We start from the raw sequence: 72,089 nt of genomic DNA, 5'->3' as shown, positions 1-72,089 counted from the left end.
GGGGGGATGGGGCTTGCCTTCTCTTAGAGATTATTATTTTGCAGCACAGTTGAGAGCTGTGATATGTTGGTGCAACCCATCATATGACGCTCAATGGAAAAACATTGAGGAGCGGGTACTTCCCATCCCCATACAAGCAATTTTGGCTGATAACAACTTGCAAAGGTACATAAATACTATTGATAACCCATGGGTGAAATTGACTCTTAAAATATAGAAAACCACTATAAAAGAATATAATCTAGAGGGAGATATTGCAATTCTTAAATGGTGTGCATATGACTCGGATTTTACACTAAATAAATTGGATGCTAGATTTAAGGACTGGACAGCTAAAGGAATAACAGTTCTTTGCAACATAATGAAAGAAGGAACACTGTTCAGTTTTGAAATGCTTAAAGAGAAGCACTTATTAGAAAAACAAGATTTTTATCGGTATTTACAGATGCGACAATATGTTAATAAGACACTTAAAAATGTAACCAAGCCAAATACATGCTTGATAGAGCTCTGTAGAAAAGCATATCATTCAGATAATGGTAGTAGAATCATTTCAAGCATGTATAAGGGGGTTGTCAAATCTTAAAACACATTTGACCATACATTAAAACAAAATGGGAGAAGGAAGGAGGGATAATTATATCTGAGGAAGAATGAAAAACAATATAGAGATATCAATGGAAGTGTACCAATTCACAGAAATGGAGGGAGTTTGGATGGAAAAACTTGATAAGATATTTTATTACACCCTCTCAGAAATCCCATTATGATGGTAATCTCCCTGTTTGCTGGAGAAATTGTGGAAATCAAAATGCAAATCATTATCATATTTTTTGGGACTGCCCTGTTATCAAAAACTATTGGAGGGGGATACACAATGCCCTATAAGACATCTTTAAATGTGAAATACCCTTGGAGAGTAAGACCATATATTTTGGATATATAGCTCAAGAACGGTTGAAAAGAGATAAATATTTAATGAATATACTGTTGGTGGCTGGTAAAAAGACTCTTACTAGGAAATGGTTATCACAGGAGAGCCGAACTTTAAATACATGGATGGAAATTACAATGGACATTTACAAAATGGAGAAGATAACAGCAGCTGTTAATCATAAGCTGGAACAATTTGATTCATACTGGGAAAAGATGGTTTAACTACATAATGCCTCATAGGCCTGATTTTATTCTCACAAATCAATGAATCTGTTGTAAAAAAAAAAGATCACTCCCTACATAGTTCTTTCCTTTTGCTTGTTTTTTCATTCCACTCTTTTCTGTAAGTGTATACCCCAGATAAATACTTTGTGGAGGTTTTGTGATATATATGATTATATGATATATATGTACAATGTCTGAAATACATCTTATGGAAATGTTTGTTTGATGAACTTCAATAAAAAAATAAATTACAAAGAAACAAAACAGGTGACCCCAGCCATCTCTTCAGAGATTGTCTGCCTGGTGTCAATGGTTGCATAGCCAGGACCTGTGATATCTACCAACTGCTCCCATGGCTTCAGGTGAGCCTGATCAGGGGGCTAAGCAGGTGCTACACCTCGCCCAAGGGTGACCTGCAGGCGAGCAGAGGGAAGGATTGCTTTACACCAAATTTGGTAGAGATGTATCTCCACCTTGTCAATGGCAGCACGTCCCAGTTAGCAGAACCCCTTTGAATATTCAATACAGGTGCCTGTTCCAAAAGCAACTGAGTACAAACCACAAGCACCCAAAGTTTCAGTGTTGAAGGATCGCTCCTTGAATATACAGCTAACCAGAAAGTGATTGACCAAACAGATCTGTCCTGAACTGTGCATTAAGTGGAAGGTTACCCCTTTAACAGTAAACTAATAGGAGGAAGATTCATCTATTGTCCTCCCTGTGTAGTTTCAATGGGACTGAATGAGAAATGTCCCACACCCAATGATAGGTTTTACTAGCCACAGAGCATCAGTCAGACATTAACTTGCATACAGGTTTTTAAAAGATGTATTGAGATACAGCGTGGAATGGGTCCTTCCAGCCCTTCAAACTGCGCCACCAAGCAACCCTTAATTTAACCCTAGCCTAATCACGGCACAATTTACAATGACCAATTAACCTACCAACCGGTACGTCTTTGGATTGTCAGAGGAAACTGGCGCAACTGGAGGAAACCCACACGGACATGGGGAGAATGTACAAACTCCTTACGGACAGCGATGGGAATATTTCCTGAAAACTGGTTGGTGAAGACTCATCTTAGTTAATCCATAATTATGTTATCTAACTCTGTTCACTTTCTAAATAAAAGTTCAAAGTAAATTTATTAGCAAAGTACATATATGTCTCCATTTGCAACCCTGAGATGCATTTTCCTGAGGGCATACTCATCAAATCTATAGAATAGTGTCTATAAAAGGATCAATGAAAGATCAGCCAGAGTGCAGAAGACAACAAACTGTGCAAATGCAAATATAAATAAATATCAATAAATAACGAGAACATGAGATAATGAAAATCGGGTTGTTGAAGTGATATGTCGGAGGGACATTTCAATGATGGGGCAAGTGAATGTAGTTATCCCCTTTTATTCAAAAGCCTGATAGTTGGGTAGAATCTGTTCTTGAACCTGGTGGTGTCAGTCCTGAGGCTCTTGTACCTTCTACCTGATGGGAGCAGTGAGAAGAGAGCAGGACCAGAGGGGTGGGGATCCCTGATGATGGACGCTGCTTTTCTATGACAGCCTTTCATGTAGATGTGCCCAATGGTTGGAAGGGCTTTGCTCGTGATGTGCTTGGCCAAATTCATTACCTTCTGTAGGATGTTTCATTCGAAGTTTTTGGTGTTTCCGTGCCAAGCCATGATGCAGCCAGTCATTACACTCTGTGCTACACTTCCATAGAAGTTTGTCAAAATTTTGGATGTAATGCTGAATTTCCACTTAATCCTGAGTAAGTAGAAACACTGTCATGCTTTCTTCATAATTATACTTACGTGCCGGTTCCAGGGTAGGTCCTCTAAAGTAGTTACACCCAGGAATTTAAAGTTTCTAACCCTCTCCTCCTCTCCTCCTCTGATGAGGACTGGCTCACGGACCTTGGGTTTCCCTCTCCCAAAGTCTATAATCTTTGTCTTGCTGACACTGAGTGAGAGGTTGTTGTTATGACACCACTCAGCCAAATTTTCAATCTCCTTCCTAATAATAATCCCTAACAGTTGCACCAGGTACTGACAAGAGCTTGATCATTACCAGATGTTCCTCTCCTGGGTTTCAATGGCACCTGGATACACGTAGTGGCATAATCAACAACAACTCCTGATCATTTTTGCATGCAATAACCAGACGAGATGTGTTGGGATCAGACTGTGGAAATCCGGAAAAAAAAGCTGCAGATGCCGGACGTCTGAAATAAAACAGATGATGTTACAAATACTCTATAGATCAGGTATAATCTGTGAAAGACTCAGCAGAATCCAATTGTAACAGCTGGAGATTGGAGAGATGTTCTCCATGTCCAGGGGCAGATGGTATTAGTTTAACTGGTTATCATGCAGTACAGACACTGGAAGCAGTAAGGCCTATTTCTGTGCTGTGCTTTGTATAACAGTTAATGTTTTGGTTCGAACACAGAATAAAGAAGCACTGCAACAGAACGTTCAGTTGACAAATTTGTGCCAAACAAATTAGTAAGCACATTAGAATCTGCATATCCAAAGTAACAAACACAAAAATGTTGGCGGACGTCAGCAGGTCAGGCAGCATCTAGAGACGGCATTAAGGAGTCAGTGTTTTCAGCCAAGTCCCTTCATCTGGATTCAGTCTGAAACAACAACTCTTTATTCCTCTCCATAAAACAGCACAACACTTTATAGTACCCGTGACCCAGGTTCAATTATCACCGTTGCCTGCAAGGAGTTTGTACGTGCTCCCTGTGATGGCGTGGGTTTCCTCCGGATGCTCTGGTTTCATCCCACAGTCCCAAGACACACCAGTTAACAGGTTAATTGATCATTGTAAAAATTGTCCAGCGATTAGGCTCGGATTAAATCAGGGGTTGTTGAGTGTTGTGGCTCAAAGGGCCAATATGTGACTCACCGCATCTCAATAAATAAATAAATAAATAAATGCCACCTGACCTGCCGAGACCCTCCAGCATTTTTTGTGCGTTACTCCACACTAATTAAGCTAATTAAATCTACCGTATGACATAGATTGGTTGGTCATTGATTTCAAACAAGTTTCAAATCAATGTGGCTTGATTGCAGCAAAAGTTAAACAAATGTTCCACATCAGGACCGATGCTCTCCACCATGGAAAGGACGCAAAAAGCTTGTTTCTAAGGCTCAGAGGTTTGGATTTTAAAGAAAGAGTACTTAGAGCTCTATTTATTATAGAGAAAAGAATTTGAGAAACATCTGAAAATAGATGCACAGAATCCTTTTGTGCATCATAGCAGCTGGGGAGTGTGTGTTTGAAAAATTGAAATGACTAATTTCAGTAGTTGCTCAAAGCATGTGAGACATCATTCCATGAACTCAGAATTGCACCCTTTTCGCACCAGACCTGTTTACTGATAGCTATAGATGTAGATTTAAACAAAATGGTTGAATGGTAACTCTATTCTTCTTAACACTCAAAATTTTGATTTGGAACTCAAGCTGTATGAACTGCTAGTTGTTGTTTGCTTATTTATTTAGATACAGCACAGAGTAGGCCCTTCCGGCATTTTGAGCTGTGCTGTCCAGCAATCCCCTGATTTAATCTGAGCCTAATCACAGGACAATTGATAATGACCAAATAACCTAACAACTGCTATATCTTTGGACTCTGAGAGAAACCCCACGAGGTTGCAGGCAGAATGGGCAGACTCCTTACAGGATGCAGTGGGAATTGAGCCTGGGTTGCCCATGCTAACCATTATGCTACTATGCCCCCTTAGGTTACCAGTAATCCTGAAAGAAGGGTTAGACGTCTATTACAGTGAAAAGAGTGGAAAGAATTTTTTTACTAAAATCTAGCAAGGGGGGTAACGAGTTATTTAATGTTATTGCACTCTTGGTGGACAATTGAAGAAGATTGTGTAGCATGATATACTTGTGTTGATACTCATTTCAAGACTACTTCCATGCTGGGGATTTGAGATTGCAAGAAAAGCTGTGTTACAGGAAGTCTCAGATCTATTGAAAGAATATGCTCCTCTCCAAAAACCTATGAACATGTGAAAGAGATTCAAATACTTCTATTTATCTAGCTATCAATCTAGTTATCTACCCTAAACTTATTTTCATCTGTGATGGATGCATACAAAGTGGGTTTATCCTTAAAAGGTATTTTAGTTATGAATAAGGAAATGGTAATTAAATCACAAATAAACAAAAGTTGAAAAAGGAGTATTTGATAGCTCAGAGCCTGCACTCACTGGAGTTTAGAAGAATGGGTGGGGGGGGGAGGAATCTCAATGAAACCTATGGAATATTGAAAGGCGTAGGTAGTGTGGATACAGAAAGCATGGTTCCTATAGTGTGGAATTCTGGGACACAGCCTCAGAATACAAGGATGACCCTTTATAACGGGGGTTCCCAACCTGGAGTCCACGGATCCGTTGCTTAATGGTATTGGTCCATGGCATAAAAAAAGTTGGGAACTCCAGCTTTAGAACAGAACTGAGGAGGAATTTCTTTAGCCAGAGTATGGTTAATCTGTGGAATTCATTGACATAGTTGGCTGTGGATGCCAAGTAAATAGATATACTTAAAGCAGAGGTTGAGAGGTTCTTGATTAATAAGGGCATCAAAGGTTACCAGAAGAAGGCGGGAGAATGGGGATGAGAGGGATAATAAATCAGCCATAATAGAATGGCAGAGCAGGCTTGAGAGGCCAAATGGCCTAATTCTACTCATATGTCTTATGGTCTAAATATATAATCCAACACAAAGTTTCCTGTGGTGCGTTGATTAAATGAATGGAATAAATTGGAAAACAGCAGATGACAATTGAACTTGACCAAGTAGGTATATACTCAAGTTTGCTCAATTGTTTATTTATTGAGCTTTTGCTTGATTAAATTTGATTCAGAATGAAGGTGAGTCAGACAGTAGATGATTCAGACAGAGAAGGTTTTTTGGTCTGAGCAGTTATCCATTTTCAAGAGGTGCCCTGTGAATTGAGCTTTAAGTAGTTACAACAAATAGATTAACAATGGACAAAGAAGTAATCAAAGTAATTGACCTGGACAGGGATTCAGTAAGAGCTTTGTTTTGAAATTTCAATGAACAATTCTATTTGACAATGATTGCCCTCAATAAATATAAGTGCAATATTTCTTAAATCAATAATACTCAATTTGCAAAGGATAATTACCTTATGCATTTTTTTGTTGCTGTGGTGGAATATCGGTTGAGATTGCGTTGACCTGCAATTTGCCATGTAATTATATTTTTTGGATATCTAGCTGGAAGCTAAGGATGCTTACATATTAATAATTTTCCAAGCTCATATAGCACAATTACATTCTGGCAACCTGCAGTGTACACAATCTGCTAACCTTCACTTTTCACCCTTAAGTTCTTTCACTCATTGGAAGGTTACTGGGGGGAGAATGAAGGTCATCAGTGTGTCTACATAGAATGTGCTTGTTATTGACTAATGGAGTGGAAAGCTAAGCATTCCTGCAACAGATGGGGCCGAGGAGAATTTTTTTTTAGCAGTTGCTTGTTCAGAATCTATCTGTATTTCATTATGGATAACTGTGAGGTGCTCTGAAATGCAATTTGTTCCAATTATTTAAATGAAAGAGGAAATTTGCACCAAAATAGGGATAAATTTGCAAAGTCCTCATGCACAGCGTAGTAGCTCACATGTTGTGAAGGAGCATTTGAAAATCCCAGAATTACTGTGATTTGCAGTGTGTTCCCAGCATGTGGGACACCATTCCATGACTCAGAAATGCACCCTTTGAACCAGATCCATTTAATCTGATGGCTGTAGATTATAACCAAACTATCTTGCATGTGTGGCTGGGTGGGGATAACTCTCTACCAAAGGAGATGTAAGGCACTCCTTCCTTCTGCTAGCCTGGAGGTCACCCTTGGGCAAAGTGTAGCACTTGCTAAGCACTCCCCCCCCCCCACCTCAAGATCCGGGTCACGTGAAGCCATGGAAACAGGTGGTGGATGGTCATACAAACAGCTTGTGTACATCTCAAGTCCTGGTTATGTAACCACTTATGTAAACAGGCAGTCAGCCTCTGAAGAGTATTGATAATGGCTTCAGTCACCCATCTTGTAAAGACACTGCCCAGAAAAAGACGATGGCAAACCACTTCTGTAGAAATATTTAGAGAGAACAATCAAGGTCAAAGATTTTGATCGTCTACGTCATATGGCTCAGCACATGATAGTGATGATCATGCATTGTCATTCTCAGCATTCATCATGCTAATTCTTTATTTTGTGATTTTTTTTACCTTTTAATTCTTCCCCCTAACACAAACTGAGGTTATCTCACTGTGGCAATATCTCCTCTCTTCAATTACTGCACCTGATCTTGCTTTTAAAAGGAATTGAAATCGTCTCCCTTTAAGCATTTTGCCCTTCACTTAATGTCCACTTCAAAAGTCAATCAGAGGCCTTTGCTTCCTGATGCTAGTTCCTAATTCATGCTGAGAAAGGTGAAGTGAGAAACAAAGGAGTTCTACAAGCTGACATGTCTGGAGGTACATGGTATCAATGAAGATGAAGTATTTACATCGCAAGAAAATGATGAGGCTACCTTGTTCCTAAAGCCTACCTTGATTTTCAATAGATTTGTAGCTGATCAAAGCTGGCTGCAATTTCTCTCTACACCAGTCCCCCTTGGGACTCAATTCCATGATTTTTCAAATATTTTACTGTCTCCACCTTAAGTGCTTCTAATGATCTAATCAACAAGAAGTGATTTAAAAACAGTATGCATTGTACAGGAGAGGCGAAGGAGTTGAAACAAGCAGCTTCTTAAATGAGCAAGGCTGTGCATTTTGAATGTATTGTCCTAGTATCAATCCATTTTGATGCGGAAATCTAGGAATTATTGTTTCAGTTAGTTCTCTTCTTTAGGATAAAGCAAATTCTGGGATGCACTGAAATATCTGATCTTTTACCTCAGCAGCATTTTGAACCTGGTTCGGAAATTGCACCATCTCGGATCGCAGGACCCTGCAGCGGACAGTGAGGTCAGCTGAGAAGATCATCGGGGTGTCTCTTCCTGCCATTACAGACATTTACACTACACGCTGCATCTGCAAAGCAAACAGCATTATGAAGGACCCCACATACCCCTCATACAAACTCTTCTCCATCTTGCCATCTGGGAAAAGTCACCATAGCATTCGGGCTCTCACGATCAGACTATGTAACAGTTTCTTCCCCCAAGCTATCAGACTCCTCAATACCCAGAGCCTGGACTGACACCAACTTACTGCCCTCTACTGTGCCTATTGTCTTGTTTATTATTTATTGTAATGCCTGCACTGTTTTTTGCACTTTATGCAGTCCTGGGTAGGTCTGTAGTCTAGTGTAGTTTTTTTCTGTGTTGCTTTTACATAGTTTAATATAGTTTTTGTACTGTTTCATGTAGCACCATGGTCCTGAAAAACGTTGTCCCATTTTTACTGTGTTCTGTACCAGCAGTTATGGTCAAAATGACAATAAAAAATGACTTGATTTGACTGGACTAATATCCTTTGAATCTCCAAATAACTATAAAATTGTTTGTCTACTTCTTGAATATACACTAGCTATCCACAGAGAATTCTAAAGATTCATTATCCTTGGTAAAGAAGTATCTTCCCAACTCTATCCTGAATTTCTGAATGGCTGACTCCATACTTTGAGACTCGATAACTGGGGAAAAGATCAGCTCTGCAGGTTTGCTTACCCATTTTTAGGTTTCATTCTTCTAAACTAGGATGACTGTATTGTTCAGCTCCTTAATGTGTTCATACAATAAGGGAGTACAGGAGCAAGATATACCAGCTAGTTGAGTGGTGTCACAGCAACAGCCTTGCATTCAATGTCAGTAAGACCCAAGAGCAGATTGCGGACTTCAGAAAGGGGAAGACCAATCCTCACTGAGGGATCAAAAGTGGAGAGAATGAACAATTGCAAGTTCCTGGATGTCAGTATCTCTGAGGATCTAACCTGGCCTCAACTTATCAATGCAACTATAAAGAAGGCAAAACCAGCAGCTATATTTCATTAGGAGTTTGACGGGATTTGATTTGTCCCCTAAAACATTTCAAAACTTCTGCAGGTATACTGTGGAGAGTATTCTGACAGGCTGTGTCACTGTCTGGTATTGTGGGTTACTGCACAGGATTGTAAGTAGTGACAGGATGTTGCAAAATTAGTCAGCTCCATCATGGGTACTAGCCTCTGTAGTATCCAAGGATGCTGCCTTTAAGGAAAGGCAGCATCCATTATTACTTTGATTTATGAAGGCCAATGCATCAAAAGTTCACTTTACAGCCCTATGTATCTACAATACCACTTTCAAAGGATTGTGGATCTGTATTCCCAGATCCCTAGGTTCTACTGGACTCCTCAATGCCCTACTGTTCACCATGTAAGTCCTACCCTGATTTGTCCTCCCAAAGTGTAATACCTCACACTTGCCTGCATTAAATTCCATCTGCCATATTTCAGCCCATTGTTTCCGCAGGTCCAGATCCAGCTGCAAACATTGATAACCTTCCTTGCTGTCCCCTGTGCCCACAAACTTGGTGTCATCTGCAAATTTGCTGATCCGGTTTACTACATTATCATCCAGATTGTTGATACAGATGACAAACAACAACAGACCTAGCACTGATCTCTGTGGCACACCACTAGCCACAGGCCTCTGGTAAGAGAGGAAACCATCTATTACCACTTTCTGGCTTCTTCTGTAAAGCCAATGTCTAATCCAATTTACTACCATATCCGGAATGCGTTACGACTGAACATTCTTGAATGGCCTTGCATGCAGGACCTTGTCAAAGACTTTGCTAAAGTCCATGTAGATAACATCCAACACCTTGCTTTCATCAACTTTCCTGGTAACTTCCTCAATAAAACCCATAAGATTGTTTAGAGATGACCTACCATGCACAAAGCCCTGTTGACTATCCCTAATCAGTCCCTGCTTATCCAAATAGTTATATATCCAGTCCCTTAGAATACCTTCCAATAACTTTCCCATTGCTGATGTCAGGTTCAATAGCCTATAACTTTGCAGTTTATTCTTAGAGCCTTTCTTAAACAATGAATCAACATTAGCTATCCTCCAATCCTCCAGCACCTGACCCAGTGCTAAAGATGTTTTAAATATCTCTGCTAGGATCCCTTCAGTTTCTGCACTAGCTTCCCACATTGTCTGAGGGAATACCTTAGCAGGTCCTAGAGATTTATCAACGCTAATTTGCCTCTAGAGAGTAGATATCTCTTCCTCTGTAATCTGTACATGGTCCATGACATTACTACTGTTTTTCCTCACTTTCATAGACTCGGTCTCTGTCTCCCAAGTAAATACCGATGCAAAAAAATCAATTTAAGATCACCCAATCTCTTTTGGCCCAATGCATAGCTGACCATGCTGAACTTCAAGAGGACCAATTTTGTTCTTTGCTATCCTATTATTCTTAATATAGCTGTAGAAGCCCTTACAATTCTCCTTGACTTTGTCTGCTGGAACAACCTCTTCCATTCTTTTCACCCTCATGAATTCCTTCTTAAGTATTCACTTGCAATTCTTATACTCAAGTCTTTCATTTCTGCCTACGCACCTTCTTCTTCTTGTTAACCAGGGCCTTGATATCACTCAAAAACCAAGGTTCCCTAAATTTGTTATCCTTGCCTTTTATTCTGATAGGAACATACAAGCTCTGTCCTCTCGAAATTTCACTTTTGAAGACCTCCCACTTACCAAGTACACCTTTGCCAGAAAACAGTCTGTCTCAATCCACAGTTGCCAGATCCTTTCTGATAGAACGAAAATTGACCTTTCTCCAATTTAGAATCTGAACCAGAGGACCAGACCTGTCCTTCTCCATATTTATCATGAAACTAATGGCACTACGATGATTAGTTGTGGTGTTCCCCTGCACAAACCTTTGTCACCCTGCCCTGACTCATTCCCTAATTGGAGATCTAGTACCACACTCTCTCTAGCTGGGTTATGGAGAGTGTGACTCAATTATCTCCCATCCAGGATTGAAATGCCTTGTCCTCCCTGAACACCTCGGGATTCTCAAGTGGTGTTCATTGCCCTCCGCAGCAAGGAAATGCCCATTATGGTGACAAATCAAATTGAAAGTATTATCAGCACCTCTCTTACGAGGGAGGAGAAATAGAATTTACAGAAGTTCCAGTCTCCCAATACTTTATAGAATCTGGCATTTGGTGAAAATTAATTGTCTCCCACAGATGGACACACCATTCAGTAAAGATTAATGAAGCAGAATTTGAACAAATCCAGCTCGCCTTCCAAACTGACCCACACTAAATCACATGTAGAAATTTGGGTTGAGGTCTTCCTGCCACTGATCTCTCTATAGTAACATGTTAGTCAGTTGTCCACGTGCAGCATGCGTTCCAGTGCCTGCATTAAAATTCATTTGCTTTTTTTCAGGGCATGTTCCCACTCATCCTTGTAGTGTTGAGGGAATTCTGTGCCAGACTGAATTCCTATTCCCATTCCCATTCTGATGTATCAATCCATGGCCTCCTCTTGTGCCAGGATGAGGCAAGCCTCAGGGTAGAGAAGCAACACCTTCTGTTCTATCTGCTACTCTCCAACCTGTGGCATGAATATCAATTTCTCCTTCTGCTGAACAAATTCCCCCTCCCTTCATCTACTCCCCACGCTGACCTTTCACTTCTTCTCACCTGCCTATTACTTCCCCGGGTCCCTCCTCCTTCCCTTTCTCCTTTTGAATATCTTGCTTTTCAGCTGAAGTCCTCCAGCCGTGCTTTATTTTTAACTATATACTGGCCACCAAAATATTGTGCAGCCTTTTTTGATGAATTTGCTAAACTACTGTCTATTATTTACATTGACTTTGACTGGGTTGTCATTGCTGGTGATTTTAATATTCATGCTGATAACCTCAAGGACAGTGGAGCTGTTCAGTATCAGAGATGGGGGAAATCTGACCTGTATTTACTTGGGAGGCAGACACAGAGTCTATAAAAGTGAGGCAAAACAGCCTCTGTATTATAGACATCCATGGACTGACACAGCATGTGGCAGGGCCCCCACACAGAAAGGGCACACCCTTGACCTAGACATTTCCAAAAGTCTTAATATTTCTGAGGTTGTGGTAGCCGATGTTGCTCTTAATGATCACTTCTGTGTTTTCATTAAAATGATTATGTCGCTATTCACTAGCACTCAAACTGAGGTAATCACAAAACGGTATATCACTGTGAACACCAAGCCATTATTCACACAGGTCTTTTCTCCCGCACCTGCCTTCCCTCCGGCCTCTGTCAATGATCTTCTAGACCATCTCAACTCTAAAATTACAGATGTCAGTGATGCAATCGCCCCTACAAAAGTAAAAAAAAATAGAAGTTTCTGGGAAGAAAAATGAGAATTGGAGAAACTGGAGGGAAACTGGAGGAAAAATGGAGAAACACCTCGCTGGTTAAACTCCAAAAAAGTGTCGAAAAGCTGAACGCAGGTGATTGAAAACAAAACTCCAGGTCCATTACAACATCTATAATTTAGAGTTGAGACATGCAAGGCAGTTCTTCTCTGATATTATAAACAAAAACAGCAATAATGCACGTGCCTTATTTGTTACAGTAGATAGGCTCACACAGCCTCCTGCATCAGCAGCGCCTGAACTTCTATCTATAAAGTCATGTAATGACCTTGCGTTCTTTTTTACTGAAAAATTCAGATTAAACATGCTGTCAATGTCTCTGTGTCAGGTCAGAAGTCAGTGGCATCCTTTCATGCACTTAGAACTAACAGTTAAAATGACACAATTCAAACCTTTTGACTATAAAACTTTAGAAGAAATTGAGCTAGACCTGAAAGCCTCCTTTTGTTCCCTTGACATATTACCTACAACATTTTTTAAATATGTTTTTAATTGCATGGTGCTAGACATTCTGCAAATAGTCAGCACTTCTCTTCTATCAGGCTGCTTCCCCAAAGCCCTGAAAACTGCAGTTATTGAGCCTCTTTTAGAAAAGAACAACCTAGATGCCTTAGTAATTAATAACTTCAGGCCTATATCAAACTTATCAAGTAAAACCATTGAAAAGGTTGTTCATCAGCAATTTAACAGCTTTTTGGATGTTTTGTAGTCTGGATCTCGACAACACTAGAGCACTGAGACTGCTCTGGTCGAAGTTTTAAATGACATCCGCTTATACCACGATGATGATTAAATTTCCCTTTTGGTGTTACTGGATCTTAGTGCTGCTTTTGACACAGTTGACCATGGCATATTACTAGACAGACTGGAAAACTAGGTGGAAGTTTCCAGTACAGTCCTAAAATGGTTTAAATCATACTTACAGGACAGGCACTATTTTGTATTGATTGGTAGCTGCATATCTGATTGAAAACAATGACAGGTGGAGTGCCTCAAGGGTCCATATTAGGGCTTCTACTGTTTAACAATATACATGCTCCCTCTAGCTCAAATCATGGTAAGCAACAAAACATCTTAACTTAATTATGCAGCTGACACTCAGATTTATATATCAGTGTCATCAAGTGACTATGGTCCCATACAATCACCAAAACAAAAACTGTATTGAACAAATCACTGATTGGATGAGGCAAAATTTCCTCCAGTTAAACAAAGAGAAAACTGAAATAATTGTTTTTGGTGCCAAAAGACAATGATTAAAAGTCAGTACTCACTTAGAGTCCCTGTTGTTACAGACCACACAAACTGAGCCAGAAACCTTGGTGTTGTGATGAACTCCAATTTAAATTTAAATTGCCACATTAGGACAATTACAAAGTCATAAAAATATAGTGAGAGTTAAAGGGCTTATATCTCAATAAGCTCCAGAGAAACTCGTCCATAGATTTATTTTCAGTAGCCTTGACTACTGCAATGGCATTTTCACAGGTCACTGTAAAAGGTCCCTCAGACAGCTGCAGCTCATTCAGAACACTGCTGCCAGAGTCCTCGCTAAGACCAAGAAAGTAGAATACATCACTCCAGTTCTCAGATCACTACACTGATTTCCTGTCCATCAGAGGATTGACTATAAAATATTACTGCTGGTTTATAAAGCACTGAATAGTCTCGGGTCAAAATACATCTCTGATCTCTTGCTGCATTGTGAACCTTCCCAAGCTCTCGGGTCGTCTGGGGCAGTCTGCTTACCGCCCCCAGGTACTAAACTAAACATGGCGATGCAGCTTTTAGCTGCTATCTGGAATACCCTTCCAGAGGATCTGAAGTCTGCCCCAACTTTAAGCTCTTTTAAATCAAGGCTTAAAACTTTTCTTTTCGCCGTAGCTTTTAATTAGAACCTCCTGCACTGTAACTTCTATTTATCATATCTATTTTTGTGAGATTAAATTTTCTTATATATTGTCTGGAATTTGATGTTTGATTTTTATATCTTGCTCTGTATAAAGCACTTTGAACTGCCTTGTGTTTGAAAAGTGCTACACAAAAACGCTTGCTTACCTATCGTCCACTCTCCTCTCCTATCAGATTTTTTTCTTCTCTATCTTTTACCTTTCCCTGCCACATGGCTTTGCCTATCACCTTCTAGTTAGCCTCCTTCCCTTTCCCCCAAATTTTTATTTTAGCATCTTCCCCTTCCTTCTCAGACCTGAAGAAGTGTCTTGGCCTGAAACATTGACTGTTTACTCTTTTCCATAGATGCTGAGTTCATCCAGCATTTAGTGTGTGTTGCTCTGAATTTCATAAGAGACCATAACCCACAGACATTAATTGATTACACATAGCATTAATTACATTGTGAAGTCTACAGTGTGGCATTTCTGGAGCTATCGTCATTCTATTCTGAAACCACAATATGTATACTTCACCTGTACTAAGCACTTTTATAGATCGCATGTAAATTCAATGCTCACAGAACATATGCATTTGGTAAATATGCTCTTTTCAATATTCAGTACAATTTTGAGATAGTTTATTGGTGAGGAAAATTTTGTTCCAAGGAAGGAGGAACATGTCACTGAACAGAACACATTGGGCTTGATGTCAACTTTACAGCCACTCAGAGTCCAAAAAAATTATCATATGAATATTTGATATGGCAAGTGATGAGCGAGATGTTTACTTATGTTCTTAATAAGAGAATTCAGTACTTCAATGGACACATAATTAACTGGTGATCTGTTGTCTACATCCATGTGCCACTGTCTGCATTAAAATTCAGAAATTTTTCAGGATATAATCCCATTTATCTTTAAGGAGCGACGCCTCAAAAAGGCAGCATCATCATAAAGGACCTCTATCAACCAGGGCAAGCCCTCTTCTCATTGCTACCATCAGGAAGGAGGTACAGAAACCTGAAGGCACACACTCAATGATTCAGGAATGGCATCTTCCCCTCTGCCACCCAATTTCCGAAAGGACATTGAACCCATGAACACTACCTCACTACATGTTTATTTCTATTTTTGCATGACTTATTAAACTATTTTAAATATACGTATTTACTTAATGTAATTCACAGTTTTTTTTCTTTTCTATTTTCATGTATTGTATTATACTACTGCCACAAAATTAACACATTTCAGAACATATATGGGTAATATTAAACCTGATTCTGAATCTGATTCAACTAACGTAACGTCCAGGGAGTTCTGTTCTGGCTTGAATCTTAAAAGAGACACTAACCCAAAGAGAATAATTGATTTCTATTGAGAGCTGTACAGGTAATTGTTGTGGTTGGCATCAATAAGGCACAGAAATGTAGTTTCTATACATGTATTAGGGCTCCGGTAATTCCCTCCCCTTTCTCTCTGGATTCTGCCTGACCCGCAGAGCTCCCCCAGCATTTTGTGTGCGCTCCTGTCTCCCAAAACTGCAGAGTGTGGCTGATTTAGTTGGAGGCACGGGCATTCTTTTTCTCTTGAGCTTTTTCCTCCATTGAAATTTTATGCGCTAAATTTTAAATTTTGCAAAGTAATCTGTTGAGAAGTGACAGTTAACCAGAAAAAAAGTTTTTGACAATCAGTGCAAAATGAACAGCTCTAATGAGGGGTTTTCAAACTGAAACTTTTTGTTTCTCTTTGCTGAGATGCTGCTGACCTACTCAGAATGTTTATTCAGATTACCAGCATCTGTGGTTTTTGATTTCATACGATTTTGCCATTTTTATTGCTTAACACAAAATTATCTGGTTAATGAATCGTTTGTGCCATTTAATGCACAACTTAGGTAGTTTATGCCTGCCAAATGTTTTGATAGTTGCATGACATGCTTAATTTTCACAGCATATTCAAACTTGTTTGCAACCATGACATGTTCTATTCAGTACTACAAGGTAATGCAAAACAATAATAATTCTGGCAAAAGATCTGAAAATTAGATTATGTGCTGAGCATAAATTATTGTCATTATTTACAATTGACAGCCTAGTTTTTTAACTGCGTAACAATGGTTACATTTATGGTGCTAAAAAAGGGCTCAAGGATACAATCACCGATGATTTCTCCTAAAAATGTTCATGGATATGTGCCATAATATATTATAAAAGCATTTCTTCTGATTCTATTAACTGCCATGCAAAAAACTGTATGTTACCAAATTAAATACATGATAATAAGCTTATTTTAAACCAACTAATGTAACATCCTATTAGACACCCGCCTTCCTAGCCCTTTATCTTTTCACCAATCAACTTCCCAGCTCCCCCTCCCCCTCCCAATTTCACCTATCAACTTCCACCTTGTACTTTTTCCTCCCCTCCCCCCCCACCTTCTTGCTCTGATTTCTCATCTTTTTTTACTCGTCCTGACTTGGTCTGAAACATTGACTGGTTACTCATTTCCATGGAAGCTGCCCGACCCGCTGAGTTCCTCCAGCTTTCTGTGTGTGTTGCAATGTAACATCAAGAATAGTTAGAAAGGGTATCTTGGCACCACCTTTTTAACATAAGGTGCCTTATAGCAGGACATTCAGATAACTAGACATCATCAGCAATAAGAGTGCTTTGACTCACTTTCTTGGGCCTTAGCTCCCAGTGGAGCATATGCCATCAATGACCTCCCAAGGGTGCTGAGAAGCTGGTGTAAATTTGAAAAGATGTTGGTTGCAAATCTATGGTTTTACTGATTTTTCAGCTTCAATTACCAGCAATTAAGGGATAATTTGAGGCAAGATCAACTTGGTGTACTGATGGAAGCTGAAGAGGGAAGAGCAAAAGTTCTTATGCTGAAGGTACTAATAATCTTCTGATCTAATTTGTGTAGTTGGGTCTTGTAGGCACCAAGAAGCAGGGAAGATTTTGTCAAGTTTAGCTTCTGTTTGACACCGTGATTACATTTGACAAGAAACAGCACGGTGGTCAGTACGCTTTACGGTACAGGCGACCCAGGTTCAATTCCTGCTGCTGCCTGTAAGGAGTTTACACCTGGGTTCCTCTGCGTGCTCCGTTTTCCTCCAAAGGCAAACAGACTGGTAGGTTAATTGCTCATTGTAAATTTTCCTGTGATTAGGCTACAATTTAATTGGGGGTTTGCTGGGCAGAGTGACTCAAAGGGCAGGAAGGGCCTGATTTAGTTTTCTCAATAAATTTTTAAAAAGCTAATTTTAAGTTGGCAGCTATATTGACTGCAGCAGATTGATTATTGAAGTAGAAATCTAGTCTCTTCAACTTTCTTCTAATCACCTTGCTAATTGCATTTCTGGATATCTCCTCATCATATAGTCTCATTTCAAATGACAGCACGATTTAAAACCGAACAAGTTCTCTCCATTTCGAAGCATAGATGCAAACTCCTGGCATTACGCACACCACAATCCAGTTCCAAATGAGAGTAACAAGCACTATACAAAAATATATTCTCCAATGAAGTGCTAATGTAAATGGAGAATTCAGAAAAGACCTTTGCATTTGTCTAGAAGAATTGATTGGGAAGATAAGTTACCTCCTGTGATCATCAATCATCTTCACTCCTAATCAATGTTTTATTTTTTGCTCTTTTTCTGCACTACTTATTTAATTTAGTTATATATTTATTATTTAATGAGATGGAGCATGCAATAGGCCCTTTTGGCCCTTTGAGACCCCCCCCTCCAGCAACCCCTGAATTAATCCTAGCCTACTCAGCTTACAATGACCAATTAACCCACCAACCAGTTTGGACTGTGGAAGGAAACCGGACCACCCAGAGGAAACTCACGTGGTCACAGGGAGAACGTACAAACTCCTTACAGACAATGGCAGGAATACTTCCTGAAGACTGGTTAGTTAATCCATAATTATGCTATCCAGCTCTGTTCACCCTCCAGATAACGATCACTAACAGTTGCATCAGCTACATTGATCATTTCTAGATGTTCCTCTCCTGATCTTCGATGATACCTAGACTTAACTATGCATATATCTCACTGTAATTTATAGTTCTTGTGTTGTACTGTAATTTATATAAACGCAGTCGCAGGAAAGTAACATCCATCTGGGGATCCCTACCACCCAGGTTGTGCTATCTTCTCACTGCTGCCAACAGGAAAAAGGTACAATAGCCTCAAGACTCGCACCACCAGGTTCAGGAACAGCTATTAACTCTCAACCACCAGGCTCCTAAACAAAAGAGGATAACTTCATTTGCGTCATCATCGAAATGTTACCACAACCTATGGACTGACATTCAATGACTCTTTATCTCATGTTCTCAATAATTACTGCTTATTTATTATTATTATTATTAGTATTTCTTTCCTTTTGTGTTTGCACAGTTTATTGTCTTTTCACACTTGTGGTCTTTCATTAATTCAGTTATAATTAGTATTGGATTTATTGAGTATGCCCACAAGAAATTGAATATCCGTGTTGTGTATGGTGACATATATGTACTTGGATAATAAATTTACTTTGAACTTTATATATGGTAATGTACTGCTGGCACAAAGCAATATATCTCACGATGTATATCAGTGAAATTAAACCTGATTCTGATTCTGAGATTTCCAAGGAGTGCTCACTTTGTTTTGGTCAGGCATAATTATACATTGCCATGAGTCTGCCTTTGGGCAGGCTGCTAGCTAACTTCCAGAAAACTTCCTTGGAGGATGATGGCTAAATATCTGGACATTTGTTTTAGCTGCCACCAATCAATTTATAATAGGCCCCTATTAATCAGTGAATTTAACTGCACTGCATTCAGGAGAAACTTACCTTCTTCTTGAGCTGTAACTTCTCTCCAATGTTAAACTGTTGTGATTCCCAGGCGAGTAGAACCTGCATTTCTCAGTTGGGAAATACATACATTGAAAATCGAGAAGCTTTGCATCGGTAGAAGTCCCAATGTAAATCAGCTCTCCAATACATCCAACTCAATTCTTCCAAGTGAAAGGAAAATTAAATTTGTATATAGCAAACTGTGAATTATCCAGTTCTGACTCAAATCCTTCCCCCAAGTGGAATTAGAAATTACCCCCTATATGAAAATTTCATTCAGACTTAACCAGCAATGCAAAACTGGTTTAATCCAAGTTAAAAACCTCACTTACAAAACTACTATCCAATAATTGTTGTTTTGCATAATTGAAGTTTCATTCTATAGTTGAGAGAATAGATTCTCCTCAATTGTCAACTAGCATTAAAAATATTTAATGCTAGTTTAAAAATATTCCTGTTCAGGTAAACATAATGGGCTACCATAAAAATCAATTCCAGGATATTCATTTATATACAAGACCGACTGCAGAATCTACAGGTGCAATACACACCAGGAAGCCTCAAAAGCAGCAGTCCCTAACAGTGGATCAGGGTATCAGCCTAACCAAATAAAAACTAGCACCATTATGTCAACAACTGACTTGCACTCTATCAGTCAAAGAAGTCAAGACAAAGAAATGCTTATGGCAGAGCTTATAGTAAGCAGAGTTTTCTGAACAGCACACAAGGTCAATTTACTTAACAAACCAAATTTATTTGAACTGTGTTTCCACGAGCTACTTGATAATGACAGGCAAGGAGAGTGAAATGGCAAGATATTAGTGATTATTTAGGCTGATTATTTTACCAGGTAACGCAGGATTGCAAAACACAGAAGGATTTGAGGTGAGTGCCTTCAGGACTCTGCAATAATAATTAAAGTAATTATCTCTAGCATAGCCTCTATTGGCCAGAATATTGAATTTTGTAAACTTGAAGACTCATTCCTCGAGAAATGAAACTTTAAAGCGACAACAAAATGCAAATTTATACATATTCCATTTGCTTTTACTTTTCATAACCTTTTTAATTCAGCTTCATATCTCAGTCTTAGTGCATCACATAAAATTATTTTCCTTGGTTTACAGATACTGCTTTTTATCTCATTGTGGTGTAAGTTCCTCCTTCATAACACCCACATTTGTTGCAATATAGTAACATCAGCACATTGGACCAGGTGGCATTGATTTTTGTCCTTTTTTGTGGATGCTGGTTATACTAATCCTGTGGTCAGAGGCAGCAGGGCTTCCAGGGTCCTGTTGGCATGCTGCTCTTTCCCTTCCACAAGGAAAGGGTGAGCAAGGACCACCAAGACAGTCATAGGCACTGGTAACCAAGACCCATCCGTGGACCCCCTTCTGTCAAAAGCCATATTATTGATTGTTTCCGTACATCTCAGACAATCAAGCTCATTTAGAAGCACTCAACTGAGATTTTAGAAGTTATTAAAACCAAAAAAAATTATTTAATAAGTATATGAAACTAGTATTGATTAATTACAATAAAATATGCATTGAAAAAAGGAAAAAAGTACGTAAAAGTCTAATGCAAACACCTTTTAAATGAAGTAGGGGACAACATAGTGAGTCAGGGGGCAGAAAAGGAGATGTGTGTGTGCTGAACTGTTAAGCATAGACAGGGAAGTCCCAAAAGTATTGTTGATTGTTCTGCAACCAACAATGTTTCTTTATGGACCCTCTAAATGGATCATTGTTCTGAGCTTCCAAATTTATTTCAATGGGACTGTTGAGAATAAGTAAAGCTTGAATTTCATAGCAAGGATGAATCAGAATCAGAATCAGGTTTAATATCATGACATATGTTGTGAGATTTGGTTTTTTTTTGTGGCAGCAGTACGTTTCAATACATAATAATAAAAACCATAATTGCAATAAGTATATATACAGTATTTGCTAGCAGTGTGGAAATACGTCTCTACCAAAGGATATGTAAGGCACTCCTTCCCTCCACTAGCCTGCAGGTCACTTGTGGACAAAGTGTAGCTTAGCCCCCCGATCAGGGTCACATGAAGCCACAGGAGCAGGTGACAGATGGTCGTATGAGTAACTGGTGCAGATCACAAGTCTTGGTTATGTGGCCACTGACGTCAGGCAGACAATTTCTAAAGAGTATTCATAATGGCTGAGGTCACCCACCTTGTAAAGACATCACTGCCCAGAAGAAGGCAATGGCAAACCATTTCTGTAGAAAAATTTGCCAAGAACAATCATGATCAAGGAAAGACCATGCATGCCTATGTCATATGACATGGCACATAACGAACCAACAATATATATAGTTTATATATATATATTTAATTAAATAAGTAGTGCAGAAAGAGGGGGGAAATATTGAGATGAGTTCATTGTCAACTCACAAGTCTGGTGGTGAAGGAAAAAAAGCTGTTTCTGAAAAGTTGAGTGTGAAGTTTCAGGCTCCCATAACTCCTCTTCGATGGTAGCATTGAGAAGAGGGCATGTCCTGCCTGATGGGCGTCCTTAATGATGGATGCCACCTTTCTGGGTTCAAAGTCCAAGGTACATTTTATTATCAAAGTATGTATAAACTGTACAACCTTGAGATTCTTCTGCTTAACAGATAGGCATAAAACAAGAAACCTGAAAGAACCCAATTTTAAAAAAAAGACCAACACCCAATGCACAGAGAGAGAAAAAAACAAATCAAAGCAAACCAAATCATGCAAACATTAAAGTAAGTATCTGCATTCGGAGTGAAATTGAGTCCATAAACCCAAAGCTGCAAGCAACCAGATTAGGCCCATGGTCTCAGCCTCGGTCAGTCACGCAGAGGCAAATCGCTGCGAAACCCACAGCAGCCGGGGCATGACACAGCCTCAGCCTCAGAGCTGAGGAGAGTGGAGTGAAACGTCATGTAGCAGACTGGCTCAAGCCTCGCCTCCAGTCCCGACACCTTGCCTTTTCAGTCCATCTGGCCAGGTGTTCATATTGTCCAGGCAGGGGGTCATCCCCTGAACGCAGGACCAACCCCACCGCATCAATACATTCTGGACTGTTTCCAGTCCATACTCGACCTTTCCAAATCGGCGCGGCATTCAGATGAACCAAACCTTGCTCCCGGTTTAGGTGGAAGGGCTCCAAAACAGCTCTGCTTCAGCTTTTCTCCACTCCACTTGCTCCAAATACATCTCTGATTCCGACCCTGATTCTGAGACTCCATCTTCTCCTGGAACATGCCTTGACCTCGCTCTGGCTCTGTCTCACATCCGTAGGCCGCAAGCCTTGGAACAGCCTCCTCTTCACTCACCTCTTCATTGTTTGTGGTGATTATTTACCAAACTTTTCCAAATAAAAACCATTATTAATAGGGTACTTACTTGAATTTCTTGCTTTGAGAACCACCAGTAAGCTGTCCTCCATGTTCAGTGGCGCCATCCTAAACTGAAAAGAGCACCATCTTAAACCAAAAGGTTTAAGGTTTTAAAGGGTGATGTCCTGAATGAGGCATGCCACCTTTATAAGCAGCATCTTTTAATGATCTCCTTGATGCTGGGGAGGTTAGTGCCCAAGATGGAGCTGGCTGAGTTTACAACTTTCTGTAGCTTTTCCTGATCCTATGTACTGGCCCTTCCATACCAGACTGTGATGCAACCAGTTAGATTGTTCTCCGTGGTGTATCTGTAGAAATTGGCAAGGATTTCTCTCTCTGTCTTTCTTGCTGCATCAATCACTCATGCATCACAGATTCCCTGCAGAAAGCTGGGAAAAGGCCATTTTAGGGGAAATCTGTGCTGAGATTCCCAGTGAAGTTGGTCATCCGTCAGGGAAACTCATGGCAGGAAAAGTAGTTCCATGATGTCTTAGTGTGAAACCTAAACACTTACAGTGATGCACCATCAGTAACTCTCTGAGACGTGAGGCAAGATATAGGCTTTTATTGGTTGGAAGAAAGAACAAGCTGCAATTGACCACCATACTACATCCTGGAGACTGAGGGCAGGGCCCAGGCTCCAATCGCCTTTATACCGGGGTCTGTGGGAGGAGCCACGGTCAGTGGGAGGAGCCACAGGAGCAGTCAGCAGGGGGCGTGTCCAGACAGGTATATGTAGTCCACCACATTCACCCCCCCTTTGTTTAAAAGAGAGTCCCCATGGGGCAGTTTCTTACAAGTATATTTACAGGTTAAGTCTATCAGGTGGTCGAATCAGTCGCTGCGATCTACGTAGCACCGGCTGTGATTGCACAGGTGCCGGTGGTGATTGCACCAGAGACGGTGGTTGTGCTGGTTCCGGCCTAACTGGAGGTGTCAGCACAGGAGCCGGTGGTGATTGCACCGGAGACGGTGGTTGTGCTGGTTCCGGCCTAACTGGAGGTGTCAGCACAGGAGCCGGTGGTGATTGCACCGGAGACGGTGGTTGTGCTGGTTCCGGCCTAACTGGAGGTGTCAGCCCACTAGGCGTCAGTGATCCCTCATGCTTGTGCGAGGCGCCTGGTATATGCACGTACGAGACACCCGGTATAGGAGTGTCGTGAGGAGTCTGTGTAGGGCTCGGTGTGCGCGGTGTCACCTCGGGTACAGGGTTCATAGTTACCGTGGAGTGTTCAGGGTAGTGGTCTGCTGCTCCTGCGGGCGCCAGGTCGCGGACGGAGACCGTGTCCTCCTGCCCATCAGGTAAGACCACGTAAGCATACTGGGGGTTCACATGTAGAAGGTGAACCCTCTCGACCAGCGGGGAGTATTTATTGCTCCTCACATGCTTCCGGAGCAGCACTGGCCCTGGGGATGTCAGCCAAACCGGTAGGGTGGTCCCAGTGGCAGACTTCCTGGGAAAAGAGAATAGGCACTCGTGAGGGGTGGCATTGGTGGACGTACATAACAGAGAGCGGATGGAGTGGAGTGCCTCGGGGAGGACCTCCTGCCATCGAGAGACCGGCAACCCTTTTGACTTAAGGGCTAAAAGTGTGGCCTTCCACACTGTGGCATTCTCCCTCTCCACCTGTCCATTTCCCCAGGGATTATAGCTCGTAGTCCTACTAGTAGCAATGCCCCTAGCCAGCAGGTACTGGCGCAGCTCGTCACTCATAAAGGAGGACCCTCTATCACTGTGGATATAGCAGGGATATCCGAACAGAGTGAAGAGCTGGCGCAGGGCTTTTATGACGGACGTGGCAGTGGTGTCGGGGCAGGGGATGGCAAAGGGGAACAGCGAGTACTCATCGATAATGTTGAGAAAGTAGACATTGCGGTCGGTGGAGGGAAGGGGGCCCTTAAAGTCAACACTCAGTCGCTCAAAGGGGCGGGTGGCCTTGATAAGTTGCGCCTTTTCAGGACGCTAGAATGCTGTCCATGTTTTAAACTTCCAGCCAATAAAATTGATGCACCATCAATAACTCTCCGAGACGTGAGGCGAGATATAGGCTTTTATTGGCTGGAAGAAAGAACAAGCAGCAATTGACCACCATACTACATCCTGGAGACTGAGGGCAGGGCCCAGGCTCCAATCGCCTTTATACCAGGGTCTGTGGGAGGAGCCACAGTCAGTGGGAGGGGCCACAGGAGCAGTCAGCGGGGGTGGGGGGGGCGTGTCCAGACAGGTATATGTAGTTCACCACATACAGCAACGCTATTTCCAGGCAGAGACAACAGATGAATCCTCAGGATGCTGCCTGTTTTAGAGGGTATGTGCTAGCATGAGAGGCTGGACAAATTTGAGCTGTTTTGTCTGGAGTGGTGGACATGCCTGTTCCTGTGCTGTTCTGTTCTATGTACCTGATATTTTCATACAGTAGCTTGAGAATGATTGGCTCACAGTATGCAAGGTCTTAAAAACATCCACATGCCCCTGCTGTGGAGAATTGGCCAGAGATGTGACAAAAGATTCACTGTGGTCCATGAAGTCGTTGAGTACAGCTCAAAGTTCTGAGATAATTCAGTCATATTCAGGTTGATAGAAATCCCATGTGATTTAAAGCCAAAAACAATGTTTTAAGTCAACCCCCTCCCCTTTTGCTAGTTTCACCTATCACCTGCCACCTTGTTCATCTTCCTTTCCTTCCCCATCTTGTTACTCAGACTTCTCCATGTCCTGTCCAGTCCTGATGAAGGGTCTTGGCTCGAAGCATCAACTATTTTTTTCTTTTCCATAGATGCTACCTCGCCTGCAGAGTTCCTCCAGCATATTGTGTGTGAAGTTTTAAGTCAACCATGTTGACGGTGAGCCCCATCTAAAAACTGCTTGATGAAGCTCTGGGTGCTCAGCAATCATTATTCTATAAACATTAATGAATGGGGAATTTTAAGCAAGCCACTCAGAAATTGACAGTACACGTTCTGGTGAGATACAGACCCAGTCAGAAAGGTCTCTGAAAACTTTTAAGTGCACACTTCAACTCAGACCGTTCCATGTTTCTTGCCTGCTACACTAGCAATTGTGTTGGGGATGGAATAATTGAAGAATTCAAGCTTGTTTGCCAGATGTTTCACTTGAAAGGGGAACTAATAAATCAGGGTGAGCGGGAAGCATCAGCATCGAGAGACAAAGGTGACCATGGGAAGAAAAGGAGATAGTTAATTCTGATACGAGGCAATTCCATGACAGTTGACAGCATCCAGCACACATAAAATCACCCCTTTCCATCTCTGTTATTGACTGAACTGAAGAATAAAGGTTGGAGATAATTATTAAAATAATCTCGGTTGGGATGAGTAGATCAAACTCTCCCAGAATGATGGCTAATGAATGAAGCTATTTTTATTTGCAATTTATTTAGAATTTCGGCAGAAATAATAAGGGAGGATTAATTTTTCAAGTTGCGCTGTGATCACATATCACTGACTAACTGCAGCCTCAATTGCAAGTGACTTCAGTCAGTAGCTCAGCTGATCCACAGATCCTCTGTCTTTAATTGCAACCTCTCGCATCACTTTCAGCAACGCTCGACAGTGGAGGATACAAACAATTCCTCACTCCGTAGGCTGTAGTGTCGCTTATTTGTTATCTGGTTAATGAAAGCTGAAAAGCCTGGCTGGGTAATGACCATATCACACTTTTGCACTCCCTGCAATTAAATGCTTAAAATGACCTTCTTAGTTCTACCTGTACAATATCTCCCCATGGTAGGTATTAATCACAACGCTGCTTGCATCTCAATCCAAGGACATTGTATTTGCTCACCACATCCTTCACAGCACATTCTCCTCTTCAAGTGATGGCACTGTGCCTTCAGCAACTAGGAAACTGGTGCAATTTAATATCAATATATCAGAATATTTTACTGGAATTTGATAGAGAGGAATGTTAATATACACTACAAAATCAAAGCTCTGACAGGAGGTGGGACTTTTAAGTTTGGCAGAGGCACAAATAATGAGATCAGATTTATTTACATACACTCCTAGAGTGGGGATGTCACCAGTAAAGCCAACAATCATTACCTACCCTCTATTGCCCTTGAGAAGGGGTCCTAGTAGTCAATGCTTTGTGGGTTCTCACACAGTGGCACTTCTGACAAACGCGTAAGCACACTGCAGTATCACAATGCAGGCCAAACCAGGCAAGGCCAGGAGGCTTCCTTCCCCTCAGCACTGTCATGAACCTGAAGGGGTTTTGAAGCAATTTGGTGACTTCAATAACGCTCCATATTTCTTTAGGTTAATTAAATTCCCAGATGCTGGTGGAATTTTAAATTATGTTTCCAGGTGCCTGAAGGGACACACTCAATGATTCAGGAATAGCTTCTTCCCCTCTGCCACCTGATCGCTGAACGGATACTGAACCTATGAAGACTAACTTTTTTTTCTCTTTTTGTACTACTTGATTTGATATATATATGTGATTTAAAACTGTAATTTACAGTATATATATACTTCTTATCGTAATTTACAGTTTTAAATCACAAACACAAGAAAATCTGCAGATGCTGGAAATCCAAAGCAAAACACACAGTCCAGAACAAGGATCTCAGCCCTAAGCGGCAACTGTTCAGTCTTTACTATAGATGTTGCCTGGACTGCTGAGCTCCTCCAGCATTTTGTGTGTGTTAATTTACAGTTTTTGTTATGTATTATAATGTACAGCTGCTGCATAACAACAAATTTCATGATGTATAAACCTGATTCTGATTCAGATTCTGAAATCACTATTCCTAGTCTTTGGTTACTGACAGCAAGTATTTTGCCAAGGTCCCAGTTCAAAGTTGCCCCAATATTCTTTTCTACTATGTTCAGAGATGAAACTCACCACAGGAGAGCAGTGAATTATCCCCACTCACCCTGTGAAGTTAAAAGCTGCAGCAGGCAGTGTTCAGTATAGATTTTTGAAATGCTGCTTGCAGAACAAGTTATTGTATTATATCATTATCATAAAACATACACTGGAAGTCGAACTTCAGGAGTCCACATCTTTTTCAAGAGGTATCTGCCATTCATATTAAACATTACCCTGCCCATAATCTCTCGACCAATGTGTTGCTAGATAGTTACCAACAGAGAAAGCACCTCGGCATTTCCAAGCTCTGCATTCTTGATCAACGAGCAAGCAGAAGTTGCTGAGGTAATTATGCTGTTCATACGGAGATATTGACAAGCCATTTTTGAGAGCTGAAAGCTGGTCATGAGAGGACTTAGATTTAAACAATTGGGTACTTACACAAGTCTAACTGAAGTGAATAGAAAGGGTTTTTGTCTATGTGCTGGAAGTTACCAGGAGGCAAAAGACAAGTTTCTATGCAGTCAGGTGAAAAAGCCCAGATTTTGTCTATGTGAATGGAGTGCAGATACTCAGCCAGTTTTCTAAAATTGCGAAAAAAATACTGCATACCAATCAACATTGGTATATCTTCCCTGGATGCATTGGACACTGGACCCTTATATTAGAGCACATACTTTATGTTCTAAAGCATTCCAAGCATCAGATGTCCATCAAGGGTTACATTACAACTTAGATGTCCCTCTGGCATTCAGCCTTATCTTTAGATTTCTGATGTGCTGTGGAGGGATTCAAGCAAAAAATCTATGCTTCACATTTGTCACTTTAATAAACACTCTGCATTGATATTGTGGATTGGAGTAAGCAACAATAATAATGGTGATAGGCCCAGTTCCTTCTACTCAATGCAGCTGACAGCAACAAGAAGTTTTCACTCAAGAAACTTAGAGAAGGAAATTACAAAGCTGTAGTGTGCCTCAGAGGGTTACTGTATTTACAGACTACACTAGTGTTAATTACTTCAACAAATACAATTTAGGCCTGTTATAGACAGGTTCATGAAATACTACACTTAATTATATGAACTCTAACTGAACTTTTAATAGCACACACAACCATAATTATTACCTTAAAATATTTCAACAATAAGATATTTTAAAATTAAAATTTTAAAAAATTAATTTATGACAGTCAACTTTTACATATATTATGTGTTTGTTCTGAGTGATATTTAGTGCTTTATACAACATTAATTTAGACCTAGAATTTTGTTTTGTAATTTAATTTTTATTGAAGTTCATCATGAAACAAACATTTCCATAAGATGTATTTCAGGTACTGTACATATATATCATATAATCATATTTGCCACAAATCTCCACATAGTATTTATCTGTATTATCTGTACACTTATAGAAAAGAGAGGAAAGAAAGAACAAGCAAAAAGAGAAAACTAAGTAGGGAGTGATCTTTTTTTTATACGGCATGTTCATTGATTTGTGAGGATAAAGTCAGGTCTATGAGGTGTTATGTAGTTAAACCATTTTTCCCGGTATGAATCAAAGTGTTCCAACTTATGATTAACAGATGCTGTTATCTTCTCCATTTTGTAAATGTCCATTGTAATTTCCATCCATGCGTTTTTACCATGTCCAGCTTGCTACTGAAATGATTATCGGTTGTACATTAACCTGAGGGACATTCTAGACGGTGAACTTCTTTGAAAGGCAAGCCTGGGTTCTTAAATAATGTGACAGCTGCCAATGTGGGAGGCCCTGAATAAACCCTGCCTGTGAATAGGCCGAGGAAACCTTCAACCGACAACAAAAACCGTTTCTAACAGGATTTTTGCCGTACATCTAAACATACCCTCAAAATAAAATTCTTACAAATGACCAATTTAAAAGTTAAATGATCCAATTTGGGAAGAGTTAAATTGCCTAAAAATATTTACAGAAATTGTTTGAATTATCAGAATGAGAATCATGTTTATTCTCACTGACATTTGAGCAAAATGTGTTCCTTTGCAGCAGCCAGTCATAAACATTGCTATAAGTTATAAAATTAAAAAGTGCAAAAGATGAATAATGAGGTAGTATGCCCGGGTTCATGGACCGTTCAGAAAACTGATGGAAGAGGAGAAGAAGCTGTTTGTAAAATGTTGCAAACACGAGAAAATCTGCAGATGCTGCAAATCCAAGCAACACACACAAAATGCTGAAGGAATTCAGCAGGCTAGTCAGCATCTATGGAAAAGAGTAAAGGTCAGTGTTTCAGGCCGAGACCCTTGATCAGGACTAAAATGTTGAGTGTGCGTCATAAGAACATAAGAACATATAAGAGATAGGAGCAGGAGTAGGCCAATCGGCCCCTCAAGCCTGCTCCGCCATTCAACAAGATCATGGCTGATCCAATCTTAACTCTAGTTTTCACCGAATCCCACAAGGCAACAGTGCCAACCAACAGGGCACCATGCCGCCCATTTTATTTTATTATTCATCCCGCCCAAACCCATGTGATCACCCGGGGAAAAAAAACCGAGTTGCCAATTGAGGAGAAAAAATCTGGAAAATTCCTCTCCGACCCATCCAGGCTATTGAAAACTGGTCCAGGAGATCACATGGCTGATCTAAACCTAGCCTCATGTCCACTTACCTGCTCGCTCACCGTATCCCTTAATGCCATTTTTATCCAAGAAAATGTCTATCTCCGTTTGAATTTATTGAGTGTAGTAGCTTCCACAGCTCTCTGGGGCAGTAAATTCCACAGCCCCACTACCCTCTGAGTGAAGAAATTTCTCCGCATCTCAGTCCTGGAATGGCATCCCCTTATTTTAAGATTATGCCCCCTAGTCCTAGTTTCACCCATCATTGGGAACATTCTCCCCGCATCCACCCGATCAAGCCCCTTCACAATCTTATATGTTTCAATAAGATCGCCTCTCATTCTTCAGAACTCCAAAGAGTAGAGTCCCAATCTACTCAACCTCTCATCATACATCAACCCACCCATCCCCGGAATTAACCTAGTGAACCTTTTCTGCACTGCCTCTAGAGCCAGTATGTCCTTTCTTAAATATGGACACCAGAACTGCACGCAGTACTCCAGGTGTGGTCTCACCAATACCCGTGGTCATGTGGCTCCTGAACCTCCTTCCTGAAGGTAGTATCAGAAGAAAACATGGCCCAAGTAGCAGGGGATATTAGTGATAGTCGCCAGCTTCCTGAGGTAATTACTGCCAACTGGAGATGACCTCACCTTCAAACACAAATAATTACAAAGAAGCTAATCTTATTCCGTCTCATTTTCCCATCAAATCCATCAGATTTAGTCCTATGGCAGAGTGCCATGATGGAGCCAACAGCAAGAAACTTCCAACAAGTTTGAGACATCTGTGCTGTCGTCCTGGGTTTTTGCTTCCATTTGCCTGTTAGTTCCGGGCCAATAATTGTTTCCTGGTCATTGGTCAGTGGGAAGTGTTTAATGTAATTGGTTGTTCAACCAATTTGATGACAGAACAACTGGGGGTGCTGAAGAATCCCCTGAACTCCAACCTGAGAAGGGCAGGCATTTTAAGAGGGAATATTCTCACCTCTCTTCCAGACCAGTGATCAAGTAGATTGGGTTGTGATGATAATTTATTCAACTCATTTGCAGCTCTACCATGTTGCAAGCAAGAAGTATAGCAATGTAGGATTAATGGTAAGTCTCTTGGCAGTAGGGTGGATCAGAGGGATCTTGGGGTCCGAGACCATAGGACGCTCAAAGCAGCTGCGCAGGTTGACTCTGTGGTTAAGAAGGCGTACGGTGTTTTGGTCTTCATCAATCATGGACTTGAATTTCGGAGCCGAGAGGTAATGCTGCAGCTATATCGGACCCTGGTCAGACCCCATCTGGGGTACTGCACTCAGTTCTGGTCACCTCACTACAGGAAGGAGGTGGAAGCCATAGAAAGGGTGCAGAGGAGATTTACAAGGATGTTGCCTGGATTGGAGAGCATGCCTTATGAGAATAGGTTGAGTGAACTCGGCCTTTTCTCCTTGGAGTGAAGGAGGATGAGAGGTGACCTGATAGAGGTGTATAAGATGATGAGAGGCATTGATCATGTGGATAGTCAGAGGCTTTTTCCTTGCTGTTACCTTTGATCTTGTTAGCATATAAAAGTCATGTAATATTGGGTCTGGCTGGCCTCTTGCAAGCATGTCTCGAATTTGATGCCAGCTTGTGTGCTGAATAAAGACTTCTTTACCACCAGCTTCAGTGTCTCTCCAGTGACCTAGTTCATAGAAACTGCAGAGAGCAGGAGGAGATCACGTCACAGAATTCCAATCTTCCACTCACCGGTGCAGTTTATCACACAAAGTCCCTGTTGTACTGTACTGTGCAAAAGTCTCAGGCACATTTGGTATATAGCTGGGGTGCCTAAGACTTTTGCACAGTGCTGTACATGCCCCTTGCTGTGGGTCTCGTACAGGTCTCCATCCCCAATCCTCTTACGACCACGGCCCATGGCTGTTGATGACCCTGCACCAGAAGCTCTGATCCTGACTCAGAACCCACTCCGTTTACCCTCCATCCACATCTACCCCTCTACCTGTGACCTGCATGTTACCCGAGTTCATCTGCAAGATGTAGAAGACAGAGTGAGTAGATAGGAAGGGCTCCTGTGTGCTCAAAGTGTGCAATAACCTTGTTTCTAAAAAATGTATGATTCTATGGTTATTTATGCAAGAAAACTTTCCGTTCTTCTTCTTAAGCCCAACACCCCTACTGGGGCACAGGCAGCCAACAGTACCTCAGTCCCAAGCCAGTCTTTCATATTGTTTCCAGGTGTAGCTCTTCTGCATGGTGTATCTTTCCTCAGGGATGAGGCCTTTGAAGCTTCTGTTGACATTTCTGTAGCTCTGGGTTTTGAATGGGATGGGATTGCTAGCCCCTGGCCCAACCTTCCTACTTTTGCAATTAGGACCATGTTGGAGTTAAACCTTTCCATTGGGGATCTCAAATGATATCCATTGGGCTATCTGTTTCATGCATGTCTCTTAGTGCAGAATAATTTGCTGCTGCTCTTTCCCTGTCTTCTATTGATGTCACTCTTTTGTGGTAATGAATACATTGAGATTGGCAACCCACCTCCTCTAAAAGATCTCCAAAAGTAATCTGACAGTTCAGTCACACACAGAAGTCAATGGAATAGCATCCAACACAGTTTTGATACATTTAAACACCCACCCAAATGCAATCCCACCTGCTTCTGGGATTAAAATTCCCAGCGAAGAGTCTACAAACCTGTTTTGTGCAAAGCTCATTAAGGTCCGATTAATATGCAAATTGAGGCATGCTCTCAGAAGGCACTCAAGAGCATTTGAACAAAATGCCAGGCAATCGGCAACATGGAACGTTTCGTTCCAGTTGGATCATTGTTGTTAAAGGTGTATTACTCTTTTTCCAAATGTCATTGTGGCTGTTCATCAGTTACTGCCTGTGTAGCATCATGTTGTTCTGTGAAAAGGAACATTATTAAAACTTCTCGTAGCCATGCTGACAGCTACCATTATCTGTTGCCTGCTTTGCTAGATAATGGTTGTTGTGTGCAGTGTATGAATCAGAATCAAGTTTAATATCACCGGCATATGTCATGAAATTTGTTGTCTTTGTGGCAGCAGTACATAATAATAGAAAAAAAAGTGAATTACGGTAAGTATATATATTAAATTGTTAAATTAATTTAGTGCAAAAATAAAAATTAAGAAGTGGTATTCATGGGTTCAATGTCCATTCATAGATCTGATGGCAGAGGAGAAAAAGCTGTCCCTGAATCAATGAGTGTGTGCTTTCAGGCTCCTGTACATCTTTCCCGACAGTAGCATTGAGAACAAGGCATATCTTTAGTTTTGGGGGTCCTTAACGATGGATGCCGCCTTTCTGAGGCATTGCTCCTTGAAGACTTACTGAATACTACAGAGGCCAGTGTCCATGATGGAGCTGGCTAATTTTACAACTGTCTGCAGCTTCTTTCGATCCTGTGCAGTAGCCACCCCCCCCCAACCCCCATACCAGACAGTGACGCTGACAGTCAGAATGCTCTCCACAGTACATCTGTAGAAACTGATGGGTGTCTTTGGTGAGATGCCAAATCTCCTCAAACTCCAAATGAAATATAGCTGCTGTTGTGCATTCTTTGTAGCTGCATCAATATGTTGGGCCTAGGCTGGGTCTTCAGAGATGTTAACGCCCAGGAACTTGAAATTGCTCACTCTTTCCACTTCTGATCCCTCTATGAGTATCTTTCTCCTTTGAAAATTCTGGAGTTGGGGAGAAGAGTGATTACTGGAGACAATGCCAAGCAGGTACATTCATACTCTGTATTGACATCAATGCAACGTTTTATCGTTACTCTGCAGTCCATTCAGCATTCCAGACCAGAGATCAATTTCTGGGAATAAATACCCACAAATACCAAGACAAAAGGTATGGGGAAAAACTGGGAAATTTCACACAATAATGTAAAATGTCAAACGTTCATAGGACAATAGATCTTAGCAAAGTTAATTGGCATATGGTGAGAAGAAGAGGTCAGGGGTCAAGGTGAAAGGTGAAATCATTAATGGGAACAAGTGGGGAAACTTCTTTACTCAGAGGGCAATGAGAATGTGGTATGAGCAACTTCGTAAATGATGGATGCAAGTTCTATTTCAACATTTAAGAGAAGTTTGGATAGGTATATGGATGGGTGATGTATGGAGGGCAATGGTCCAGGTGCAGGTCGATGGGACGAGGCAGTTTAAATGGTTCCGCACAGACTAGATGGGCTGAAGAGCCTGCTTCTGTGCTGTAGTTTTCTATGACTCTATGATTTGAAGTATGTGCAAATAAGAAGTTGAATTTATTAAATTATATTAATGGGAGGGAGGGAGAGGGAGAGGGGGAGAGAGAGAGAGAGAGAGAGAGAGAGAGAGAGAGAGCGGCTAAGACTTTTGCACAGTAAAAAGTGTCAACGTGAAGCAGAAAGCAAGTTTGTAAATTTGGCGGGAGCAATTGATGTTGAGAATGAAGAGGGTGGGGTGCCACATGAGGGGTGTGCAACACGGTGGCAGTGAAGCAGTACAAGGAACGTTGGGGGGGTGGCATGTGGCAGATACACCCAGCTCTGAGACACCAGGCAAGGTCATTTGGTTCTAAGCAATTGGTTGATTGATCATTACAGAATGTCTCTCTGGTGCTTGCTGTTCCCTCCTTTCTCTCCCCTTTCCCAACCATGACTCCCCCCTCCCTGCCCGCTTCCCACTCTCAGTCTACAAATAGAGACCCATATCAGAATCAGATTTATCATCATTCACATACGTTATAAATTTAGTTTTTTTTTGTGGCTGCAGTACAGTCCAAGACATAAACTTCTGACAGTACTATGCAAATGTTTTAGGCATCGTAACTATATATAGACTATGTGCACAATGCTGCATGTAGTCATTCTGTAACAGGCAGAGAGATAGCAAGTATCCCCTTTTGTTTTGGGAAAACACTATGCTGCCTAGCTGGACAAGATCAGAGTGACCACTGTAGCAGTTACTTTAAAAACAAACCAAAATGCCTCAGAGACTAAGCACAGAGGAATGGCATTGTATGACGTGCTCCACAATTAACTAAGTTCTAAAGCTGAAGAGAGTACATTCAATGCTTTATTAAGAAACCAGCAAAGACAAATTATCTTGTAATGATAAAACTAATGAAACTAAACTGATGATATAATGAAATAAGCAGTCTAAGCTTATTCATGCGTACTTGAGCATTAGCAGATTTAAACATACTAAGCCAAGCGTTCTTAAACGTTATCTAAATGATAATCTTTCCCCATACTTGTTGCCTATTCTAACTAGACGAAACTGAACTAAAGACAAAGTGTGAACACGTAACCATACTCTTCACTTCTGCCACACCCCAACCCACGTGACAGATTACCCATAAGGAACGTGGAACACGAAATACAATACAGACAGAAAACAGACACATGGCTCCTACAAACACAAAGAAAGAGCTGATGCGTTGCATTGTGACACTCGAGCATCATCAGTTTAGACTGATGAACTCTTTTCTACTGAACCACGGAGGACTGCTCCCTGGTGACGCCACTCTTGTCAGGAACTATGGCTGAGCATGGAAGCCTGCTGGAGGGGGACAAGTTGCAGCAGGATGGATTCAGAATGGTTTGTCGATGAGCCAGGTGGCCAATCCACACTACATCACTGCTAACTCTGAACTCTCCATGCACAGTCCCAAACTAAGCAGATTATTTGGCTCACTTTGAAATGACTGCTCTGACTGGTAGTGTGGAATTGCCAAAAGATATTTATAGACACGGACAGGGATCAGCAAATAGTGCTCTCTGCAGCTGCCACTGGCTTTCAGAATGCCCTCGCAGTGAGCAGTTAAGGTTTCTTTAACTCGACTTGCAAGTTTCTCCTCTTTACTCGTGTTTCCACCTGGAAGTCAGGCTTCACCATCATCACACTGTAAATGGCTCAGTCAATGGCACTGACATAACTTTTCTCTGAAGTCGACAAAATGCGCACAATAGGATCATCATCCTTAAAGCAGAGAAAAAAAGCAAGCCGTCAGCAGCTCAGCCAGCCTTTATGTTTTAAATCCAGGAACCTATCAATAAAGGGTCCTTGACTAGAAAAATTAACTCTGGCTCTTTTACTGCAGATGCTGTCTGACTGCTTAGATTTTTCCAGCATTTACTGTTATTATTTCATATTTTCACCATCTGCAATGTTTAAAATTTTCCTTATCGCCATCCTTTTCTGCTACTGCTGTGGTGGGAATTCATTGAACTCCTCCAAAAAAGTCAGAAGTCACAACTCGATTCTCTTCCTGCCTGCAGTTAGTGAGACTCCCTAGGTACAACCTGAAAATCAGGGAAATTTACACCACTGTGTACTTATTGAAAAAAATCCCTGGCCAGCAATAGTGCCTTAGCCCTGTGGGTCACAAATCTTCAAGTACACACAGAACTCCATTTAAAATGATACGGCCTTTACTTTCATCTCAGGCAGTAAGTTCTAAACTAAGGCCCATCTCATCTGACCAAATACTTTAAACCTTTGTCCCTTGGTTCTCTGCCCATCAGCTAAGGAGTATAGATTCCCCCTATCTGTCTAGGGCCATCATAATTTTACACACACCATTTAAGTCTCTCTTCCATTCCCTCTTTTCAAATATAGTTTCCAGTGCCAGCAACATCCTTGTAATTTTACACTGCATTTGCTTCACATCATTCTTGTGGTGTTCTTGTCTTCTACATTTTAAATAATGGAGGACAGCATTCTGTGCCCCTTTGCAACAGCTTATCAGCCCATCCTGCTACTTTAAAAAAACTGCGCATATGGAATCTGAGAACCCTCTGATCCTGCATATTTCTTTTACAAACAAATAGAAAAGGGAAGCTAAAGTAAAGAACTTAACATCTGATGCTCTAAGTGTGGCTCCTTACAGTTGTTATAGCCAGAGGAAGTATTGGGGATGAGCTCCCACTACGTATTAAATGTTCTTAGTGACATGTGCCTCAAATGCCTCTGACAACAAAGTCCAGCTCTTGGCCTTCATGTGTGGCTTAGCTACTAAACTCGATGGAACCATTTCTACTGACAGGAGAACGGGCAAAGGCAGGCTCCCAGCACCTTAGAACCAGTTGCTTCGGGCTCATCAGCCATGGTAGGCAGCTCATCTAGGAGAAGGAAAACTCTGATCTCAAACGTCCTCTGCCTCGTAGCTATGCGCACTCGTGGAGAAGGCTTCAGGAGTAAACCCTGGCAGAAAAATCTGAAGTTGGAGTTCTTAGGGCAATCTTACGCAGAGTTCTATGCTGATTGGCAATTCCTGAGATGCTGCTAATGCCAAACTGTATTGGTCACTGCCATTCCTATAGATGTGGAGAGGGGGGAGCTTGCTCCAGATTGCTCTCCATATCGTACTGCTCTGGGATGCAACAGAGAACAGAGGCCTCAGGATCTAAGAGTCCGGACCTTATGTAATATCAGCATTCAGACATAGCACGTGTGTAGCGAGCAGTTCAATGTTGTGCTGTATCAGGTTTATGCAAGGCGCTTGCAATATTGGTATTATTAAATGTTTTGAAGTTAAGTAGACTTACTTCACAAGAGCTTCTTCCTCAACCTCTTCTTTTTACGTTCAGCTCAAGGTGGATAAGATAGCAGCTGGTATAGAAAGGACCACTCTATAAGAGTGAAAAGGAAGGCCAAATAAATAATTTTAAAAATACATAAATATTGAAGAAGTCATTCAAACAAAATATTTTCCATTCAGCCAAAAAATAAGTGGTATTCTTGTAATATAAAGTGCGAGATCTTACTCACGTGATGTTATGAACCAAATACATTACTGTGAAAAAATCTGAGGTATACTGCCAGAGTGCCTAAGACTTTTGCACAGTGCTGTATTATCAAACACTGTGATTATTGCAGTTTCTTTCAATGCATTAAAGTGACAGGGATCAACACACAAAGACCTCAGAAGATCTCAGCAGCTTAGGCAGCAACTAGGGAGGGAAATGAACGATTGATGTTCTGGGTCAAGGCCCTTCATTTGGACTGGCAATAAAGAGGGTAAGATAGCCAGTATAAACAAGGTGCAGAGGGGGTAAGGGGTGAGAGCTGACAGGTGATGGGTAGATCCAGCTGAAGGGGTGAGATAGGCAGACAAGGCAGGGAAGAGAATAGGAATAACATCAGAAGCTGGAAGGTGATGGTGGAAGCGATAAAGGGTTGAGGAAGATGGCACCTGATAGGAGTGGATGGTGGAGCAGGGAGTGGGGGAGGGAAAACTGTAGGAAGATTGTGTGGGTGATGGGAAGAGGATGAAGGAGAGAGCAGAGGAGGGGAAAGAGAGAGGAGATTGGGGACCAGTTAGACCAGGAGGTGGTGAGAAAAGAAAAAGGGGAAAAGGGACAGAGGGGAGCAGTCACCAAAAATTTGAGAATTCTATGTTCATGCTGCCAGGATTAAGGAAGTCAAAGATTCAAAGTACATTTATTATATGTAAGCAGTATACAACCCAAGATTCATCTTCCCTCAGACAGCTACAAAACAAGGAAGCACTTTGGAACCCAACAGATCACTTAAATGGCAAAAGACAAGTGAAAACCAGAATATAAAACATCAAACCGCAGAGTCGTGAAACAGTCTAGCAATGTTCAATTCAGTTCAGTTTAGTACTGTTGCTCGTTGACTATAGGTCACAGAACCAATCGCACAAAATAGCAATTAAAAAAGTAACCAAAAACCAGAAACACATCATACCCAACCCACAAACCAGATGAGTTAAACCTCGACCAAGTCCCGAGACTCCGGTATCATCCACCAACAGCAGAGAAACTGAACAAACACAGACAATCAACACTGAACACCCACTCACCTTCCGCTCTCGACCCCATTGATTTCAAGTGAAGGTTAACACCTGCCAGAATTGATGCCTGTCCCAAACATTTCCATCCCATCATAGATATACAAGCCCATCCTCATCTTCACCACCAGAATCAGATGTATGTCAAAATTAGAATGAGAATTAGGTTTATTATCATTGTCATAATTCGTGAATGTTGCTTTTTTGCAACAATATTACAGTGCGAGACATAAAAATTAGTATAAATTACAAGAAACAAGTACTGCAAAAGAGGTATTTTTCATTGGTTCAAGGATCATTCCGAAATCTGATGGTGGAGGCAAAAACTGTTCCTCAGACTTTGGGGGTGGGTCTTCAGGCTTTTGTACCTTATCCCTGATGGTAGTAACAAGAAGCGGGCATGGAACGATGGTGATGGCCCTCAATGATGGTGGCGCCTTCTTGAGCCACCACGTCTTGTAGATGTCCTCAATGTTGGGGATGGCTTGTGCCCATGGTGGAGCTGATCAAGTCTAAAATCATCTGATGCCTTTTACCATCCTGCATATTGAACCTCCCATGCTAGGTGATGAGGCTCTCCATCATACATCTGGACTAATTTGCAAGAGTCTTTGGTGACATGTCAATATCATAAGAAATAGGAGCAAGAGTAGGTCATCTGGCTCATTGAGCCTGCTCCACCAGTCAATAAGATCATGGCTGATCTGGCCATGGACTCATCTCCACCTATATCCCTTTCCCCAATAACCCTTAGTTCCCCTAGTATGCAAAAATCTATTCAAATATCTTAAGTATATTTACTGAGGTAGCCTCCACTGCTTCATTGGGCAGAGAATTCCACTGACTCACCATCCTCTGGGAAAAGCAGTTCCTCCTCATCTATGTCCTAAATCTACTCCCCCAAATGTTGAGGCTAAGTCCCCTAGTTGTAGTAATCCTCACACACCTAATGACGTAGAGCAACTAGCACGTCTTTGACATGATTGCATCAATATGTTCGGCCTAGAATAGATCCTCTGAGATGCTGACACCAAGGAGCTTGAAGCTGATCACCTTTAACAGCGTAACCTCCTTGATAAGGCTGGTGGATAGTCTTCTGATCTCCACAATCAATTCCTTGATCTTGGTGATGTCGAGTGTGAGGTTGTTGTTGCAACACCTCTCAACTAGCCAATCATTCTTGCTCCTTTATGTCGTCTGTTTTAATTGTCAACAAGGAGGTGTTATTACCACTCCATACTGACTTGTGGTCTGGAGGTACAGAGGCCCAGGTTTTGAAACTTGGTGATTAGAACTGAGTTCTTTAGACTAGATATTCAAAGATTCAAAGTACATTTATTATCAAAGTAAGTACACAGTATACAACCCTGAAATTCAACTTCTTCGCAGACAGTCATGAAACAAAGAAGAACCATGGAACCAACCCATTCAAAGAAAAAGATCAAACATCAAACTGCCTGTGGTGAACTACATATACCTGTCTGGACATGCCCCCTGATGACTGCTCCTGTGGCTCCTCCCACAGACCCCTGTATAAAGGTGATGGAGGTCTGAGCCCGGCCTCTCAGTCTCCAGGATGTAGTATGGTGGTCACTCACTGCTCGTTCCTTCTTCCAGTCAATAAAAGCCAATACCTCGCTTTTACGTCTCAGAGTGAGTTATTGATGGTGCATTACTGCCCTCACCCCATGTGTAAAAAAATTGCACAAATAGCAAAAGCACAGATTATAAAACACAAACTCAAAAGGCATATTTCAGTTCAGTTCAGCTCAGTGTTCATTATCTGTAGGCCTCCCCAATTCAAAAATTGCCCAAAAGTAGTAACAAAAAAGAGCAAATAGAACTGGAATGGGAAACTAGAACACATTATAAGCCTGAATTGAAGTCCAAATCTACAACCTGCGTCAATTAAACTTTGCTCTGTCACAATTCGCTGACAGCATCGAGGAAGAGACAGAGCTCACTCAAATGCAAGGACCTTTACTTGGGAGCAGCGAGTGAGGGACACTCAAACTCCTTTTCCGGCAGCACCGAGCAAGAGGCTGGTGAGTGGCACTGAACACTCATTTACCTTCCACACCCACCACGATAATTTCAGTCTTCCTTGCCACTGTAATGTCTCTTTATGTTAGAGAGATGTGGACAGGCTGAGAAGTAATTCCTAAATTGGGCTTACTCAAACAGGCTTCCTAGGGGGCACAATTTCTTCCAGTATAATACATTCTGTTACAGATGCGTTTGAAATATTAAGTTACTTTTTGTGATTCACTGTCAATAACATTGCTTTTTTTAATTTCATGACTGCATGTCAGACACTAAAGTATTGTCTTTCATTTGACAATTAACTTTGATTGACAATATGCATATTGCTATAAAGACACTTAGATTAACGATAATATATTAATCGTTGGATATCACTGATATGAGAAAACAGACCCCTTTCTCATTTTTAACTAGCTCCTCTTTAGTTTTCCTCCTCCTTTTCTTTCTAGTTACAGGGAATTACCTCTTACTATGCATAATTACACATACAGAACCCTTTATTTATTCTAGGGAGTGATGCCAAAAATATTTATAAATAATTTTAAAGTACTCCAAATATTAGCCTCATTATTATTTCCATTTATTGTCATTAAATTGACAGAACACATTCTCATTTTCTTTGAAATTATTATTCCCATTTTTCATGAACTCTTTTATTAGGTATATCTTGATTATATTTGAAAAAAATACTTCAATTCTCAAGCTGATGGATGAAGACAGTGGATGGAAAGGTTTATATTGATTCCAGTAACTTTGAAACATTATTACGACCACAATGAAATTACTGCAGTTTTGTGGTGCATCAGGCTATGATCAACAATGGTTCCACATTCTGATGCACACTGCAAATGTGATTTCTGATATATTAGAGATCCATTTTACATGTCCAGAATTAAAATATTATCAAATTAAACATATGGAATACAGTTTCTGGAAGTCTAAGAGAGGATGTTATGGATAGTGCTTTCATAACAGAATTACCTTTACTGAAATTAACAGTCAATTCCCATTACAATCTTGAGCAGAGTTATATATTATAATGCCTCCATTGCTTTAACACCTGCTCATCTGTTTAAATATCAGAAAGAATACTACACCATGAGTTACGCAATGAATCATATTCAAAGTACCACGACTGTTGCCAGGCAGCCTGGCATTGCACTCCATAGCAGCACCTCCTCATAACTAGCAGTCAAAAATGTGCGTTCTCATGAAAATGACTGAGAAGAAATACTGGCCAAGGCATTGGGAGAATTTATAGAGCTCATCTTTGAACCATGATTACGTTAAATGGTGGAGCAGGCTCAAGGGCCAGGTGGCCTACTCCTGTTCCTGTTTTCTTTCAATAGTGTCAAGATGACATGAGCAAACAGATGAATCCATGATTAAATACATCTTTTGAACACCTATGTGTATGCAATAATGGACATGGATGTACCATGGAGAGTATTCTAACTGGCTGCATCACTGTCTGGTATGGAGAGGGGGGCGGGAGTGAGGTGATGGGGGGGCTATTGCACAGAATAAACTTAGTCAGCTCCATCATGGGTACAAGACTCTGTAGTATCCAAGACATCTTCGAAGATCAATGCTCAAAATGGTGGCGTCCATAACTAAGGACCCCATCACCCAGGTCATGCATGGTTCTCATTGGTACCATCAGGAATGAGGAACAGGACCGTGACAGCACACACTCAATGATTCAGGAACAGCTTCTTCCCCTCTGCCATCCAATTTCTGAATGGACATTGAACCTGTGAACACTACCTCACTACGTTTTTATTTCTGTTTTTGCACTACTTATTTAATTTACTAATTAATATACAGTATACAGTATATATCTGCTGTAATTCATGTTTTTTCTACAGTTACATATTGCTTTGTACTGCTGCCACAAATACAACAAATTTCACACTATATGCCGATGATATTAAACCAGATTCTGATATTACATATTTGTAGAAATCTTGCTTGATAAACCATCTGTTTTATCATGAGCATGGAAATAATATGCAATGTTTAAAATGTATCTTGAAGATCAAGATAAACTGTGTGTGTGTGTGTATTTGTATGTATGAGAGAGATAGTGGGTATGAAATTGGGAGAGGAAGTGCAGAAGAACAAGAAAGACAAAGCAAGATGGCTTTTACGTAGCTGACTGGATATGAAAGTGCAGCTAAATGGAGAAAAAAGGAACTTCTGTTAATAACAGTTAGCATGATCTTGGCTGAGAAGATTAGCTATGAATTATGAATGGAGAGAAGACATTACAAGGGACAAAAATTGGTGGTGGGAGTAATTTATAAACTTCCAAAGAGTAATTATAGTCTGAACAATTATTGATAAAGAAATGAGAAAGGGTTGTGCCAAAGGTAATGCAGTAGTTACGGTGTATGTTAATCAAATATAGACCGAGAAATTGAAACTGACAGAAGTTGTGGGAAGACAAATGAATGGAATGCATTTTAGATAATTTTCTGGAGGAATGTGTTGCTGAAGCATTGAGAGAAAAGATCATTTTATATTTTATTGTGTAATGATACAGGATTAATTAGCAATCTCACAGTAAAAGAGCCTATGTGACAGAATTTTACATTGCTCTCAGTGTGTGCCACATATACTATATTTTTGGCCAGAATGAACTACAGTCTACAAGTCAGTAAACTCAAATGAATCAGGGACATTAGAAGTAGACAAACCAATTGTCTTTGTTCTTGCCATGAGGTCAAAGGAATGGAGGCTGCTATTTTGTGAAGCTGCTCTTTATCCTCCATTTTGCGAAATGGTTTTGCTCTGTTGAATAATGTTTTAAAGTAGACACAGTGATGCTTTGGGTAATCTGCTGGACTGGAGATAATTTCCAAATAAGTTATTGTGAGGTGTTCTTTGGTTAGATATAATATGCAGGTTTGTGACTGGTGGGTTCAAATGGTTCTGTGTATTATCAGAAAAGGTACACAGTATACAACCTGAAATATCTAGTCTTCACAGACATCCACGAAAAACAGAAGAATCCCAAAAGAATGAACAACAAAAAAACATTAGAAACCCAAAGCCCCCTCTCCCCCTCCCTTGCACAGGCATCAATGCAACAACCTCCCCGCTTCCCCCACTCATTCCAGCAAAAAGCTTCAGCCCCCAAAACCCACCCAGCAACAGCAAAGCACCCAAAGAGAGACCACAACCTGCCGGTGACCCGACAGTCTGACATGCCACAAGCTCTCTTTCACTAACAAGGCACAGAAAGATATCACCCATTTCACAGTGAAAGGGGAGACTAACAGTCACGGTTACAATATTACAGTGTGCCACATTGCTTTTGCAAACATCTGCTGTAGCAAAACCCTGATGCCTCAGTCAACAACACCGTCCTGAAATCGGCCATCCACAGGGCCAGGCAGGGCAGCGTCCCAGAGGCACCATCTTCCAAGCTGCTCATGGACAATGTTGAAAAACAAATGGCTGATGAGCTCCAGCTATGGGAACACATACGCCACAAAAAAAAAGCCACAGTTTGAGTGCCGCTTGCAGACCAGGACCTTGATAGAACCCCAATCTCTTCGAAAAGGGGAAAAAAACAGAGAAATTAAAGTGAGGAATTAAGCTGTTTTTCCCAAACAAGTTCAAAAAGGCAGCCACGGCACCATCTTAACTCACTAGAACAGGGTCTCTGTCTGCCCTGAGTGACTCAGGCTGGTTACTGGTTTGGTAACTGACTTAGAACAAAGAGCTATAAATACAAAATGCTGGTGGAACTCAGCAGGCCAGGCAGCATCTATTGAAAAGAGTAATCATTTGGTGTTTTGGGGTGAGACCCTTCATCAGTCCACAGCATTTTGTGTTTGTTGCTTGGATTTCTAGCATCTCAGACTTCTTCTTGTTTGTGAAAGAGCCATAAACTATCAGTTGTCACTAGCAGAAGAGAGCAATAAACGGGTGCTGGCTTAGACCAGAGCCAATAAGGTGACACAGGTCAGTCAGATGACCTCAAGCCAATGAGATTGAAATGCAACATTTGAACTGGTAAGGAAAGTGTATAAATGTGAAAGGCTTCAAATTTGAGGCAGCAGCAACTCCAGGGAATAACCACCACAGATACTGTGTGAGCAACCCCACGTTGGACATGTAGAGATTAGATCAAGACTACGAGGAATGCCTTGCTAATGTAAACTCCTTTGCCTAGAAATTACCTGTTCTATTCTTTGACTATTCAGGAGAGTCAGGGAAACCTAGTGTATGTGCACACAGGTACTTAGTTTATGAATTCACAGGTTTGTTAGTTGAGACAAAGGTATTTGTCAGTAAAATACAGATGCTCTCTGTACCCAGCTGATTATTGTTACAAAGGGGTAACCCTTGTTAACAGTATAAATAAGTCCAATTTCATAAGAAGTTGGAAAATGGGATTGAAACAAAACTCCAATGGATAAAGGTAGTAAACATTTAAAAGAAAATTCGTAGTTCAAACATAATATACACTATAGTGAAAAGTCAAAATTTTGAGGGAAAATCCAAAACTACTTTAAAAAGTTAAAAACAAATTTAGACTTTTAAGAAGTGTCTTGCACTGTTGTTGAGCAGAAAGTGTCTACCCTATTACCTGTGTAGGGTATCAGCTGATGCGTCCAACAAAAAGACACTAGGTCAAGGTTTAGGGCAAGCTAATCTTTATCAGTACTCAGATTACCTGAACATGCATGATTGCCACCGATTTGATTTACTGTTCTAATTTAACATTTCTCATACTAATTCAGAATACTCATGGCTTGAACTCAAATAATACCTGTGTGATATAAACTTTCCAGGATAAATATGCCATGGGTGGTAGTATTCTCTGAGCTCAGATCTCATGCAGGTCAATGCTTTGAGTGATTAGGTAGAAAGTTTAAAGTTAACAACTCATCATTTAGAAGGAGATGAGTTATTAACTTCAAACTTTCTGCATAATCACTCAAAGAGTTGAACTGCATGTGCATATAACGAGAGCTGTATAACTCATCTTCAACCTCAGGCCATAGACTCATCAATCACCCCTTGTATGTATGTATGTGTGTGTATATATATATATATATATAACCATATACAACCCTGAGATTCATTTTCTTGTGAGCAGGATCAACAATGATCCTACGAATTACCAAGTAAGCTCAAGGATTCAATTGGCCTTCTCTTGCTCTCAATTCTTCTTAAGTTTTTTTTTAACTCTTAAAATTCATTATCTAAAATGCTTCCTAGGATTCACAGAACTCACTTGAACTTCACAATTTTGTAGAATTATTGTTTATTACCTGTGTGAAAAGGAAATTAATGTACATTGTCATTAATTTATTATTGGACAAATCTGTTATTATCACTGACATACAGTATGTCACAGTATGTCATGAAATTTGTTGTTTTGTGGCAGCAGTGCAGTGCAATACATAAATATTATGATAAATTACAGTAAGAAATGTAAAAAATTAAGTAGCACAAAAAAGGAGCAAGGAAGTGAGGTAGTGTTTAAGGTCCATACAGAAATTTGATGGCGTAAGGGAAAAAGACATTCCTAAAACACTGAGTGGAGGGCATGTCCTAGATGATGAGAGTCTTTAATGATGGATGCTGCCTTCTGGAGCTATCACCTATTGAAGATGTCCTTTTGATGGGGAAGATAGTGCCCAGGATGAAGTTGGCTGAGTTTACAACCTTCTGAAGCTATTTCCAATCCTGTGCATTGGTACCTGCTTAGCAAGTGCTGATGCAACCAGTCAGAATCCTCTCGATGGTAATCTGTAGAAATTTGATAGAGTCTTTGGTGACATAACAAATTACTTCAAACTCTTAATGAAATACAGCCCTGCCATGCCTTCTTTGTAATTGCAACAGTATATTCGGCCTAGGGTAGATCTTCAAGAGATGTTGACACCCAGTAACTTCACCATTTCCATTGCTGACTTCTCAATGAGGAATGATGTGTGTTCTACTGAATTCCCCTTTATGAAGTCGACAATCAATTTCTTGGTCTACTGAGGTTGAGCGCAAGGCTGTTGTTGCGACACCACTCAACTATCCAATCCATCTCACTCTTGTATGCCTCCTCATCACTATCAGAGACTCTGCCATCAGAAGTTATAGATAGCTTATTGGAGAATTTATATAGCATTTGAATTGTGTCTGGCCACATGAGTGTAGAGCAACTAGAGCCACGGGCTAAGCATGCATCTATGAGGTGTACCTGTGTTGATTGTCAACAAGGAGAAGAGATTATTTCTGATCCACATGGGCTATGGTCTCCCAATGAGCAAGTCAAGGATCCAGTTGCCAAGGGAGATACAGAAGCCCAGGTTTTGAAACTTTTTGATTAGTACCAAGGTGATGATGGTGTTTCAGTGCTGAGCTGAATTCAATGAACAGAAACTTGAGAAAGGTTTTGCTATTGTCCAGGTGTTTCAAGCCTGAATGGAGAGCCAGTGAAGTTGCTTCTGCTGTAGACCTCTTGTGGCAGGAGGCAAATTGCAGCATGTTCAGGTCCATGCTTAGGCAGGAGTTAATTCTAGCTATGACCAACGTCTCAAACACTTCATCACATAGATGTGAGTGCTACTTGATGATAGTCCCTGAGGTAGCTCACCCTGTTCTTCTTGGGCACTGGTATGATTGATGCCTTTTTGATGCAGGTGAGAGCCCCTGACTGCAGCAGTGAGAGATTGATAATGTCCTTGAACACTCCAGCCAGCGGTTGGCATAGGATTTTGGTGTCCTGCCAGGTAAACCACAGGGGCCTGATGCCTTGCGAGGTTTCGCGCTCTTGAAAGATGTTCTGACAACTGACTCCTGAGACAGAAATCACAGAGTTGCCAGATGATGCTGAGACTAACACAGGTACAGTTTTATTCTCTCTTTCAAAGCATGTAAAAAGGTGCTCAGCTACTCTTGGAGTTTTACAGCCATTCGTGGAAACCCTGCTGTAGCTGGTGTGCTTCTGATACCATCTCTAACTACATTCAAAATGGGTTTTTTTGCTCTTAAGATTGCCCTCCATAAGTCAGACATGGGCTTCGGGATCATCAGTCTTGGATTACGTGGCCAGACTGTGATTCTCCAGGTTCATCAGATGGCTTCTGGTTTCTGTATATTCAGTTTGTTCTCAAACACATTCATCCACACAGGTCTTAATGAGGTCAGTGACAACTGTGACATACTTGTTCTGATCCAAAGATAAATCCCTAAATATGATCCAGTCCACCGATTCAAGGCAGTCTTGTAAGCATTTTTCCAACTCCCTTGACCATACCTTTGAGGTCCTCACCACGATCATGATGTAAAACTGGAGAACATGCCATACATTGGAGAAATGAACAGAACAAAAATCAAACAGTTCTTACCGTTCTATAATCTGAATCAGAATCAGGTTTAATATCACCAGGGAAATTTGATGTGATGTGGCAGCAGTACTTTACAATACATAATAATAAAAAACTGTAAATCATAGTGAGAAGAAGTGTGTATATTCAGTGCCTATAAAAAGTATTCACCTCCCCTTGGAAATCTTCATGTTTTATTGTTCTACAATATTGAGTCACAGTGGATTTAATTTGTCTTTTTTGATACTGCTCAATAGGAAAAAGACTCCTTTGTGTCAGTGAAAACAGATCTCCACAAAGTGATCTAAATTAATTACAAATATAAAACAGACAATTGTTAATTGCATAAGTATTCACCCCTTTAATACAACACACTAAATCATCACTGGTGCAGGCAGTTTGATTTTAGAAGTCACATCATTAGTTAAATGAAGATCTGTTTTTGGAGACCTGTGTGCAGCCAATGTGTTTCAATGGACTGTAGTAAAAATATACCTATATCAGGAAGGTTCAACTGCTGGTGAGTCAATATCTGGCAAAAACTTCACCATGAAGACAAAAGAACACTCCAAGTAACTCCGTGAAAAGGTTATTGAAAAGCACAAGTCAGGAGATGGATATAAGAAAATTTCCAAGGCACTGAATATCCCTTGGAGTACAGTTAATTTTCAAGAACTGGACAGAATATGGCACAGCTGTAAATCTGCCTAGAGCAGGCCATCCTCAAAAACCAAGTGACTGTGCAAGAAGGGGACTAGTGAGGGAGGCCACCAAGAGACCTTTGACAATTTTGGAGGACTTACAAGCTTCAGTGGCTGAGGTGGAAGACAACTGTTGCCTGGGTACTTCCCAATCGCAGCTTTATGGGAGAGTGGCAAAGAGAAAGCCACTGCTGAAAAAAACTCACATGAAATCTCATCTAGAGCTTGCCAGGGGCATATGGGAGATTCTGAAGTCAGTTGGAAGAAGTTTCTAAGATCTGAAGAAACCAAATCTGAGCTTTTTGGCCACCAGACTAACTGCTATTTTTGATGTAAAACACCGCACATCATCAAAAACACAGCATTCCTACCATAAAGCAAGGTGGTGGCTGCATCGTGCTGTGGGGATGCTTCACTGTAACAGGCCCTGGAAGGCTTGTGAAAGTAGGGGGTAAAATGAATGCAGCAAAATACAGGGAAATGCTGGAGGAAAAGCTGATGCAGTATGCAAGAGAACTGTGACTTGGGAGATTTGTTTTTCAGCAAGGCAATAACGCCAAGCGTAAAGCCAGAACTACACAGGAATGGCTAAGAAACAACATAGTTAATTTCCTGAAGTGGCCAAGTCAGAGACCAAACATCAATCCAATTGAGTGTTTGTGGCTGGACCTAAAAAAGGTTGATCCCTATACAACTTGGCAGGTGCTTGAGCAGTTTTGTAAAAAAGAATGGGGAGAAATTGCAGTATCCATGTTGCAAAGCTGATAGAGACCTATTCACACAGACTCAAGGCTGTAATTGCTGGCAAAGGTGCATCTACTAAATACTGACTTGAAGGGGGTGAATACTTAAGTAATCAATTATTTGGTGTTATATATTTGTAACTCATTTAGATCACTTTACTGAGATCTGTTTTCACTTTGACACGAAAGAATCTTTTTCTGTTCGTCAGTGTCGAAAAGAAGCCAAATTAAATCCACTGTGATTCAATGTTGTAAGACAATAAAACATGAAGACTTCCAAGGGAGTGAATACTTTTTATAGGCACTGTATAGGTACTATGTGTGTGTGTATGTAGATATATCCATATATATTAAAAAGTTTAATTAATTAAGTAGTGTAAAAAAGTAGTGAGATAATGTTCATGAGTTCCATGTTCATTCATAAATCTGACGGCAGAGGGAAAAACACTGTTCCTGAATGGCACCTGTACCTCCTCCCTGATTGTAGCAATGAGAAGAGGGTATGCCCTTGGCCATGGGGTCGTTAATGATGGACACTGCTTAATCCTAATTTAACCATGCATTAATTCTAAGGGTGAATTTGATCATTTCTATGCCACAAGATTTGAAGCTCCAATTCAAAACCAATGGAATTATCCCAATATACCAATTAATGGCTGATTGAAACTGAGGAAAATTGAAACAGTGGGATAAATGTTGACAAACAGGTCGATTGCTGTAGTCAGCTGCCAAATCTTGACGGGGTACCAGCTTCATAGTGAGGGTTGAACATCCATACATGCCAGCGGTAAGGTGCAGATGCCAAACAAATTCTCCACGGCAGCACGCCAGCTTTGGTTCATTGCAATATCAGACACTCTAGGGTGCAATCTGGCAAGAGGTTTTGGCCAGGAAAATGGCAGGTAATAGGAGATGTAGCGTTGGCCGGATTATTATTGCGGCAGATCCCTGTTATTTCGCCTGATGAAGATAATTTCCAATTTAGCTTCTCTTATAGTGCCAGCTATGTCAGTGGAGGATCATAAGCCCCTCCCAGGCCCTCTGAGTATAGTGACAAGTAAAATGCCAACTTAAATGAAGTTGTAAGCCATTTTTGGCTTGACACCACTGCCAGCCCATGTCAAAATTTACCTCAGAGGAGAGAATAAGGCAAAGCCAGAATGTTGTGGATGGTGGAAGTACCCAGCCAATTAGGCATTATCAGTGGGAAGAGAATATAATTAACAATTTGGGTTGGTGGATGTCACAGAATAGAAAAAGGCAATATGGTTGACATACATTCAAAGACAGCTGAAAATGGGACTGCGACTTATATTACTCATATTATATACAGGTCACTCATATTATATACAGGCTACATTGTTTGCATGCCTGGCACTAGACCTCTGAAATGGACACTTGATTCTGAGAGGGAATTACCAAGTGGACAGAGAAAAAGTCTTAAAGATTCACTCAAAGTTTCCTCGAAGAAATGCAACATCTCCTGGAAACCAATGACATTGGAGAAGGCGCACGGAACAGGATTGAGAACATCAAGTCAGAACATCAGGACTGAGAGTAGGGGAGATTCAAAGAGGACATGAGTTGAGAGTTAAGGGGCAAAAGTTTAGGGGTAACATGAGGGGAAACTTCTTTACTCAGAGAGTGGAAGCTGTGTGGAACGAGCTTCCAGTAGAAGTGGTAGAGGCAGGTTCGATTTTGTCATTTAAAAAATATGGATAGGTATATGGACAGGAAAGGAATGGAGGGTCAGGGGCTGAGTGCAGGTTGGTGGGACTAGGTGAGAGTAAGCATTCGGCATGGACTAGAAGGGCCGAGATGGCCTGTTTCTGTACTGTAATTGTTATATGGTTATATGGTTATAAGTCTATGTACTGGGAGAACACAAAAGACGTGAGTGATTGGCTGAAGGGGTGGGTCAGCACACAAACAGCTGACTCCTGTCCAATCTGCAGGCGAGTCTGTGATTCCCACACTGACCTTTATCAGTCATCTCAGAATTCGCCAAACCTGAGAGGAAGCAAGTCATGTGCATTCCCCAAGAATTGCCAAAGACATTAAAGAATACCCAGCCCTGAATCTCCTTCCACTGAAGTCCAGCATTCATGCCTACTTCTTCTATAGATCTGGTTGTTTTTTTTTTCACTAATACTGTGGCAGTAATATTCTAATTTACCCATGAGAAGGTGGCGCTTGCATAAAATTTAATTGGACTAGTTTGGATCAGTGCCAACAGCTATTTCCGTGCTCTTTAAATAATTCATTGCTTGAAACAGACATATTTGTTTGTCTTCAGCATTAATCCCATTTTTGAAGCATTTCCATTCCATGTTTATGTTGCAGTATCTATACATCAGTTTGTCTACTTATTTAGCAATATGGCGTGGAGTAGGCCCCTCTGGCCCATTGAGCCATGCCACCCCAGCAACCCCTGACAACCACAATTTAACCCTAACTTCATCAGAGGATAATCTACAATAACCAATTAACCTACGTGTTACGTCTTCGGACTGTAGGAGGAAACCCAGGCACCTGGGGAAAACCCACGCATTCCACATACAGAGACTCCTTACTGGAATTGAGCTCTGAGCTCTGGAACTCCCTGAGTTCTGTACTCTAGCAATAGAATCTGGCAGTTACGTGCTTTTTTCTGCTTTGTTTTTTTTATTTATCAAAAAAGATAAACAGTCCTGCCTTTCACCATGCTCCCTGGCAACCACTGGCAAGAGTGATCTGTAACAAGCCTCCTGATTTAGACAATCAGAGTGTTGTGGGTAAATGTACAATGTCTAAGCATGATGTATCTTCAGATGTGCAGTCGAGATAGAGAAGAATAAACAAGGTGCACCCTTTTCTGCAGCTCTCCACGTCTATTAGTGATGCTTAGTACTGTGTGCATTTGGAGGAATCAGAATCAGATTTAATATCACTGGCATATATCGTGAAATTTTATGTCTTTGCAGCAGCAGTACATTGTAATATATAATAATAGAGGAAAAAAATGTGAATTTAAGTATATCCACCTGTATATATTAAATAGTTAAATTAAATAAGTAATGCAAAAATAGAAACGATTATTGAGATAGCGTTCATAGGGTCAATGTCCACTCAGAAATTGACTGGCAGAGGGAAGAAGATGTTCCTGAATCATGGAGTGTGTGCCTTCAACTTCTGCCCAGTCTTCTTGATGATAGCAATGAGAATAAGCAATGTCCTGGCTGATGAGGACCCTTAATGATGGATGCTGCGTTTTTGAGGTATCGCTCCTTGAAGATGTCCTGGATACTATGAAGGCTAGTGCTCATGATGGAGCTGACTGAGTTTACAAATCCCTGCAGCTTATTTCAATCCTTGTAGTAGCCTCCACCCACCCCACCCCTCCTGTACCAGACGCTAATGCAGCCAGCCAGAATATTTCCCACAGTGTACCTGTAGAAATTTATGAGTGTCTTTGGTGACATACCAAATCTCCTCAAACTCCTAATGAAATATTGCTGTTGTTGCACCTTCTTTGTAGCTGTATCAATATGTTGGGCCCAGGAAAGATCCTCAGAGATATTGACACCCAAAAACATGGAATTGCTCACACTTTCTAATTCTCATCCCTTTAAGAGGACTGGTGTATGTTCTCACACCAGACATGAAGTACATATTGAAGACCAGGGTGTAAAGAGTAGACCTCATATGAAGTTTAAAAAAAAGAATAATTTTTATACCAAGTAAGAAGGCTTACCTCTGAGCCATCGTATTGGGGAAAATGGCCACCTGAGACATTGGTAGCATTGCTTTTCTTAGTGTTAGCTAATTGAGTACAGTACCACAAATACAAGCACACCTGAAAATACCAATAAAATCCCTGCCCATCAAAGGGAAGACAGAGCAGCTTCAGAGGCTCCTGGTGAAGACTTTGGTGAAGAGCAGCAAAGTTCTCATGAGGACGATCATACCAATATGTTGCATCTAATGGAAAGACTTCTGGTGTTGTGGGATGTGACAACATCTAGAAATTATGTTAGGGGGTACAGTGCGGTTCATTGATGAGTTGGAAGATAAAGCTCTCTGAAATAAACAGGCAGGAAATTTTATGTATTCTTCTTATAATATCATTCATTTTAGATGGAATAACATCAAAAGAGAGAAAAATTGCTGCTCATGTTAAAAAATTGATGTGCTCAATTGGTACATCAGTCTTTTGAACATAAAATGCATGGAAATATACCTTAGAGAAAATAAATCAGTGGAAATTGATGCTATTAGTGAGCATATGCCTGTTGTGAATAGAAAATAAGACCTTTCCAAAGAATTACACACTGATTGTTGTGAGATAACTTCCTGGTACAGTAATTACCAAAATGAACCACTTTTTACAAAGGAGCCTATTATTGAAAAGTTGCGATTCATTTCCCCGTACCTTAGTTCAGAAGTGGGTTTGGATAATGGTCTTCTTTGCTCATCACTCTCACAGCATTTTATGAAAAAACTTGTATTAATTATACACACAGTTCAGTACACTATCCAGAATCACAGGATGCCACTCAGATATGAGCGACAATTGACAAAAAATAACACCGAAGAAGAAAAATACAACAGATGCTCAAATTTATCAATAAAACATTGATTAGTACTTGCTTCGCTGAAGTTCAGAACAGTGTCATATTTCACAAAAGGTCAAACTCCTGCTGAGTAATTGGATGTGCAAAAGGATCAGAAGTGAGCCAAAATCACAATGAGAGAGTCAAAAACTGGTCATTGAGAAGGAAACCAAAGTATGACTCAAATCATGAGAAGGAGTAACTTGAACCACATAAAGCAGTTTGTATATTAATGCCACATACCAATCTGAACATTGACAAATGGTAGGTAGGAGTGATACTTGAAGTATGCAGAAAAGAGGTACCTTTTTGGAATGGGAATGAAATTAGATGCATACACATAAATCACTTAATTCAACAGGAGATATGTAAAATATATTAAAGATTAATGCAATTTTGAATGTGTAGAAGTCCATTCAGGGGAAATTATGCAAGAAATAACACAAGGTTCTGCTGGTGGTATCTTGCTCACATCAAGGTGAAGATACACACCAATGGTACAGGTTCCTTGGAGAAAATCAAAGAAATTCCAAATTTCTTTGATTTTGCACAGCAAAATCTGTGAAATACTCTTGCAAATTTCATTATCGCTTTTTTGTATAATGGGAACCATTGATTACTTATTGTAGAGGTTCCTTCATGTTATGTAGAGCAATCATTGGGAAGTACAATGAATACAAAACCAGGCTTGAGTCTGTAGTGTAGGGGGTGCGTAGGATGGTCTGAGCATTTGCTGAAAGTTCAGTATCAAGGAGGAGTCATTAGCCATCATGGGGCAGATATAAGATCTAATGAGAACAGGTCACAGGTAAATTAGAAAAATAGTAAAGGTAAGTTTCTGGCTCAGATTTGACCAGCAGTAGACAAAGACCCCTCACAAGAACTCCTGTAGTTAAAGCTTCTGCAAAAAAAGAGAGTGACTTTATCTAGTCAATCCCCTCTATAGCAGCACTAGTACTAGAGAGTGACTGTGAGGAGAACAAATGGAGGAATCTCTGAATTAACACAGTTCTATCAAGTAACAGGAACACATTTCAATTCCACTCTCAAAATCAGCAAATGTGTCCATTCCCAAAAACGTTTGACTTCCTGGCCTAGAAACTCAGAGGGCAAGCCTTCAAGAGAGACTTATGTAATTCAGGATGTCTGCTCATTGCCACCTGCTCAAGAGTAGTTAGAAATGAACAAGAAATATTTGCTTACCACATTCCTGAAAATATACATTAGTTGATAGAGCAGTCCTGCTACATGACAGTGACTTCCGCTGTCCCGCAGAGAACAAGAGGCAACTGTGAAACAAAACACTGAACAACCAAAAGACACAACCATTAATCACAGCCATCATTTACTGTGGGCTACAATGCACCAGAAATGTAGATCTCCGATTGGTCTCACCAGCCGTCCGAGGATTTACCAATAGATCATACTCGATTCAAGTGATCACACTTGCTAATATTATATCAAGAGATGTTAAAGTTAAAGTCTGTCCCGAGCCTTATAGGCTCATCAGGCCAGTGCTTATGCCGGATTCCATGGCATGAAGCGACTGAGAGTACTATCGCCAGGTTAACCCCCAGCATTTTGCCGGTACCCATTTTCAGCTGGGTGGACTGGAGCAATGTGTGGTTAAGTGCCTTACTCAAGGACACAACACGCTGCCTCGGCTGGGGCTCGAACTCACGACCTTCAGATCGCTAGTCTAACGCCTTAACCACTTGAGTACGCGCCACGCCAGGAGATGTGACAAATGATAAAGAGCTGGGTGTATTGGGTTTTGTAACTCTAGAAAGTAATTGAAAGAAAAACACAGGAGCTGGGATACTGGTCTATTTTTTTCCAGTATTTTAGTGAGGCACTTACATATGACATGGTTGCATAATGATGCATGCCATTCACATACTTCTAAATGGATTTTTATTTCTTTATTTTATAGAGAGTGCAGAATTGGCCCTTTGGCCCTTCAAGCCATGCCACCCTGCAATCCCCCAATTTTAATTTACAAAAGGACAATTTACAATGACCAATTAACCTACTAACCAGTACTCCTTTGGACTGTGGGAGGAAAGCAGAGCACCTGGAGGAAACCCACGTGGTCATGGGGAGAACGCCTTACAGACAGCGGTGGGAATTGAACCTGGGTCACCTGTTCCTTAAAGCATTGTGCTAACCACTATGCTACCGTGCCATAATTCTTCCACATAATGAATTATGTAAACAAACAAAGAATGCTTAATCAAACAAAATACTTACAATATTATTCAAATATTACTGAAATATTAAATACGCAACAGGGTATATTAATTGAACTCGGAAGTAGAACACAGTCAGCTCAACTTTAGATACAGGGATTGATTGCAATCAGAAGTTAGATGGAGGAGCAGACAAAAAAAATCAAAGATCAAAGACTGAATTTAGACAAGATCCTGAAATGATGCCGCAATGGAGATTGAGCACAGATGTTGATATGACTTCTGATGTGTCTGTGTTTATAGAAAAAAACTGTTAGTTCACGCTAAACTTGAAAGCAAACATGGATATAGAATACTTTGCAGCAGTGTGGAAATTTTATTACCATCACTTCACCCACCCCCACAGAAAGAGAAAAGTACAAACTATCATATATATATTTTAGAGTCAGCAAAGATTTGATCCAGCTTTATACCGGAGTTGCTTCTCCTCATATTCGCTGGAGATGTCGCGAGCCTTGCCTGTGTCAGCAGCTTGTGCTACATAAATGGCAAAATGATACAGAGGAGTGTGGGCAATCTGTTCATGTTCCTTCCTCCTTTCCAAATTGCCATTTTTCAGTTAAATGGAAATAACTCAAACCTAAGTAAATCTAAATAATGTTGATCTAGGTTTGGTTCCATCAAGGGCTCATAACTAGGTCAGTAATATATTTGTTAGACACTATTCCTCACACTAGAGATGAAAGGTTCAGTCCCTTCTCGAAAAATGCATGTTCGATTCTGCCAGGCCACATAAGCTGTGCAGCAGGTGCTTCTCTTGAGTAATTTTTCTGTTTAAGGTCAAACTGTAGGTCAAGACTAGCAAGAACACCTACTTGTGGACCTCAGTACGGCTGCTGAATTCAATCTTTTCACTGGCTTTATTTTCCTCCACTGCCACAGAGTTTCAGGCTGTGACTAAGTATTTTAAAAACTATTCCACTTGCAGCAATTAGCAGAACCGCATGTGAATCTCCACAGATTTTCCACAGAGACTATTTTTGTAGGTTTGTTTTTAGCAAAGTCCAGTCGGAGATCTGTAAAGCTGTGGGATGGTATGGTAACGTAGTGGTTAGCACAATGCGTTACCATGCCAACAACCTGGGTACTATTCCCACCACTGCCGGTAAGGAGTTTGCATGTTCTCTCTGTGATCACATGGGTTCCCTCTGGGTGCTCTGGCTTCCTTCCACAGTCCAAACACGTACCAGTCAGTAGGTTAATTGGTCATTGTAAGTTGTCCCCGTCATTAGACGAGGATTAAAATCGGGGGATTGCTGGGCAGCAAGGCTCAATGAGGTAGAAGGGCCTATTCTATGCTGTATCTCAATAAAAGTAAGTAAGTAAATAAATAAATAAATGTTAACCAAGTATAGGTAATACTTCATCACAAACCTACCACTGAAATGGAAATCAAAATTAATTAAGATGAAATAATTAATTATAAAACATTCAATCGTACTGAAAACTGAACAGTTTAAAATGAGTCAGACTGATAGTACTGTAACTAAGGTCTGTTTTGAAATGCTAACAAAAGAAGCTATATACAAGGTCATAACTCTATTCTTAATTAGTGAGATATGCACTGAGAAAGCCGTAATTAGTTACATTTCGTTCAATGCCCAGCTCCCGCATCTTAAAAATAAAAGAACAATAGACATGAAGGAAATGTAAACTTTCTGTATTCCTGTTGTCATTGCAATGAAGATTGATTATAGGGCTGAAACAGAGATTATATTTTATATTCTGCCAAGTGATAACAGGATTCACATGAAACAGATACACAGTCTAGAAATTCAATAACACACAGCATATATTTCATGCACGACATGAAGCGTGCAATAGAATATTCAACAAGATCAGCACTCCTGAGGAGGGAAACTTACAATGTGAAATTGAATTACTTTTCCCATCAGACTCCTGAACTGGCGTGGATAACTTCATTCGCCACTGATTCTGTGACCTACTGACTTCCCTTCAAGGACCCTTTACAACTCATGTTTTCAGTGTTATTTTTATTTGCTGTTTTGTTTTTAATCTGCACGTTGATGTTTGTCAGCCTTTATTCATGCGATAGTAATAATAACTTTATTTACATAGCACATTTCATCCATTGAGATGCTTCTCAGATTCCAACCCCAAGTTCCTGCCATGAGAAGTGCAAATCAGGCAAGGCCAGTCAACATGGCTCAAGTGAAGCTGTATAGGCCAATCCCCTGTACGGTGGATACAATGGATCACAGAAACAGTGATGAACTCCAAAAGGAGGGTATCGATGGCCTACGCTCCACTGGGAACCAAGGGCTGAAGACAGGAAGACACATTAAGTTGCAGGCTCAAAGTGCTTTACATAGATTGTAAAGATAAATCAATATAGTCATAAAATACATGATTATCATCTTCATCATCATAAAATACAAGCCAAAATTAAAAATCATAAGTGAAACATTATATAGAATAAAATGTAATCAAAATACCAAACCATATAATTAACATCACGGGCAATAACTAATCCTGTAACTAGGCCAAAATAAAAAAGTAAGCTTTCAGAAGTTTCACAGTACTAACCTGGTGTATCTGTCAGTAGAGTACTCCAGATGTTTGGTGCGCAAAAACACAAGTCTGTATCACCAGTTCTTATATTCTTGACTCTAAGAACACTAAGCAAACCAGTATTTGTGGATCTAAGAATATAATTAGGGATGTAAGGGGATAGACACTCAACTATGCAGAGAACCTAGATTATTCAGAGCCTTATATACAATTAAAATTATTTAAAAATGGATCCTAAAGGACACAGGCAGCTAGTACGATGATACCAAAACTGGTGAAATATGTTCACGTTTTCTTTTTTTTTTTGGTTAAGGTTCTTGCAACTGTACTTTTTTTATTGTGTTTTCAAATAATTACAGAATAAAAGTGTATGAGAAAGAAAATGTATATTACCCATCCCCCCTCCCCTTAACCCCTCCCCCCTAACATCCCTATAGAAAAAAAAGAAGAAGAAAGAAAGAAAAAAAAAGAAAGAAAGAATGCCTGGATATTGGAAGATCCCCACATGCTCCATGGAGTTCGTAATAACTTTAGTATATATATTTATTTCTTTCCCCGTAACCAATTATTTCATCTTCGGAGCACCCATATATTTAATCCTATCTTTTGTAAATAAGGGCGCCAAATTTTCAAAAATATTTCATATTTATCTCTTAAATTATAAGTAATTTTTTCAAGTGGAATACAGCCATAAATTTCTTTCTTCCAACGATCTATACCGGTACTTAAATATGTATCCGATTTCCAAGTAACTGCAATAGCCTTTGAACAAGTTTCACCTTATCTATATCTTCTTAGGCTGTCCTGAAAAGAGTGGCTAATTGGCTAAAAACAAAAGCTTGTGTCAATTTGTGTAAAATTCTATGTATTTAATTTTTCCCTGCAAATGAAAATGAATCTCAAGGGTATGTGTAGTAACATATGTTCTTTGATAATATATTTACTTTGAGCTTTGACATCTGACCTCAGGAGAATTGAGTCTGGTAAGTGTTCAGCAGTGACATTAATCAGTGTATAAAGCAGGGGTTCCCAACCTGGGGTCCATAGACCCCTTGGTACGATTCTATGATATTAAAAAAGATTGTGAACCTCTAGTATAAAGCATGTTTGATGTTTCTGCTGCAATAGTGAAGTGGTCATACATGAGTGGGAAACATCATGTTCAGCATTCTGGAAAATAAGCTTTAATGGTAGAAAGAACGACACTCGAAGGGCCGTAGATGATGAAAGCCAATTACAGACTCTTTCCCATGGGTCTTATTTTTATGGAAGGCCATCTACTATTTTATGGTAATAGAATGCCGGACCACTCCAATCCTTGGCTAGACATTGACTAGTCCAATCTCCTACCTTTCTAGAAGGTCATTCAACTGAAAGGTTGTCAGTTGATAGATGCCGCCTGAGGATTTCCAGCATTTCTAAAGTACTGAAGATGATGAGAATCTGAAACTGAAAAAAAATGGCATGGTTGACAACCTGCCCCAGCATTCCTCGTGGCCAGAACTATTTATTGTTCTTGTTTTAAAATGCTTTCGTGGGATTATGGTGGGATGTTCAAGTTAACTTATTGTTACATTTTTGCTTGTGTTACACAGTTACTCGCTTGTGTGTTTGTGGGCCACCCTGGCTGTAACCGAGGTGTGTAATAATCGCCTCCCCTGTCTGTATGTGACTGAGTGGGTTCTCTTCCTAGGTCATAGCGCCCGCCCGGTCTGTTTTTGTGCTTGTCGGTTGAGTTAAGCGAGCTTCTCTCGTCTGTCATCATGGACCGAATGCTCACCACATTATGTTTTACTCTGAGATTTCCATCATTTTCAATATTTAGTTTTTCATAAGGTCCTCTCCTAAAGCTTTATTTTAAACTTCCCAGAGTTAACATCATCGTGGATGCATTCAAATTGGTTTATCTTACAGCCATGCATTATTTTTTATCACTAATTTTTATTGCAACACTAACAAATTACATTCAATATAACCAGTTGCCAATTACATTTTGACTGTTTAACCCAGCCACCCCCCAACCCTCATCCCCATCCCCCTCTCCACCAACCAACTGAATAGTAGTGCATACACAGACAGAGCATTCCTATTTTAACAGAAGAGCTTTTAAGTTATGCATCAAATTTGTCCACATTAAGATTGTGTTTGGTCGTGCATCATTTACTCTTGCTGATGATAATTCCAGGTAGGAAATGTCCAAAAAGCTCCGAAGCCAGTGAGTACTTGAAATATCATGAGGAGGTTTCCAACGCTGGACTACAATCTTCTTAGTTGCAGTCAGGCCTGCCAGCCACACATTGCGTGGTTTTTCCATAAGGGAGTCATCACTTAGATGTACAGTGGGGTCCAATGGTAATGGTACTCCCGTTAGTTCTGTAAGAGTGCTTACTGATAACCATCCCCCACAAACCAAAAACCCCTGGGCATTCCCATACAACATGTATAAAAGAGCCAATGGTTCCGTGGGGGCAAAATGAGCAATATGGGTCAGGAACCAGTCCCACTTGATGTCTAATTCTCAGTGTTAGATATGCTCTATGACAAAATTTCTAGTGTATATACCGATGATTTGGGTTTTTTGAAGCACCAGCAGCATTATCCCAAATCGCATCCCAGTCTAAGTCTTGTCCCAATTCAAATATGCCCCTATCCCAGGCTTTCATTCCTGATGTGGGCATATATTTCTGGGAGTTTAATTTATCATAAATATCTGACACTATCTGTCTTGGAGCACTCTGTATCCAACTTAAAATGGGATGGTCCTTTAAATCTGACCCCCAGGGAACCCCATAGGCTTTACAAGCTGATCTTACTCTAAAGTAGAAAAGAGAGTGCTTATCAATATTATATCGAGATACCAGTTCTTGAAAGCTAAGAATAGTACTTGCCCCATTAATATCTTGGAGTGTAGTAATACCTTTATTCTCCCAAGTTCTGTTAGTGAATGGTTTCCCCTCAGATAGAAAACGATTATTGTTCATTAATGGAGGTGATTTGCACCATATGCTTTTAAATTTTAGGAATTTCTCTGCTGCTCTAAACACTTGCAGCATATGGGTTAAAATTGGACATTAATACAAATCACATTTTTTGGTAGACATATCTATAAGGAGAAAGTCCTTCAAGCTTATTGGTGCAATCTTGTTCTATATTTTTCCATGATGAAACTTTATCCTTCTCCATCCAATAGCTAAGACTTTTTAATTCAAATGCCCAGTGATACAATTCAAAATCTGGACATGCCAATCCCCCATCTGACTTTTTGAATTGTAGAGCTGACCACTTTATATTGGGTCGTTTACCGTTGCAAACGTAGCATTGTAGTAAGGTGTTCAGTTTTTGCCAATATCTTGCTGGAGGCGCAAGTGGGATCATTGAGCTGATAAAATTAATGCAGGGTAAGATGTTCATTTTAATGACTGATATACGGGCTGGGACTGATGCTGGCAGGTGTCTCCATCTATTAATATCTTCTATTTTTTTCAAAATTAAAGAGTAATTTGTTTTAGCCACAGATGATAGGGAAATATTAACTTTAATACCCAAGTGGAGGACCTCTTTTGTAACCTTAATCTGGGGAGGGAGAGACACCTTACTCTTATCTGTATTAATCAGCATCAGTGCTGATTTTGACAAATTAACTTTGTATCCTAAAAGAAATTCAAATTGCTCCAGTGTTTTTAAAACATAGGGGAGAGTTTGTTAAACATTTGCCATATAAACTAGTGTGTCGTCTGCGTAAAGTGATATCAAGTGTAATGTTGTACCTATTGTAATAGGGGAGATCTGAGGAGAGTTTCTAATTAAATGTGTAAGTGGTTCAATAGATATAGTAAAAATTAAAGGAGACAGAGGGTCCCCTTGTCGTGTGCCCCATCCTATGTCTAATAACTCAGAGAAACCTCCTCCCACACATACCCGGGCTGAGGGATTAGCATACAGTGTTTGAATCATATTGATAAATTTATCACCGAACTTAAATTCTTTTAGAACTCTCCAAAGATATGGACATTCAAGGCGATCGAATGCTTTTTCAGCATCTAGAAATAACAGGCCACGGACAGGTGGGATTTTATGTGTTGCACTCAGTATGTGTAAGAGCCAGCGAATATTATCAGTTGCGAGACATCCCCTGATAAAGCCCATTTGATCTAGGCTAATTATTTTCCCAACTACTGTCTCAATTCTACTGGCTAAGACTTTGGAAAATATCTTGAGGTCAGCATTTATCAAGGAGATTAGACGGTAATTGGCACACTCCAAGGGGTCCTTACCGGGCTTAGGTATAACTGTGATCAGGGCTGTGTTTAGATCTCTATGGAAAGCACCGTTTTCAATAGCATAATTTAATGTTTCTAAACATACTGGTCTAAGAAATTCCCAAAGTGCTAGGTAAAGTTCCACAGGTTTGCCTTCTATACCTGGCGTACAGCCCTTATTTGTAGCTTTGACTGCTTTAAGTAGCTCATCAGGTAATAGGAGAGTCTAGAGTTTTGGTGTCTTCTAATAACAACGTAGGGAGGTCTAATCCACTAAAAAAATCTGTGAAGTCATTCTCAGAAGGAACTGAGCCACTTGTATACAGTTCCTTAAAGTAATTCTTGAATGTCTCGTTTATTTCCTCTGTTGAAGATACTACTCCACGTTTAGCACATCTAATCGCTGGTATAGACCTTTTAGCTTCCTGTTGTTTGAGCGTTAGTGCCAAAAGATGGCTCGGTCTGCTGCCTTCTGCATAATACTTATGTTTGGTTATATGGATCATATATTCTGCCCTGCTTCTTAGTAAATCATTTAATTCTGCTTATTTTGTTTTGAGCTCATTTTCTTTTGTTATGGTGTATCTCCTTTTGAGGTCATTCTCCAAAACCTTACATTGTTCCTCTTGGGTGGAAATTTTTTGAAGCCGGCTTTTATATAGGTGGGAACTGAACTATATGGCATTATTTTGTAAGAAACCCTTGATGGAGGCCCAAATCACTGTCATATTCGAGACACTATTTTTATTGAAATTTATAAATTCCATCAGTTTTGTTCTCAGTTGTGTTAGAAGTTTGTCGTTTTTTAGAAGGGTGGAGTTAAACCTCCACCTGGTAGCCTTATTTTTAATTCTGCCATAGTTAAAAGTAGATATGACTGGGATGTGATCAGATAGATGTCTGGGCAAAAATTCCATCGAGTGTACCAAAGGCAGCAAACTGGAGGATATAAGAATGTAATCTATCCGAGAGAACGTTTTATGTCTTGTGGAGAAGAAGGTTTAGTAGATGGATTATGCACCCTCCGCACATTGGTTAAATTTAAATCCGTTAGAAAAAGGTTAAGTGCTTTGGAAGCAGATTCTTGAGAGCTTGATATAGTTGTGGAAGATTTATCGAGGTTATTGTTTACCAAAGCATTCATGTCCGAACCAACATATAGTTGGTAGTCACTTAACTTCAGTAATTGTGAGATAATTGAGGGGAAAAATTCAACCTCGAATATAGTTGGGGCATTATAGGCTAATGAATGCAACTTTTTTTTACCCTGAATGGATGTACAGCAAAAAAGCTAGACGTCCTTCTTTGTCGGCACCAGACCTTTCAATTGATACATTAATACTACTTCTCATTAATATCGTAACTCTTTTCGTACGAGTACCATCAGCTGATGCCACAAAGGGTTTATAAAAGTGGTTTTGAACCCTGGGAATGTCAATAGGTTTAAGATGTATTTCCTGTAACGTTGTGATATCTATTTTCTTCCTGCATAAGAAATCCAAAACCTTTGAACGGTTGTAGGGGGATTTTAATCCTTTAACATTAAATGATACAATAGTAAGATTTTCTGATTTATCTATATTGCTCATCTTCCCCTGGATCTGTTGTGTCATGCATTATGTTTTGGAAAATAATGTAATTTATCAGGAGCAATTCGAGAATCACTTCAAATGTATGACAGCTGGCAAGGGTTTAGTAAAAGAGTATCCCCACTGACCAAGTCTTCTAAGATATTTTCAGGATGTAAGATTTAGGATGAACAAGAAAATAGTTAAAGATTTAGATCTTAGGAGACCCAATCTTGTTAAAGCCCCAAAGATCGTAGCCAGCATGATCTACATCTTCTACTTTTTATTAATTATTTTCTAAATATATTCTGCCAAATGACATTGATGATCAAGGAATTATCCTACAGGATCCACTGTCTCCTTCTCATGCAGGGCATGCAGGGCATTCTGCAATATTCACTGCCTGGTGGAATTGGCATTGAAGATGTTTTTCAATGGGAACTTTTCTGCAAAGGATCTCAGAAGGACAGGTAATACAGCAAGGTCCAATTGAATTGAATACCATATAGCAATTAATCCAGAAACAAACAGCAGAGAGAGCTGCCTCAGATTCCCAGCAATCCTCTTCTCGCAATTCCTCCGTCTCCGCAGCATCTGCTCTCAGGATGAGGCTTTTCATTCCAGGACGAAGGAGATGTCTTCCTTTTTTAAACAAAGGGGCTTCACTTCTTCCACCATCAACTCTGCTCTCAAACGCATCTCTCCCATTTCCCGCACATCTGCCCTCACCCCATCCGCCCGCCACCCCACTCGGGATAGGGTTCCCCTTGTCCTTACCTACCACCCCACCAGCCTCCGGGTCCAACCTATAATTCTCCATAACATCTGCCACCTCCAATGGGATCCCACTACCAAGCACATCCTTCCCTCCCCCCCTTACTCTGCTTTCTGCAGGGATTGATCCCTACATGACTCCCTTGTCCATTTGTCCCCATCCCTTCCCACCGATCTCCCTCCTGGCACTTAACCTCGTAAGCAGAACAAGTGCTACATCTGCCCTTACACTTCCTCCCTCACCACCATTCAGGGCCCCAAACAGTCCTTCCAGGTGAGGCGACACTTCACCTGTGAGTCGGCTGGTGTGGTATACTGCGTCCGGTGCTCCTGGTGTGGCCTTTTATATATTGGTTAGACCCAACGCAGACTGGGAGACCATTTCGCTGAACACCTACGCTCTGTCCGCCAGAGAAAGCAGGATCTCCCAGTGGCCACACATTTTAATTCCACGTCCCATTCCCATTCTGATATGTCTATCCATGGCCTCCTCTACTGTCAAGATGAAGCCACACTCAGGTTGGAGGAACAACACCTTATATTCCGTCTGGGTAGCCTCCAACCTGATGGCATGAACATTGACTTCTCTAACTTCTGTTAATGCCCCTCCTCCCCTTCTTACCCCATCCCTGATATATTTAGTTTTTTCCACCCTCCTCTTTTTTTTTCTCTCTTTTTGCCTGTCACGCTGCCTGTTCTCCAGCTCCCTCTAGTGCTCCCCTCCCCCTTTCTTTCTCCCTAGGCCTCCCGTCCCATGATCCTTTCCCTTGTCCAGCTCTGTATCCCTTTTGCCAATCACCTTTCCGGCTCTCAGCTTCACCCCACCCCCTCCGGTCTTCTCCTATCATTTCACATTTCCCCCTCCCCCTCCTACTTTCAAATCTCTTACTATCTTTCCTTTCAGTCAGTCCTGACAAAGGGTCTCGGCCTGAAACGTCGACAGTGCTTCTCCCTATAGATGCTGCCTGGCCTGCTGCATTCCACCAGCATTTTGTGTGTGTTGCTTCCACAGCAATGGTCCTTTTTACCCTTTGCTGAATCAGGGCTCTTGTTAAGTCCTGATTCAGTATAAGTGATCAATGTGATTCATCAGCTGCAAACATGTACAATCATTTTCTGCATGACCTGAAAATATATGTATCATACTGTTTGATGTTATTGTTCAGGGCCAGTTTCATCTGTGTCTTTGCGTATCATGTGCATGGATGATATAAATATCGATTTAAGAAGGTGACTCACTGATAGGAACAGGAGTAGAATGTCAATTATATTGGTTGTTCTATTGAATTGCATGCTCTGTGAACCTTACCTAATTGCACCTCACCTAGATGGTTTCAAGCCAAATCTAGAAATAAATGTGCTGGGAGGGAGGTGAGAGCAAGGCACGTCCATCTTTGATGTGCCAAATGGATTTTAGATAAAATTCGCTCATATAGCATGCAGAAATGCTATACTATATACTAACTGTTAACTTGGACACTTCTTTAAATGGTCAATAAAATCTAATGCAATAGATTTGCACAATGGTTTGAAATGACATAGAAACTAAACTATGTGATTTTTGCCTACAATTTCATCAATAAGGGATACACTACCTTTCTCTGGCCATCAACAATCACCTCACTAATTTGGTGATAGAATGTCTCTGTCTGATGAACTGAGTTTGACGCTACGGGCCTACTCCAGCTGTTCCAGGCTCCGGATCTACAAACTCAGTTTGGTTCTGAATGCCTTTGCTTGCTTTTTATTGTTTGCATGATTTTGGGGAGGGGGATTTCGTTCTCCCTCTTCCCCCCCCCCCTGCACATTGGTGTTGATCTTTTTTTTAAATTGGGTTCTCGCAGGTTTCTTGCTTCGTGGCTGCCTATGAGCAGACAAATCTCAAGGTTGTATTCTTTGATAATGAACGTACTTTGACCTTTATTCTTCTGGGCTCTAAGCAAAGTGTACTATATTAATAAATAGAGATGGAGGCAGAGAAAATCAGGAAATTCAGTGTAGGCTATAGGCTGGGAAGGAATGCAATGGCCAGATGCAAAGGGTCAGAGGGTTCATAGCTTAACTTAATCTAAGTGAAGAAGAGCGGTTCACTGATGTGGAAAACTGGTGCCCTGTAGGTGCACTCAATGTGAAATGAAGCCACTTAATGACTTACCTCAGTCCTCATTAAACCAAGTACTCCTCAATCTATTGTCTGCAAGACTGATGTACAAAAAGCACGAGAGCCATGGGAACACTGCAAAAGGAATCATACTGTCAACCTGCGAGTAATGATAGAAGTAATTTTGCAGTCTTGGTATATCTCAAGTTCTAAGGCATTAATTCCAATTATAGTAAGTGAGTGAGCACAAGCAAACACCTAAAGCAACATAAAACGATTCTGCACAATTCATTGAAAGAAACAGGGAATAGAATAGACTGCATTTAATGTTATCAGAGCAATCTGACTTCAGGTATCAAAGAAAAATAATTAATATATCTTTGTCTCTGTCGGTAACTCACGTTCTTTGATGAAAAATGCTTTCTTATCTTTTTGTTTCTATGCTTAGCAGCATTGTGATGAAAGATGGTCAGAGATGTTTCTTGGCTTGTGTGAAAAACATTGCTTTAAAATCCCCAAGCTTTTTCAGAAAATTTGTCGATACTGAACATTCTAAAACATGACAATATGTTGAAAGAGCAAGATAAATTGTCAATTTAACCTACAGGGATAAGATTAGAGGTGTGGGGTGTTCCTGACAATTTTAACTTTTCCTCTCACTGAACATACATAGATACAAAAACAATCTGATTTTGAACTGCGTCATACAAATAACTTCTTTTCTCTCTATGTTCGATCTATGACCGTTGTGTATTTAATATTTCAATCATTTGTAAGTAATCTTGTATATACTGGTTGATGAGGTATTCTTGTTCCTTTGAAAAATGTTTTTTACAGGTTATATGTATAAATAAGTGAATTGCTTACATCATCACGCTAGCACATCATACTTATGTGCCTCAACTAAAGTAACTTCTATGTTAGACCTGTATTTTGGACTCCCAGGTCTTCCTTTGAATTAGTTTAATGTTGTGAATTTACAAAACATAACAATGAATTAGAACAACACACACAAAATGCTGGAGGCCGGACTAGGAAAAAAGACAAGAAGCCAGAGTAAGAAGGTGGGGGGAAGGGAGGAAGAAGTACAAGATGGTAGGTGATGGGTGAAATCGGGAGGGGGGGAAGGGGTGAAGTAAAGAGCTGGGAAGTTGATCGGTGAAAGAGCTAAAAGGCTGGAGGGGGGCATGGGTCTGATAGGAGAGGGGAGAAGACCATGGAAGAAAGGGAAGGGGGAGGAGCACCAGAAGGAGGTGATGGGCAGGTAAGGAGATGAGGTGAGAGGGGGAAATGGGCATGGGGAATAGTGAGGGAGGGTGAAGCAATTACTGGAAGTTCGGGAAATCATGGCATCAGGTTGGAGGCTACTGGAAACTACAGGAATTACAAGGTGTTGCTCCTCCAACCTGAGTGTGGCCTAATCGCAGCAGTAGAGGAGGCCATAGGCTGACATGTTGGAATGGGAATGGGAAGTAGGATTGAAATGGGTGCTAACTGGGATATCCCGCTTTTGCTGGAGGATAGGGCATAGGAGCTCCGTGAAGCAGTCTCCCAATCTAAGGCGGCTAACACCAAGCACATCTTTCCCTCCCCTCCCCCCACTTTTGGCTTTCCTCGGGGATTGTTCTACACAGCTCCCTTGTCCACTCATCCCTCCCCACTGATCTCTCTCCTGGTACCCAGGCTTGTAAGCAGAACAAGTGCCACACTTGGCCCTACACTGCCTCCATCACTACCATACATTGGCCTCAAATTGTCCTTCCAAGTGAGGTGACGCTTCACTTGTCAATCTGTTGGCGTCATCTACTGTATCCGGTGCTCCTGGTGTGGCCTCCTGTAACTCTCTCTCTCACTCCTTTCCCTCAATGACATAGAAATATTTTGGTTAGAGAACCGAAAAAGGACCAAAACATTTTGTAGCACTGTGGTTACAGGCAGACGCTGAATGGAAAGCATCAACTGGCTCACTTTCTTTAAATATTTCTTCCACATCTGCTGAGCTTCGTGATCTGCATTTTATTAATGAGGTTGACAAGATTGCTGGATACAACCCGTCAAAACAAAAGCATTTTGTTGAGATATCGTTCTTGCTTAATGTAGACAAGCTGAAGTCACTCAAAACATGCTTGGTGCAAGCTGAAAATGTGCATGATTAGTAACATAAAGAGACCACAGTTGCAGGAATCAGAAACAACAACAAAGATGGTGGAAGAACTCAGCAGATTAGGTAGCATCTGTGGAGGGAAAACAAGGTCAATGAATTGGGTTGAGACCCTTCACCTGTACTCAAAGACAGAGATGAGATATTTACTTATTGCCTATTATATTGCTGGCATTTAGTACAGTAATGAAGGTCCTCCATCTCTGGTGTTGTTCAGAACTTCCTTCATCAAGTCGGTAGCTTCCTCTCGTTTTCACTACTGTCAGTCACAAAAGTCCTCTATGGAGACTCAGGAATACCACTGCACTCAGATGTAGAAGGATTCTTCTTTGCCGTTTCCGTAACAATTTTGTTTTACAGCCACGGTTGCTAACCCTGAGCTGAACTGCCAAACCTGGAGGACCAGTGGACCTCTCTTTATCTATCCTCTACCCTTTGACTTGTTTGGCATGGGTGACCTCACCAAGAACCAAAGTACAAAGCCCTGGTTCCAGCCAACATGCCTCTCCAGGTCATTGAGGCATGCAAGTCTCCAAACCATGATAAGGTTGTGGTCGTCTTCGAGGAGAGACAAGATAGCTAATATAAAAAGGTGAAGAGAAGGGGTGAAGCAAGAGCAAGGAGTGGGTTGCTGGGCAGCGTGGCTCATTGGGCCTGTTCCATGCTGTATCTCTAAATAAATAAACAACTGTTATGTGTGCTGATCAGACCTGATGGAAATGGGGTGAAGAGTTAAACATTCCCCCCCCCCCCCCCCGAGAACTATGAACTATTGCTATTGCTATGCTGCTACTGAGAGAGAGAGATGAACACAGAGGCAGGGACATCTGCTACAGATAAGAGAGAGAGAGAGACAGTTGATTTATGTATTATGGTTTCCTGGATTGTTTACCTTTCACTGCAAGGATGTTACTTTGCTCGTTAACATTCCTAAGGAGACAGCAGGAGAGGCCTGATTTGATGGACATGGTCATTTTGGGTTGATGGATGGCTGATACCCCGTCAGTGGGGATAAAAGACAGGTGTAGGGAGACACCCCTCGGACACACCACTAGACACTGACCGAGTGTTGTGCACCCACAGGAAGGTGGGGGCTCCGAGGACCGAATCAGGAGATCGGTCAACAAAGCTCACAGTGTTACGGCGGGGCCGGTGGGGACTTGTGTGTGTGTCCACTCATGCCAGAGTGACGAGTCCACCACAGAAGAACGGTCTAGCTGAGAACAGAGGGGTCATAACCGAATGACCACAACAGTACGACGGAATCAGAATACAACAGCTGGCTGCAGCTGCTCAATCTCTTGCTCGCTCTCTCTCTCTCTCTCCAACGAATTACAATACAACAACCACAACTACCTCAGCACACATGAACTGAACTGAACTCTATATTCTCCTATGACAATTCACTTCCCCCTAGACATTGATAAAGCTTGTTTATTATTGCTTATTATTATTCCTACACTTTTATGTTTATTATTGCTAATCTGTTTTATATGTATATTTGCATTTTTGATACTGTTTTGTGTAGTTTACTAATAAATACTTTTAGTTTTCGGTACCACCAGACTCCAACGGATTCTCCTATTTCTGCTGGTCTGTAAACCCAGTTACGGGGTACGTAACACAACATTAAGAACTGGAAAGCAATCGGTGGATCCAGATGAAGAGGGATGATGGGCAGAAGGAGGTGGAGAGAGTGGAAATCACTACAGAGGCAGAGAGGTGACAGGTGGAGGCAACAAAGGGCATGGAATCTGATTGAAGGGGAAGGAGAAGCATGACATTACATAAGGAAAATGTTGTGTTCATTCCGGAGGGCTGGTGCAGAGCACACTAGGATGCCAGCATGCAGGATACTCAACTGAACATTATTGGTCCCTCTGCTTGTACAGTATGCGAACACCTCCCATGTGGAGTGGTTAACAGGGCGGCATAGCAATAAAACTATGAACTACCACTGCAGAAGTTGGAGAAGTCAGATATTGAGGATGGGAAATAAACAAGACGGTGGGCACCTGTGCG

The sequence above is a fragment of the Hemitrygon akajei genome, chromosome 14 (genome assembly GCF_048418815.1).
Source record: "Hemitrygon akajei chromosome 14, sHemAka1.3, whole genome shotgun sequence".
Classification (NCBI taxonomy): domain Eukaryota; kingdom Metazoa; phylum Chordata; class Chondrichthyes; order Myliobatiformes; family Dasyatidae; genus Hemitrygon; species Hemitrygon akajei.
The sequence above is the reverse complement of the archived record's forward strand: the minus strand, read 5'-3'. Positions refer to the sequence as shown.